The 72,089-nt window shown below is 33.1% G+C and overlaps 5 protein-coding genes and 1 pseudogene across 9 annotated transcripts in view; 2 read left to right on the top strand and 4 right to left on the bottom strand.

Annotated features, from left to right (window-relative positions):
- Positions 1 to 5,968: 5,968 nt before the first annotated feature.
- Positions 5,969 to 10,515, bottom strand: LOC7471883 (calcineurin B-like protein 3). 2 transcript variants are annotated; one of them, XM_024611798.2, is made up of 11 exons: positions 10,303 to 10,515; positions 9,094 to 9,176; positions 8,395 to 8,475; positions 8,169 to 8,311; positions 7,679 to 7,761; positions 7,436 to 7,495; positions 7,197 to 7,305; positions 6,905 to 6,957; positions 6,707 to 6,787; positions 6,458 to 6,570; positions 5,969 to 6,254 (listed from the first exon to the last, which is right to left on the bottom strand). In XM_024611798.2, the coding sequence occupies exons 4-11, from the start codon at positions 8,278 to 8,280 to the stop codon at positions 6,197 to 6,199; spliced, it is 669 nt and encodes a 222-aa protein (XP_024467566.2). In that variant the 5' UTR covers positions 8,281 to 8,311; positions 8,395 to 8,475; positions 9,094 to 9,176; positions 10,303 to 10,515; the 3' UTR covers positions 5,969 to 6,196. The 2 variants fall into 2 exon arrangements, with proteins under 2 accessions (XP_024467566.2, XP_002316785.3); XM_002316749.4 differs by lacking the exon at positions 9,094 to 9,176.
- A 7,459-nt stretch (positions 10,516 to 17,974) lies between these two features.
- LOC7483653 (E3 ubiquitin-protein ligase At4g11680) lies at positions 17,975 to 21,141 on the bottom strand. Of its 4 annotated transcripts, none has more exons than XM_052445684.1 (4): positions 20,385 to 21,140; positions 19,699 to 20,277; positions 18,644 to 19,025; positions 17,975 to 18,503 (listed from the first exon to the last, which is right to left on the bottom strand). In XM_052445684.1, exons 2-4 carry the CDS (start codon positions 20,199 to 20,201, stop codon positions 18,357 to 18,359), a joined length of 1,032 nt encoding a protein of 343 aa, XP_052301644.1. In that variant the 5' UTR covers positions 20,202 to 20,277; positions 20,385 to 21,140; the 3' UTR covers positions 17,975 to 18,356. The 4 variants fall into 4 exon arrangements, with proteins under 4 accessions (XP_052301644.1, XP_024467429.1, XP_024467430.1 ...); XM_024611661.2 differs by having other exon boundaries at positions 18,644 to 19,034; positions 20,385 to 21,130; XM_024611662.2 differs by having other exon boundaries at positions 19,699 to 21,141.
- A 6,090-nt stretch (positions 21,142 to 27,231) lies between these two features.
- On the top strand, positions 27,232 to 41,778 carry LOC18103284 (ABC transporter G family member 26-like; annotated as a pseudogene).
- A 10,656-nt stretch (positions 41,779 to 52,434) lies between these two features.
- LOC7471882 (40S ribosomal protein S9-2) lies at positions 52,435 to 55,056 on the top strand. Its single transcript, XM_002317326.4, has 3 exons — positions 52,435 to 52,591; positions 53,304 to 53,685; positions 54,716 to 55,056. The coding sequence occupies exons 1-3, from the start codon at positions 52,564 to 52,566 to the stop codon at positions 54,897 to 54,899; spliced, it is 594 nt and encodes a 197-aa protein (XP_002317362.1). The 5' UTR covers positions 52,435 to 52,563; the 3' UTR covers positions 54,900 to 55,056.
- Positions 55,057 to 64,207: 9,151 nt separating this feature from the next.
- On the bottom strand, positions 64,208 to 66,697 carry LOC7483651 (glucan endo-1,3-beta-glucosidase 12). Its single transcript, XM_002316747.4, has 3 exons — positions 66,531 to 66,697; positions 65,113 to 66,423; positions 64,208 to 64,412 (listed from the first exon to the last, which is right to left on the bottom strand). The coding sequence occupies exons 1-3, from the start codon at positions 66,613 to 66,615 to the stop codon at positions 64,378 to 64,380; spliced, it is 1,431 nt and encodes a 476-aa protein (XP_002316783.2). The 5' UTR covers positions 66,616 to 66,697; the 3' UTR covers positions 64,208 to 64,377.
- A 5,148-nt stretch (positions 66,698 to 71,845) lies between these two features.
- LOC7471880 (protein NOI4) overlaps positions 71,846 to 72,089 on the bottom strand; it is a 2,820-nt gene continuing 2,576 nt past the window's right edge. Inside the window, exon 3 of the mRNA XM_002316746.4 lies at positions 71,846 to 72,089. This exon is cut by the window's right edge and continues 161 nt beyond it. The gene's annotated coding sequence lies outside the window, so the exon portion shown is untranslated.

Raw genomic sequence — 72,089 nt, 5'->3', positions numbered from 1 at the left:
TATTAATTCAAGAAATCTCACTTAGATTTTTCTAGTGGGCTACAATCCCATGTAATTTAACTAACCTTGAGTGACTCAACAAATCAAAAGAAATCAAATTAGATAGATAATATAGTTTATCAATCACATCTCTATGTGACTCCCATATCATTTAGGTGACAATTCTTTATCTAAACATATCTTACATATTTCGCCTAACTCTTGTCTTTAACCTCATATGATCATGAGTGACTCATCCAAATCATTTAGGTTAGTTAAGTAGAATTTAATTTTATAGCATTGAACATATTCGATTAACAGTAATCTTAAATGACTCAACAAGTTATCTATGAATAAAACTTTGGTTTTATGCATATAAAATTGGAATGCAACTATTCATATTCTCAACATATAATTAATATATAATGAGGGATTTATTATCAATTAATTAGGTCTTATACATAATATAGCATAACATATATACATTTCATACATAATAATTTATATATAAACATACACCCTTAACATGCCATTCTAATTAGATGATTATGAATATATCTAAATTAATTCCCTCGAGTCATTGAAGGAAATTAGGTGTTCAAAACCTAGGTAGTTGTTGCAAATCTTCATAAGTCTTTTGTGAGCACTATAGTTGTAGTCTTTTTCGTCTTAGATTATAAAATAAATTTTCCTATCTAAATTCAGTATTTCAAAATTACATAACATTTACATAATTGTATAAGAAACCTCAAGTTACATTTAAGGGGAATTAGATGAGAAAAGAATTTTACAACCTAAAAAAAAATAGAGAACCTATTTATTATTACAATCATTCAACCATAAAAACATAATCAAATTGGTCTTTAATGTTCATAACCATCCATCATGCATAATAAAATTATTGCATACTTCAATTCTAATTATTGGCTTTATATCTAATTTTTAAAATAATATTTCAAAACTTTAGAAATATTAAATCAAATCCAATTTGATAATTCCCCAAACATGATAAATTTTCTTTAAAAAACCATTTTTTAAAATTTAATAAGAAAATTAATCATATTAAACTTTTTCGACTTAAAAACTCTTTTTATTTTGAGAAAAACTATTTTTCTAAAAATTATTTAATTAAACATTTTATTTAAATCATAATCCAATTAGGATATTACAAAACACAAAAAATCTAAAGTAAATATTTTAATTAAATCCTAATCCTATTAGAAAAATTAATTTCATAATTAATTTAATTTGTGTTTCAATTTTTAAAAGTAGCAATTATACCTAGAAAGCCAAAAAACAAAACCCAAAAAAAAACATAAAAATACACCAGGGGCCTTTGTTTTTTCAAGTGTGCATTGCTCACACGCTTTGCTAGCCTTCTGGGCATCCATGGTTAAAATGCTCATATTGCTTTTTGATGACTTTTTAAGATTTGCGCTACTGACTTTCTTCTGGTCTGTCTTAGCTAGCATGTATAGTTCCCTTTTTATGTTGAATTCCATAGATTACAACCCATTGCATAAGAAATTTATGCAGGAAGCATGGATACAGGATCAAATTGGGATTTTTGGTCGTGCCTAAATATACATATTTTTTAGTCTTCAAGCATTAATCCCTTATACAAATGAAATTCTTTGACTGTACATGTCACTAGATTTGTTGGTGATTAATTAGGTCATGGATGGTGGCCAAATTAGTGCGCAGAGGAGCATGAGGTCGGTCATGAAGAATCATGAGTCGATAACCTCAGTTTTCACCTCAGGGTAGAGCATAGCGTGGTTTTACAATATTGTATATATATTGTCTCAGAGTCGACCAACACGACCTTTACTCTTACCAAGGAAACGAAAATATTTTCATATATGCATCTTTGTTTTTTTGAGACAAGCTCTGAATGAGCTTTTGGGAGTAAATCTTACAGGATTATACCATTGATTTGCAGGTGTATCTTCTTGTGGGATTTGCTGTTCTGCTGTGATCTTTGATACTGTCAATCCCAAACCTCATGAAGGTATCAAAATCTGGTGCGAGGAGACGAGTTACAAAGTCAACCACCTAAAATGGTTAGCCGTGGATTCTTACATCATTGTTGTAAAACAAAAGGGCATGTTTGCTGGAAGCTTGGTTGTATGAATGCAGAGGCTATAATTACACTTATCACATGGTTTTTCTACAGGAGGACTAACTCTTCGCCATGCAGAGCTACATTTGCTGGGAAGTTTGACAGATGTATCCTTGGCATCAACATCTGATCTTTTGCAGATCAAACACCACCCAATCAGAGCTGCTGTTTCGCCTTTTGCTTCCCCAGGAACACTTTTGTCTCTTTTGGTTTAAATGACTTGTGATCTTAGATTAGCTTGGCATTAGTGATGCTGCTCATTGCCATTGTAGCGCTTGCTTCACTGCCACTGTTTGTTGTTTAGGGTTGCCTTAGCCTTGCTTCTATACACTTGGATCGCCGTATTCAATTACCGATACACTTGACTTTTGTTTGGAATTTCTCCCCTATCAATGCAGCATGCCTGAAACACGTCGCTATTCTCAATTTTGTACACACATTTTCGTTTGCTTAACATTGTTGAAGAAGAATTTGAATGCAGCCCTATGCAAATAGCGAGCTATCTATCTAGTTAAGTAACACTCTAAAAGCCAATAATAACATATACTAAAATACTCGACAAATTTTTTTTCTTTTTCGTTTTTAATTTTTTTTTGCTGTTTTTATTTAATTTTTTTTTCTTTGTGTTTTTTTCTTTTAATAATTTTTTTTTAATTTAGTTTGTTAATGTTATTTTTCTTATTTAGTTATCAGATTTTCATGACACAGATCCCGAGTTTGACGGGTTAACCCAGAATTTTTTTTTACTTTTTTTCTTTTTAATTAATTTTTTTCATTTAGTTTAGTTTGTTAATGTTAAATTTTTTTCTATTTAATTATCCGACTTTCATGACACGTATCCTAGGCTTGACGGGTTAACATGATTTGACAATTTAACCCAGTTAACGCGTCATTTTTTTTTTCTATTTAGTTATCAAACTTTCTTGACGTGAATTCCAGGTTTGACGGGTTAACCTAGGTTGAAGGGTTAACCCAGTTAATTCATATTTTTTTTCTTTTTCTTCATTAGTTTTTTTTCTTCCTGTTGATTTTTTTTTGTTTTTTTCTTTTTCATTAATCTATTTAATTATCATACTTTTATGACACGACCTTACAGCCAGACTCACATCCAAGGCTATTAGGTCTGGTGTTGCAGTCAAACTCACTTAAACTTAGGTCATGTAACTTTAATGTTATTATTAATATTATAAATATTATTTTTGAATCAGACATTGCAGTCAAACCCAAGACTCTTGGATATAACTTTACAGAAAGACCTAACATTTTTAAATCTTAATTTTTTTTATATAAAAAAAATAACCTGCGGCATCACGGGAATCATGTAACTATTAAGTAATACTCTAAAAGGCGTGGGGAAAGCACTGTAGCTTTCCCCCCGCCTTTCACTTTCCCCTTATTAATATATATTATATTATTATAATTATTATATTATAATTATTATTATTATTATATTATATTATATTATATAATAGAACTGTCTTCTTTCTTCTTCTTTTTTAAATTTTTGATTTGATTTTTTTCAATGATTTTTTTTTGTTTGATTTAGTTTGTTAATGTTAATTTTTTTTTATTTAGTTATCAGACTTTTATGATACGGATCCCGGGTTTGATGAGTTAACCTGGTTTGACGAGTTAACCCGGATTTTTTTTCTTTTTAATTAGTTTTTTTCGTTTAGTTTAGTTTGTTAATGTTAAATTTATTTCTATTTAATTATCAGACTTTCATGACACGTATCCTAAACTTGACGAATTAACTTGGTTTGATGGGTTAACCCAGTTAATTCTGGGTATACCCGTCAATTTTTTTTTCTATTTAGTTATCAAACTTTCATGACGCGAATCCCAGGTTTGACGGATTAACCTAGTTTGAAGGGTTAACCCAGTTAATTCAGATTTTTTTCTTTTTCTTCATTAGTTTTTTTCTTCCTATTGGTTTTTTTTCTTTTTAATTAATATATTTAATTATCACACTTTTATGACACGACCTTATAGCCAGACCCACATCCAATACTCTTGGGTCCGGTGTTGCAGCCAGACTCATTTAAACTTAAGTCATGTAAGTTTAATATTATTATTAATATTATAAATATTATTCTCGGATCAAGCGTTGCAGCTAGACCCAAGGCTTTTGGGTATATATTTACAGAAAGACCTAACACTCTTAGATCTTTGTTTTTTTTTGTTTTTTTTATGCAAGAAAAAAAAATAACCCATGGCATATGACTTTGTTTTTTTTTTTCCTTTTCCTTTTCCTTTCTAAGCCTTTTACTATGCACTGCACGGTGCAGTTCACAGTGAAAAAGCTTATACCTTTAGTTTACTTTTTTTTTCTATAGTTTCTTAATATTAAATTTTTGATGTTTAATTATTAGGCTTTCATAACACGGATCCCAGGTTTGATGGTTTAACCCAGTTGATTCAGATTTTTTTTCTTTTTCTTCAATAGTTTTTTCTTCCTGTATGTTTTTTTCTCTTTGCTTTTTCCTTTTTAATTAATCTTTTTTTTTAATTTAGTTCATTAATATTAAATCTTTTTTCTATTTAGTTATCACACTTTCATGACACGAATCCCAGGTTTGACGAGTTAACCTGATTTGGCGAGTTAACTCAGCTGATTCATATTTTTTTCTTTTTTCTCATTAGTTTTTTTCTTCCGATTTTATCTTTTAATATTGTATGCAGTCCACAGTGAAAAGGCTAATGCCTTTAGTTTTTTTCCTTTTTCTTTTTTTTTTCTTTTTATGCCTTTCACTGTGCAGTCCACGGTGAAAAGGCTGATGCCTTATTTTTTTTCTTTTTAATTAATTTTTTATTTAATTTGTTGATATTAAATGTTTTTCTATTTAGTTATCAAACTTTCATGACACGGATCTTAAGTTTGACGGGTTAACCCAGTTAATTTAGATTATTTTATCTTTTTCTTCATTAGTGTTTTTCTTCTTATAAGTTTTTTTTCTGTTATTTTTTCTTTTGAATTAATTTTTTTTATTTAATTTAATTCATTAATATGATTTTTTTTTCCTATTTAGTTATTGGTTGATGTCTTTTTTCTATTTAGTTATCTTAGGTTTGGCTAATTGAAGAATTTTTTTTTTATGTCTTTAAATGTGGACTGCATAATGCAATTCACGGTGAAAAGGCTGATACCTTTTGTTTGTCTTGGTTTTTTTTCCTTTTTAAGTAATTTTTTTCATTTAATTTAGTTTGTTAATGTTTAATTTTTTTCTATTTAATTATCAAACTTTCATGACACGGATTCCGGGTTTGACGGGTTAACCTGGTTTGACGGGTTATCCTAATTAATTCTGGGTAACCCGTTAATTTTTTTTTTCTATTTAGTTATCAAACTTTCACGACACGAATCCAAGATTTGACGAGTTAACCTGCTTTGAAGGGTTAACCCAATTAATTCAAAATTTTTTCTTTTTCTTTATTAGTTTTTTTTTCTGTTGGTTTTTTTTCTTTGTTTTTTTCTATTTAATTATCACATTTTTATGACAAGACCTTGCAGCTAAACCTACATCTAAGGCTATTGGATCTAGTATTGCAGTCAAACCCACTTAAACTTGGGTCATACAAGTTTAATGTTATTATTAATATTATAAATATTACTCTTAGATCAGGCGCTGTAACCAAACCCAAGACTCTTAAATATAGTTTTACAGAAAAACCTAACACTTTTAAATCTTAATTTTTTAAATATTTTTTATATAAAAAAAATAACCCCCCGCACGAGTCATGCAACTAGTATAATACTAAAACATGTTGACATGCTAATTTTATATAAATTCTAAAACAGCGCTCGGCAAAGCGGAGGCAAGGAAGTCGCTATCAGACCAACCGTTCAATGGCTGATCGACAGTATCCTCGGTACAAATTGCTAGGAGGCCTTAAATATTATAAATATTGAAAAGTGATGATCCAGGCATTCAATATAAATAAAATGTAAACAATCAAAGATAATCAAACGAACAAATAAATACAATATAGACACTCTCTCCCCCGCCCTTCACATATGAGAAGACCACATTTTATGTGGAGAAACAAACCATAAAAACCAAAGTCTATTAGGGCTTGAATACAGATGTCTTGAATTCAGGTATCGTCGACTTGTGAGTGGAAGACAAAGCTTGGGAATGTAGTGGTGATGTCCCTGCCCAAGGAAATAAAGAAACTGAGTCATAGCTTGCCACTAGCACCATGTTCAACATGGAAATATTTGCCTAACCAGTTACATTTTCTCGCCCATCAATGGTTTGAAATGTCCAAAAAATTCTTTGGTTGACATGAAAATCTCATAACATTAGAGTAACACCTAATGAGAAAGAGAAGTAGGCACGTGTATTTTGAACTCACTTGAGGTATTGAAGTGTCATATTCTTCAAAAGGGAAGGATGGCGTAAAACAAGGCTTCTCCACTCTTCCTTGTCAATCTTCCCGTCATGTTTTGTATCAGCTTCCTCAAAGGTCTGAAACAAGACTCCAAAATTCAGAATCTGAAAATTTTCCAACAAGCACTTGCAAGAAAGTAGAATAGTGTCGAAAGCTTTCAAGAACCCATTTATTTAGCAAGAAAGAAAAAAATTGATTGAAATGAGGGAGCACCTTGTCAATTATACTTTCTATAACATCATCTGAAAGGTTCATACCAGATTCAGCAAGAGTGGCTACTACCATTTGCTTCACCTATGCATCAACAAGTTGAAAAAAGTCTAAACACACCAATCAAATAAATAAACAAACAATTGAAAGGAGTTCAAGAGTCAAATAACCTAAAGTTAACCCTTAGACAATGAAATGTACCTCCTGTCTTTCAATAAAACCTTGCTGCTTTAGATCATAAAGTTGGAAAGAAACTGCAATGGCACATAACAAGTTAGCATAAATGGAGCACCAGGTATGAACGCCTGGAAAATTAAGAGCAGTATTTCAAAATTCATCATCCTAGTTACACGCTAAGACATGTCAAATCTTTAAGCACAAACAGCATGCGAGTTAGTGCATGTCTGAGGTATGCTCAAAATAACTTTGACCATACACAAGGGGCAAAGGAAAAGAAGGCTTATGATGACAAAATTATCAATCCCAGACATACACTCAATCTTCTCCTCAATTGGGGCATTTGGATGAAATACGGAGAGGGCACGGGCAAACTCTTCAAAACCTAGTATCCCATTGTGTTTTGTATCAAACAAGTCAAACACCTGCAATCAATACGCAACATAAGACAGTAGCAAACAAAAGATAATTAACAAATGGGTCAAATACCTCATGAATAGAACATTCACAGGATACAATTGAAAGTAGATATTGGAAATGACAGGAGAAAAGTACCCTGTCAGCAAACAAACTCTCCTTTTTGTTTGTCTTGAACAACGCCAATTGAAACTCCTCCTATATCAGGAAATTAGAGAAAAATTCAAATAAGCATTTTGGAATAATTATAAGTAGCATTTACATGGAGAAAATGAAACGTGGCATTGTTAGAGGAACCACTAGATTCATATGAAGACAAAAACACAAAGCAAGCTATGCCTAGAACGAATTTTGTATGGTCAGCTTGAAGAATAAACAAACCTTATTGATCAGCCCATCATCAATCACGGCACTGCTGATCTTCTTAAAGAGCTCATATAATGCCTCTATTTCACTTACACTGACTGCATCCAAGGTTAGCAAAAACACAATTGTCAATTGAATTATCAGTAAGGTTAAAGATATTATATTCATCATACATAAAACAAGACTGTTGTATGACTGTATCCTTTTTTATAGGCAAATAAAAGAACTATTACAATGAGCGAACATCTTCACAACTGAAATGAAATCAACAACAAAAGGTATTTACAACATTCATCATCAGATAACTTTTCTGGCAAGACTTTCATAATCTAAAACAAAAGGTCAAAGTTGAAGAAGAAATAAATGGGGCTAAACCACTTACTAACATAAAATCTAAGCATTTTCTGTTTACTAATGATACTAAGAATAAGAAGCAGAAGGAACCCATTAGCTGAATGAAATAAAAAATTAACAAAGTTATCGTAAAGATTTGGCTAGTACATACAGACTGTCTCCCTCGCAAGAAGCTCAGGATCCTCAAGGCCTCTTGATTTGTATAGATCAAAATCAAAACACCGCAGGAGGGAGGTAATGAATCTCTCTACACACTGGAACATGATATATCATATGCTTGAAAACACTCCATACCTGTGACACAGAACTGAATAAGATACTCTTCACATAACTTTTATGTGAAGGTAGAATAGATATCAAGGCAATCGATAGATAACCTTTTCACCATTTCCTGCTTCTGCTAGCCAATCCCACAATTAAGTTCAGCAAAAGAAAAACTTGGGCTCTCAAGAGTATACCTGTTTTTAGAAATAAGATTAATATATTGGTCACTTCCTGATTTTAATAAAGAAATATTCAATCAAGAAGATGAACTGTAGTAAATGAAAAGTGATAAGCATAATGCCTCCAGTTTAGTAATGAAAAAATGACCATGACATGGGACAGTAGGATATGAAAATGAGAAAAGAGATGCGATCAAAATTAGAAACAAATGGAAAATCTTTTAATCGCTGTAGTACAGGTGCATGTAAGCAGCTTATTACATATATTAAGCTATACATTATGTTATACACCAATGCGTCATAAAACATAAAGATTTGTTTTACATTTTCCCATTTTTTAGAGGGAAAAAAAAAACCCACCCCATGATTTGTGTTTATGCACCAAGTAAAAGTAACTGTAAACCCAAGGCATATAAAAGAGGAGGAAAAGATAACAAAAGAAAATGCTTTCTGAACCAGAACTTTAGATCTACCACACTTGCCACATAACAATAACAAAAAAAAATTGTCAAATTGTCCAGCTAAATAACCATAGCCAACTCTCCAGTGGCCACTTGTTGCATAACAAGTGTCCAAAACAAATAGATGATAGAGAGGCACCTAGCAGCCTCGTCAACAAGAAAATTTGAGCACCTTTTCTGGTTGAGGTAGAAAAGGGGCGTAAGAAAAGTAGTTGGGTGTTCTGCCACAATAAGGCCTCATGTGGTGGTGCACCACTGAAAAGAAAATAGGCAAGTTTAGATTCTTGGTGCAGATGGATGCTGCAGGCAAAGAGGAAACAGCTACTTGTATCGTTTCTTGATGCTCCTTGGTGTAGGTCAAATGCTGCCTATGAGTAAAACATAATGCAAGGCTGGCCATTACATAACCTAGATGTCATACCTCAAGACACAGAGTAGCAAGGGGGGCAAAAAAAGTCAAGGCTATTGGGTAGAACTCAGTAGATTCTATTGTTTAGATCAACTCTGAGGACATACAACTTAATCCATTCCAAGAAAGTGGTTTTCACCTCCACGATGAAGCATGTAGAATGCTATCTAGCAATGTTCCAAGGCCCCAAACACAAGCAGGCATCAACATGTTGCATGTTAGCACAATTTCAAGCACTCACAAAATGCGACGCCACTAGCGCTTTCTATTATTGTATCTCCAACAATTACCACTCTTAGGTTTTCCCAGTTCTGTTTTTGGGTTGTTATTTACTCAAATCACAGAGAAATTTCAGCTCTGCATTGAATTGGATAAGCTGCCTCCTTATTGTCAATAATTCAATATCATGCATAACAATTTTTAAACTCGTACAAGAATTATTTCACATTTTATTCATCATTCTATCCGATCTTAACAATAAAACAGTCGCCTTCATCATCCAGCAGTTGCAGCCACATGATCTGGGTTATTAGTATGCTACTCTATGCGCACCTAAATCATACCCATGAAATTTGACATGATTCCCGTCACAAAATAAATAAACATAGAATTCAACCTAATGCCTTCAAAATTCTGCGAAAGCAATTCGAGAAATCAGAGTAAGATATTGATGTCTCTATGCTTCCACGAATTTCCAAAACCAAACCAGCACTCAAAAAAACATCGATCCTCATGTCTCCAAAACAAAATGCACAAAAATCATTAATATTCCAAATAACAGCACGATAGATCTGATAAACACTTCAAATTTTCAAAATGTAATCATAATAACATAAAGTAGCTCAACGATCCGTTTGGATGCTGAGAAACCGCAGAAAAAAAAAAGAAAAAAAAAAGAAGAAGAAGAGATGTGGGTGGTAACTTGTGAGATTCCGCAGCAAACTTAAACACTAAAAAAAAAATAAGTCTCACCTCGTAGAGAATCTTTTTAACTCGGAAAATCTGTGCAACTGCTCCTTCAAGGAATTTGATTCAAGTATGTAAACTTGGATTTGGAATACGAGAGATAAATTTCGAAAAAGAAAAACAAATGGAAAGAGAAATTTGAAATTTAATTCAACTATTCAAAGCGACTCGATATTTGGGTTGTGTGCAATTGCGACGCTACTACATCATAAGATATTGAAGATTTTGTTTTACTATATATATTAATACCAAATCTACAACATTAAATTTTTATTTTAGTTTATAATAAATATTATTTTATTTCACCTAACTTAAAATGTTATTTTATGTAATTATTAAAACCATGTTAAAAAATGATTTATAATCATCATAAGAAAATAATTCATTGTTAATAATATAATATAATTAGATTATGATTTACTCGTTCATTAAATTATTTTTTTAAAATATATTTAATAATAAAATAATTAATTAATTCAATCATATACCAAATAAAATATTTGTATTAACACAAAGTTAAAATCCATTGACCATTAGATAGTTTCAAGATCAATTATGTTATTTATTTTTCATCTTTTTAATCTAATAAGAAAATTATAGGTAAATAATAGCCTTAAAAGATCAAAAAATAATGTAAAAAACTTGAAAAAAAGAAAATATAACTAAACTAAAATGGAAAAAATATAAGAAAGCAAAAGAACCGAGATAAAGTTATAAAAATTGTAAAGAAAAGCAATGAAGAGGATAACTTGTAAAAGAAAAATTGTAGAAGAAAAGTTAATTGTATAAAACTTGATTGATTTGGACTCTTTCCTGATTGATTCGGACTTTTCATAAACTTGATCGATTCATTATTAACAATCAATTTTAGTTTTATTTTTTTATATGAATATTTATTTTTTTGTGTAAATAATACCCCCTTTCATATTGCTTTACTTTAGAATAAATAAAGAAATATCTTTCATCATTAATATGATAAAATTGATAAAACCATAAATAACATGGCAAATAAGCATTGTTATAAAAAAAAAATATTAACTATTATGTGAAACAATAAATCAATTCAAACAAGCATGCTATGGCTATTTAAGCATGACAATTAGGTTTTCTAAACTGCAATGTTTAAAGTGTAATTATTACCTAGCTTTGCTACCTCTCTTTCATGAGAAAATCATAAACTTTTGGAAAAGAAATGAGACATAAACCCTAAGTTTTCCTTCTCTTTCTAACTTTAGAAACGGTGCCTTCAATTTATGTTCATACCTTTGTAACCTATTTTCAAAATATTATTGATTGTATTCTCGTATAAATTGGTGCGTTATTAATAAATACATTGACAACTATGATTGGAAAATGCCTTAATTCTTTCTAAAAGGAAATCTCTAATGAAGGAAACAATCTATTTATTGAAAGAGAATGGTCTCACTTTCAAAACTATCACATAAACCTCAACATTAGGGGAAAATATATTCCCTTGTAGCCTAGAATTTCTACGATAGACTATATTGACTAATTGAATAAAATATAGCAATGCTTTTGTGAGGAATTAAAATGCTAGAAAATTTTTGTTTAGATTAATATGTTGAGTTTCTTAAAACATATGAATATAGTCATAACACTAATTTGGAATTTTTTTAGGAGTTTCATGGATATGTTAGACAATTTAGGGTTAATTAGGGTTTCTTTCAATATTATATCAAGATCATTTCTTCTTTTTAGGTTAGATGAACTCTTTAAGACTGAGTTGTCATAAACCACAAGTTATCTAATTATTCAACCTCTAAAATTAATATACACAAACCACCTGTTCAAAAAATCATATAGGGATTGTTATGTCTTAAGTGCTACCTCTTTCTTTTCTATGTTTTTTAGGTGTGTCTAATGTGTGGTGAGTGAAAAGGATGAGGCATACAATTCTATTTAAAACCTGATAACCCTATCAATGCAAAATATCATTTTACCCTTTAAAAATATGACATATTATTTTTCGATAATTATCAAAAACTTACACAATTAGGTCCTTACTTGATTTTAATAGGTCTAGAATTGTAATGTCCAATATTAATTATATCTCAGTTCTTAATTTCTAAAACTTATTTAAAAGTTAGTTCCATATAATTAATCAATCTAATTTAATTTCTTATTATGGATTCTTAATGTATGTGAACCATTAAGTTAAATCTTAATATAAATCTTGATCCTAATCAAAATATGATTAAATAAATTAAACAATTTAATATATTATCAATTTAATGAATTGATTGATTTATATATAAAGATCAAGTATAATGCCTAACAAAATATTATATTTCTCAAATATTATAAAAGTTATTTATGATTTGACTTAATTGTTCAAAGATTAGTTTATTAGTGTAATTATTATCTCTTCATCAAAAATATTATGATTTGGACATTTAAGCGTTAAGTATGTTTGCTTTGTCAACATCAATATCATAGTCATTGATTTGAATTAGATTTGAGATCATTTTCAAATCTTATTCTATCTTGCAAAAGAGTTTCTCACTTAATACTATTAAAACAAATATGAAATTTTTTTTCTAATTCACCTAGGGTGATGAATCATATTTTAATCACTCAAATACCTTTATACAGTTTATGTTATATTTAATATCTGTCTATTTAGTACCGTTGATTAAGACAATATATAATTAGAATCAAAACATAATATTTTTTATATAAGATAACTTGGTGATCTCAAGTCTAAGAATTACTTATACAACTGCTATATGAGTCTTTCTGTAGACACAAGTAATCTCTTTAAAAGAAATCCTTATGCAAGTCAGTTCAATATACTTGTCATTTCACAAGCACCTACATATTAGTTTCAGTATCTTTCATACCTTAGCTTATAAAAATAATTTCTTCCTTTCATAAAAAAAACATGATATATATCAATCTCAACAACTCTAATTAATATCTAGCCTTAATTAGCATTGATTAGAAGCATTTAGGAATATTGCTTTGATGCAATATGAATCCTTAAAATTACAACCACTTTTATAATTATGTTTTTTTCAAAACCTTTTATTTTAAGAACTTTATCTTAATCTAAATGAAAATTAAAGATAAAAAATTCCTTTATATATATATATGTTTTACATAAACAATGTAAATATCATGTGTGACCAATCGATTAACTATAAGATATACACTGATAATCTCTTTTTTGCACAAAAGTAAATCGCTTATATATCTAATATCATAGTGCTCCTCATGGTTATCATGTTTCATTTAAGATAGTGCTTTAGGGAGAGTATGTGCAAAAATATTTTCGGTGAGTACTCACTCTATCTTTGTATCTTTTTTTTCTATGGTTTCTTTAGTAAAATAGAATCACCTAAGTACATGTTTTGGTTGTTAATGAGAGCTTGGTTCTTTTGTTTGTGTAATGGTTCCATTGTTATCACAATATATAACTACTAGATCAAAAATATTAGGAATGACTCCTAGTTTAATAATAACTTTTTTATATAAATAACTTTTTTTATCGCCTCAAATGCAGATATGTACTAAGATTCAATTATAAAATTTTTTATAGTCTCTTGTCTGAAACTTTTTAAGCTCACAACACCATCATTAAAAGTAAAAAAAAATTATCTATATTAGGATTTACTATCATCAATATCTGATTAAAAACTAACATTAAAATATCCATGATTTACCAATTATAATCTCCTTCATAGACCAAAAATAAATTCTTGGTTCTTTTTTAGTACTTATGATGCGGACACCTCCCAAGATATGCTAAAATCATATTTAAATGGTTTGTAACTTGACCTAACAAGAACTTGTCTTGAAAAACCAAAGTTATATGCAATGATTACCCCCACTCTATGCGCATAAAAAGACGTGAATGATTAGTATAAAATTACAATGAAGTTGATCAATCCTTCAAAAAATTTGCAAGTTCAATCAAGAATTTAATATAAAAATCACTCAACTACACAAAAGATAGCAAGAATGTCGATTTTTTAATTAAAAATAGTCTCTTCCTAAAAAGTCTTTACTATAGAGTATTTATACTATAAAGAATTTTATGTCTAATAATATCTCTAATGAATATGGATAAACCTAATAATAATAATAATAATAATAATAATAATAATAATAATAATAATAATCCAATGAAACTAAATTTAAATAAATGCTCTAATATCTCTAAAAGGCCTAATAATAACCAAAAGTTAAATAAAACAATAGCCTAACTAATTTAAATTATACTAAATTTATTTTTACAATCTGTTAGCAGAATCGAAGCCCAACTTTAAATGCATGGTTATCTCTTATCTTAATGAATTAAAAGGCGTGTCATATATCATTGAAAAGTTATGGATGTCTACTTTCCAATAAACTAGAACCTCATTAAAAATCCTTATGTAGATCTATTTATGATCAAAACAGTAGTGAAAGGCAGAGTAGCATATTTGAATCTTTTTATTCTAATCTTTTTGTAATGTTTGAATGCCTACCAATAAGTCATTCTTGAACATTAATTAAATTAATCAAGACTTGTTTTTCATTATTTATTATCTATTTGAAGTCCACCTTAACTCATGTGTCTTGAAGAAGTCTATTGAGAGTCTCTTTAAGCCTCTTAGCCTTAAGTCTCGTCATTAGACCAACTAAAGCCTCTAACGGATCTTTGGGTGTTGCTTGGATTGCATCATTCCCTCTCTCCTCGAAAGGATTTATCATTAAATCATCACCTTACTAATTTGCATCCTTTATTAGCCTTAAATGGATATTTCTCATTCTTTTTCTCTGTATCTTTGCATGTAAGTCTTTCACCACCTGTGCTTTTTTATTACCATCAAGTTAACCTTTTTATCAACAGGTAAATGAATCAAGTCTAATGATGTTAAAGATTAAAACCATAAACAATCTCAAATGGTGAATAATCAGTAGTACAATACACATTATGATTATATGCAAATTCAATAAATGACAAATAATCTTCCTAATTTTTAGGATTCTTTTGAATGAAAGCTCTTAATAATTGAGTTAAAGTCATGTTTAATACTTTAGTTTGACCATTTGTTTGTGGATGACAAATAGCAGAAAATAAAAGTTTAGTTGATAACTTACTCCACAAAACCTTTCAAAAATAGCTTAAAAACTTAACATCTCGATTAGACATAATGCTCCTTAGAACACTATGTAACTAAACTACCTTCTTAAAAAATATATTCACTAAATTTGTTACATCCTTATTTTTACGACAATATATGAAATGTATCGTCTTAGAAAATTTATCTATAACAATAAATATGGAGTCTCTTTCTTTCCTTGACCTAGATAAACTTGAAATAAAGTCCATAGAAATATCAACCCTAGGTTCTTTAGGAACATGTAAAGGTGTATATAATCTATGAGGCATCACTTTAGACTTATATGTTATGCACCTATCATAAATTCTTTTCACATCTTTTTTCAAGTTAGGCCAATAAAATTTTTTATGTAAAACTTCTAAAGTCTTAGTAATTCAAAAGTGTCTTATTAATCCACCACTATGAGCTTACCTTATAAGCAATTCATGCATTAAATAATTAGGCACACAAAATATTTTATTTTTAAATAAAAATCCATTAGTTGTCACAAATTCACAATGGAAATAAATTTAACTAAAATCAATATCATCAGGATATAATTCTTTCACATACTCAAATCTTATAAGTCTAGTATTCAAAGTATTAAGAAGAACATACTTTTGTGATAATACATCTGCAACTAAATCTTCCTTGCCTTGCTTTGTATTTTATGACATATGGAAATGTCTTAATAAATTTCACTAACTTGGCATGCCTATGATTCAACTTACCTTGACAACTTAAATGTTTCAAAGATTGGTGATCGATATTAATCACAAACTCCTTAAGCCAAATGTAATGTTGCCAAGTTTTTAAAGTTCTCACTAATGTATACAACTTTTTATCATATGTTGGATAATTTAGAGTTGCACCATTAAGATTTTTACTGAAATAGGTTATGAGCCTTTTATCTTGCAGTAAAATAGCTCTAATACCTATACTAAAAACATCACATTCAATCTCAAAACATTTTATAAAGTTAGGCAAAACAAGTAAGAGACTGAAATAAGCTTTTCGTTTAACAATTTAAAAGCTTTCTCTTGTTTGATTTCTCATTTAAAACCTAATGTCTTCTTTATAATTTTAGTTAACAGAGCAACTATTATACTAAAATCTTTCACAAATCTTCTATAAAAACTAGCCAATCCATGAAAACTTCTTACCTCACTTACCATCTTAGGTGTAGACCACTCTTTTATAGCCTTAACCTTAGCCTCATCTATCTTAATATCTTTCAAGATTGTTGAATTTTCTTCTGGGATGAGATTTTATAAATTGAAACTTAATTTAAAAACAAAAGTTTTGATCCTAAAATTAGCAGTCGGAGAAAGCCCTAAAAAAGTTCAATAATATACAGTGAATTGAGAATGGAAAAATGCTAAAATGTAGTGTTACATGTTCCTGTGTAGCCAGTTGATCAAGAAAAGAAGAAAATATTAAAATGCATATAGTGGGATTGATATACTTACATGAAAGGAACACAAATTTACAACTATTGGCAATCCTCATCTTCGTCGTAAATTTCATCCGAGTCATCAACATCATCGATAACAACAATCTTAAATGTACTGATCCTAAAAGAAGCTGATCAAAACTTGAAAGGTAATCTTGCATTGTTGCTAATCGCAACATTATCACACCTTTTTTAAAAACACTAAACTTTAGGGTTGATATTTGAATTTAACAGGGGTGCAATTGAATGCAATTAAAAGTTAGGAGACAATTACAGGTGCAATTAAAAGAAATTGGAAGAGCATGAACCAATTGGTCAAATCCTAAATTAAAAAACTCTAGGTTCTAGGGTTTAACCTAGGTGACATATTGTTCAACCATTGTTCATCTCATTCCTTGACAATTTTGGATGATCAAGTGAGCATGTCCAGACAAATGAATGTGGCATCTCCAACCACCTCAGGGACTGTAATCACCATCATTCAATTAAAAAACACCTCTTCTACAACTCAATGCCCATGAAATTAGACGTTTACACCATTATTCATTCAAGAAGATACCCCGTCTCGATCCACTTTTAAAAGTTACTATACACAATAGTTTAAATCCATAAAATTGATTTTTTTTAATTAATCAACATTACAAATCTTATTTTTAAATTAACCAATTTCATCATCGGGTAAATTTTTCAATATTTCACTAACATGTAAAATTTTAATCGGGTCTTATGACCCGAAAGCTTTATCTCTTTTTTATTTTTAATGTCAAAAATAAATATTTAATAATTAAAAATATCATCCCAACTATTTACTTCTATTTTATTTTATTTTCTCATTATTCAATTAACAAGATGAGGTTTTCCGTCGGGATTTACAAACATTGTAAAATTTTCTAATTGAGGGTTTACAGGAAAATAGTAATATTGGAGTCATATTTTACAAAAAAACCACTATTTAATTGAGTATGTGTGTATTGATGTACAAGAAGATTATTAATTTATATATGAGTGAGAACTATGTGTTTTTTTAAATATATTATCTTATAAATTTAATGAATTATTAATTTACCCCATTGATCTCAAGTTGAGACCAGTAAAAAAATATTATTTAATCAAGAAGTGAGTATTAATTTATCAGGGTTATAATATATGCATTATTTAAGTTCAATTACATGTATACCAGTATCCATTACCATTACCAGGAAAAAAGAAATCATGTACAGATTGTGGGGTATATATCCTTGAGGAAAGGACTTCCCAACCCTATTTTGGGGTATATATCCTTCTACTGCCATATATAACCCCAAGACAGAGTTCTATATTTATGATTACTGGTGAGCTCCTCTATACAAGCAAAAAACTCACTCGAATAACCATACAAATACACAATCTTTTAGCACAAAAAAGAAAAAGAAAAAAGAACCTTGTAAAAAAAAATTAAGAATCGCACACTGTGAAGAAAGCTTGATAAAATCTTCAATCCTCTATTGTTGCCTTGCCCTCTATTTTTCCAGTTCTTGTTTACAGAGAGGGCAGCAGGATATAATTCGAAGCCATTGATCTACACACTTGAGGTGAAACATATGGGAGCATGGCAATTGCCTAACTTCTTCTATGTCTTTATACTTGGCTAGGCATATACAGCATTCCTGTCAATATCATAACACAAATATAAGAAGAAGACAGGAGAAATCATTAGGAAGATGATCATCCATGGCTTTTCAGCTCATGCTCTGATTGCATGCTGATAAGGTAGTTTAGCTACGTGTGTTTTCGAACTGGGACTTACCAGATCTTCACTTGCAACGGTTGAATCACAATCAACACTGTTGCGAAACTCCGAATCGGTGTCCACAGCTTTGTACCTCCGGCTTGGTAGTCTGGATATTTGGTCATCGGACGCCCCTCTCTCGGCAGACCCCATGCTCATGTTGTAGCCAATGACAGTGCTAATGAGCGGCACACAACAGCATAGCAGTAGAAACAACAGAAATGGAAACGAGTAACTGAGAGCATTCCAGGCAAGCAGAAAGATGCAGAGCACATGGAGCTTTGGAGCACGGAAGTAAGATCCAAAACGAGAATCGAAGACCCAAACATTACCCATCACAAACCATATCGCAAAGAAGAGTTCCAGTGAGGTCCGGCACTTGTTCATCAAATGTGAGTACCTGCATACACTATATATATATATATTAATCAATAGGAATACAAATAGATTGAAAAAATATTTTTATCATTCTATTATATTAGCACTATAGTTCTGTCATTTTACTTAATCTTCGACATAGAAATATGGTGATTTTGATACACTTCATCCCTCTGCTACTATTAAATATTTTTTTTTGCTTTCCCTATAAAATAATTTGTTTATTTAGTAGCAACCTTTGTGACATTGGTTGTTCATCTTGAAGGCAAAATCCAGAATAAAAGGATTTGCAATGGCCAATATTTGTTTTATTAAAAGCCATCAAAGTCGCACAGAAAGCACAGTTTTTTTGGTTATAGTAACTAAAATTATTATTTCTGCAACAGCAAAGTCTGATCAAGAGATTAAGAAGCACCAGTTCACTACCCAATGCCATGCAGAAAAGTTTTATTTGCTAAATTAGAAAAGTTCCAGAGTATAGCCATCAGGAAATTCTAAATGCACTGATGATCCCGAAGCTATTTGCTAGATCACACAGAGATTATGCATCCTTTTCCTGTTCTTTATGCTGCTGGAAATCTATTCCTCGTCAGCCAAAATTCATATTAGTTGCATCATATTATGTAGTAACGCTTGAATACCAATAAATTTTCAGCATAGATATAACTTGGGATGAATAGCTTTTAACAAAATACCTGGATTCCTCACTGCCCCCCTGTTGCTCCAAATCGGGTAGGCCAAAACCATCGCCTTGAGTTGCGTTAAGTTGCCGGTAACGACCATAGAGCAGCAGCAGACTAAGGACACAACCTATATTATAACCAATAATCCATATTCTCACAGGCCAAACAGGGTTCTCTGCCTTCGAAATAGCCAGGGTGAACGTGGTAATGCATATTTGAAGGAGCAAAGCTACGAACTCCAGCATCATCCAAGAGCTAGAATTGAAAGGATTAGACCCAAGATTAGAGCTTGAGCCATTCTGGTAGTGGAATACTCTCCTCAAGAAGGTGAACCATCTTGCTCTAGATATTCTCATCGCTGCTCTTACGAATAATGATGACGGGGCAAGGCGAGGAGACCTGTTTCTGAGAAACGCAGTTCCATGCTCTTCTCCTACTGGAGAATTTGATGAAAGTGATACTGCAGGACTTGAACTACGGAATGAATCTGTTGGAAAGGAGTACCGCGTATTCATTGGGAACGTTTTAAGCAGAGATTTTCAGGTACAAGCCTTTGGAATTTGAACGCCAGTATGAATTCTATATATGGCACTAATATAGAAATCACAAAATTTCTATTATTGGGTATCAGAGAGAGTAGACAAACAGCAAGTTTTGATTGAAAGCTTTAGATTTCAGCAAGGCAAAAAGGCAAATACCAAAGCATGGTGTCGCCAGAGATGGCTCCAATTTCTTGAAAGTTGACAACACTATTTTTTAACCGACAGGCTCAACCTTGAAGCACAAACAAACTATAGCTTCTTCATGTTCGATACAGCTCCTCGATTGAAGAACACTACTTGGTTTGCACCAGTTTTAGAATCTCTCGGAGCTTCAATCTTGACCAGAAAGAAAAAGCAATAGAAATAAATACCATCAAACCTTACAACGTTCGAAACTTAAAAAGGGTATTTTATCAATAGACCAGGACTTTTCCCTCAAAAACCTTAGCTTTAACCAAGAACACAAAAAACACGCCAAAGTTGAAAAACTGAAGTGGGCATTTATTTAAGCTTAGAGGGCAACATAGAAAAAGGAAGTTCGAGAGATGGTTGTGGAGTGAATACGACAGGAAGGTGAAGGTTGGGTTTCAGATGGTGACCAAGAATCAACTGCAAAAGCCAAAAGAGCTTTGCTTTGATATCAAGGGAGTAAGCTTTCTTTCTTTTTTTCTTTTGCTAACCGTTGGCCTAACTCCCCTCTGGTTTTTGATTATCAAGCAATCAAAGCTAAGCTGATAACAGACAAGCTAGCAACCACTGCTTCTTTGCGACGACACGAAGTGAGGACTGAGATATTTTTTTCCAGTTAATGTCTACTTTTCTCTGATGAATTGGATAAGAGTCTATTAAATTAAGTGCCGTGTTGATATTTGTTTATGAAAGTGTTAATGTTCATAAGAGGAGAGATTTTGAAGCATGGCGGGCACAGTGATTGGGGGATTCTAAATCCATGGTGAGAGGTTGGCCACCTAATCGAGCTAGCAACTTCTTACCATATTTGAGGAGCAGTCCCCTCAGTTTTAGTTCCGCTTATATCCCCCAGCCGTCCTGCTTTGCGGGAGCATTTGGTCTTCTAATGCTTTGCCCATGCCCATGCCCATGATCCTTCGAATGTTGTTGTCTCCTTTTCTTTCTTACTTCGTTATTTTCAACTTGTTGACTCTCGAGATCTTTAGTCAAGTCAGTAATTCATTGCATGAGCACCAACCATTAGCTTACACTATATAGATACGCCGACGTCGGGATAATTTTTTTAATGGTAAAAAAACTATTCGTTCAATTTGTCCAATTCTTCCGGGCATTGGAAAGAAAGGAAAGGTAATCCGGGTCCGGTAGTGCAGTAAAGTAAAGCAGCAGTCAATTCAGTAATTGACCAGTACTAATATATCCACGCGATGGTGTTGAAATTATTTTTTAAAATGTTTTTTTTATTAAAATATATTAAAATAATATTTTTTTTATTTTTTTAAAATTATTTTTGATATCAATACATCAAAACAATTCAAAATATATAAAAAATTAACTTTTAATAAAAACAATTAAATTTTGATGAAACGTTCCAAACACTTGCGCGGCTGCTGGTTGAGCTGACAGGCTGAGTGAGAGCTCCAACCAAGATTAGAGACGCTAACATAACATGGGCAGGAGACATATCTTTAAGAACCAAAAAACGGGATATTCGCATAAGTCAAGATAATCCAAGTAACTCCGTTTAAATTTACTAAAATATAACCTGTGATATGTTAAAAAAAAATTAAATCAATTTAGATTAATTTGCTAATCGTATTGTGAAATTAAAATAAAAAGAAATTAATTTTTTAAAAGAAAATCTTGTAAAAAATAAACTGAAATTAAATAATATTAGTATTTGTGTGATTAATGTCTTGGAATCTAACATGAAAAAATTCAACCAATTATTAAAATCTATTAAGTATAAAAATTCCCCCGATCTAATTAGAAAAAAACAAATCTGACCAATAAAAGACAATTACACTAACAAATTCTATGTCACCTAGCCAATAAACCGAAGCCGCGTGTGAAGCTCATGTTAAAAGCTTGTCGTTTTCAGAAACATACATGTGTAGATAAATAAGACGCAGGTGTGCGATGGGAACATATATACGATAAGAACAACTGGGACTTTTAACAATTTTGGCAAACTTATCTTTGATTTTTCTTTTCTGTTAAATAAATAAATAAATAAATGCTGAAGGGAGAGGGCGACACCCGACCTTTGCTTACACTCAATGCTTATTATGTGCACAGGGTGACGTGTAGGGTTAGATGCATCCATGCATGCATGCATTTGCTTGCTCTGGCGGCCCATCATGTTTCTTTCTCAGGCGGCGCATGAGGACTGGCCAGACAGACACACTTCATGATCTCCGTGACGGAGGTGAAAGCTGCCTTTTTGATATATATTGTATGATCAACACTCTCCTTAATTTGTTGCAGTGGGAGGATTCCCACTGGAGAGCTTCGGTGGTTAACACAGACATACTGATCAGTACGTTTGTGGTATTGAATTAAGAATAAAACTTGTCCACTCAGCGATAATCATAAGGTTTAGATCTTGAATTTTCATTTCAAGATATTAAATCAAATTCTGAAACAATGGCTGAAACTTATATATATATATATATATATATATATATATATATATATATATATATACACACACACACATGTCATGATTAAAAAGATTATATTCCAAGCTTATCTATTTTTTTTTCCTGTCTAATGCAACATCCTAACATTATCTTAAGAATAATTATAGCTGCTCATATATATTTTATTATATAGCCCAAACAACGTTAAAGCTTCTTATCTTTAAACAAAGAAGCTGATTATCATGTTGTAAATGTCCCAAACCGTATATAAAATAACCATTTAAAAAAAAAAAACAAACGTGAGATAGATTATTATATTCTTAATACAATAAAAGCGCTATAAAATATTCTAGTATTAGTATTAATTAGATCATTATTCATTTTACACTGCGAGTCAAATCAAATTTTTCATATTACGCCTAAGGAGCCTAGTCCATTTTGTTTTTCATGTTTTAAACAATTCTCCTTTTCAATGTTGATATAAATCCTTACCATCATAGAGCCCACCAAACAATGTTAAAACACACTTATACCATGGGCATGCTCATTTGAACATCCCATTATATGGTAAAGAAAGTGTAGTCATCAACTTGAATGTCTTGTCTTACAAGTTAAAAGTACAGCCACCTATTCGAACATCTTATTTTACAAGCTGGTTGTTTAGTTGCCTACAATAAAAGCAATTGTGCTTCATGATTCTTCTTATGGGTAGGATACACAGTATGTTTGCATCCCTTCTCTTTATTATGCAAAATCATGTGATACATTAGTGTTTAAATACTCATTAATCATTATGAGCATACTATGCTCATTTTTACTCAAAACTATATATAAAAGAATATTCTCTTGCATTCCATATTCTCATTTGACACATTAAATTACCCGTACATATTTGGTAACCTAGTCATCGGAGGGTCCTCTATCTTATATAACTTGTTTTATAAGAGATCTTTAGTTAACTAAGTCCATTAACTAGTTGTTAAAAACCCATGATTATTAAAAGTTTATTGCAGGCTTTGTCAGTAGCGTTGCTTGTGAAAAATTAAAGAAAAGATAGTTCATTTCCTTTCCTTCCTATATATTTATAGTTTTTTTCATGGTTAACAACCTAGAAATGCTTTCATGGTAGAGTTATTGATCTCCCTATGGATATTCTATTATGTCCTCCAAAAACCTTTAACAACTAGCCTTGTAAATAAGCTATATAAGAACAACTAACCTTTAACAACCTTTATTAGGTCCTTACTATGGTTATTATAGCTATACAAGAACAACTCAAAGCCTTGTCTTTCCATTACTAAATGGCTTAACTACAAGCTCTACCACTTACACCATCAAACACATGTTTACAACTCTAATTTCTAAAAGAGGTAGATTAAAATGACATGCAAGAGAGTAGACAAAAGCGTCATCACTCATAAACTCCATTTGGAAGCCACTCTCTCTATCGTCAGGAACACTCTCAAACTAGGTATTTCATCATTTAATCTTTAAAAGTCTAGAAATAAAGCATCAACTAGTCATAGATATACAAGTGATCATCTCCATCGCTCCTCCTTAGAATCCTACTTGGTAGTCTTGAGTAAAAAAACCCTTGACATGAGGTAAGACTTATGATTATACGAAGTGCTAAAGATGAATTTAGCCTTAACTAAGAGGAGACTATTTAATATATAAATGAGTATTGGACATAACGATTTTATCCTTAAGAATATAACCTTGGATAACTATAATGGGCTCGTGAACCCAAAGGAACATGTACAAAACTTATGAAATAGCCTAGAACTTGTTATATGAGATAGCGAGGTATGTGCAAGACCCTCTTGAGCATGTTTCATGGATTCGCTTAAGCATGGTATCATAGAATTTTTTTTTTTAAAAAAATAAACTAGTAGAGACATAAAGAGAAATTCAAAACTTTGAGGACCCCTATCTCCCACCATAAGAGGTGGTGGATGACATCGCCTATACAGGAAGGAAGGCAAAGAAGGGACACACTTTGAGTGGTGGTTAAAGTGCCTCTACCCTTCGCAGGCACATGTAAATATGCATTACAACCCTGGCAACTCTTCTGCGTGTGTCTAATACATGCTGTCATTTTTATAATTGATTCTAGCCACTTTCGCCTAACTCTAGTATCTTTGAAGGTTAATTTTAAACCCCTAATGGATTTTTGAATAATTTTAACATATTATTAAATTCTTTATGACAAAATATTGATTATTGTTGATGATTTTTAATTTATTACTAATTATTATAAATATTTAAAGTGTTAGGATCCATACCATTATATGATAACCTTGGAGGTATGAAGTTGTTGAGGAATTTTTTTAGGTTGAATAAGGATTGAAATAAATACCCTAAGATGGGTTGGGAGGATAGGAATTGATTTTGGTTTATTTAAGGCGTATTGGTTTGGTCTTGGAATGAAATTTGATATGTGTTGATATGTTGTGTGTGGATATTGTTTTTGATTTGTTATGTGGTGTGGTGATATTGTTTTTATTTGTTATGTTGATATTCATTTTTTATATGTGATGTTGTATATGGATGTTGTTTTTTATTTTCCATGTAATGTGTTCATGGTTTTAATATACAATTTATTTGTGTATTAATTGCTTTATTGCTCATAAATCCATCTAAAATAAATGAACCATCTTTGGGTGTTGTCCTATATTAATAATAAGCGAGTAATAAATTGATTAATTCATGATTTTATTGTGTTTGAAAATATTATTTTCAAGATATATTTCCTTGCAATTGAGTTATATACTAGTTGCTTTATTATTCATAAATTCACCTAGGATAAATGAATTGTTATTGGGCATTGTCTTAGGTTAATGATGAATGGGTAATAAATTGGTTGGTACTTAACTTTATTGCTTTTGAAAATGTTTTTTTTTTAATATATGTTTCCTTGCAATTTTTTTGTGTATTAGTCACTTTATTATTTTTAAATTCACCTAGGATAATTGAGTTGTCAATGGGAATTGGCCTGGAATAATGATGAATGAGTAATAAATTAATTAATACCTTACTTTACTATGTTTAAAAATGTTTTTTTTAGATATGTTTCCTTATAATTTTATTGTATATTAGTCGCTTTATTATTTATATATCCACTTAGGATAAATGAATCATCTTTGAGTAGTGTCCTAAGTTAATGATGAGTGGATAATAAATTAATGAATATTTTATTTTATTATTTTATTGTATTAAAAATATTTTTAAAATATCATTATTTATGTGTAATTTGGGTTTTTTGGATATAATAATAATGTTTTTTTTTATTTTTATGAATTTAGACTCATGGGGTTGATGTTGTCTTTAACAATACCTTTCTAAATTGCTAGTCTAGTTATCTACTTAGTCATTTCCAAGAAACAGATTCATTTATGGTGACCACATTGTTTTTAAATTATAAAAAGTAAATAATTATAAGACCTTTTACATTATTTTTTAATCATAGATTTATTTATAAGTATTCATTTTTTATTCAAATTCTAATATTCTATAATCAAGATGATGTGTTTGAGTTTATTTTGTACCTATTTTTCTAGGATCCCTTTCATTGATCAAGCGAGCAAATTTGGGCTAGATCGGTGTGATCTCACATAGACCCATTAAGTGGCTTTCAAGCTCATTACAATCAATATGATCTTGAACAAATTTATACGTATAGTTACCATAAAACTGGGTGACGACTATTTTCTTTTATTTTTACTGTTTTTATATATAGTTCGCCTAGATATCCATTATGACAAAACAAAAGGGAACAACCTAAAACGATGTTTGACCTTTAGTTCAAACTAGATTATCGACACGCGCTATACTGTAGGCAATTTAAATTATTTTTTTAACTTAAAAAAATTTAAGCAATGCTAACATATTTTCTAATAAAAAATAATTTTAAATTATATGAAAGTTGATTTAATGTAATCTAATTAAATTGGTTAGGGTAAAGATAACTTGTAAAAATATAATATCTAAAACATAATTTTTAAACAGTCATAAATTTGTTAGATATTTTTTTATAACTAGAGTAACTTGCGTTGTGTCAGATACACTATCAATATAGTCTTGAAAGCTGATCTCATGATATATGGATGGGAGTTGCCTTGAAGATCAAAATTATGATCAAATTGTAATCCACACTAGATTTGAGTTTTTATATATCATGAACAATAAATATGAAGTTGAAAGGTATGAAATTTTGAACTCGAATTTGAGTGTTTAAAATTTGAAATGTACAGAAGAAATTGTTTTTTTCTTTGGGTACTTAAAATATCCAATTATATTTTTGCAATTATTGAACAAGCTAGTGCCATGCAACTTGTGGTCCACAGCTAATAAATATAGTGATTCTAGTTTCTGTATAGCATCTAACTACGGGTATGGAAACTAAAAGAGAGGAAGAAATTGAGGACATGTCACTGTCCCCTCCAACCATAATGGGGTCAACGCAATTTGCAGGGAGCAATGGCTTTGGCCACAGCATGGACTTCATGTCTCAAGCCTACCTTAGAAATAGGTCTTCTGAGATTGATATTGAGGAAGATAGCTTGAATATGAATAAAGATGGCCCTCTTCCAATATTTCTGAAGGTAAATAACACCCAATCTTTTCTTTCTCTTATTCGTTTATCGTTATCTTGAAGGCTAAAATAGATTCAGATTTTTTTTACCAATAATTTCAAGTACGGGCTAATATGCCAAGATAACTGTAAATTAGATCGTGCTTGTGCTATATCTATGCATTGCAGTTTGAATATGTGGAGTGCAAGGTGAGGAATAGCAAAGCTTCCTCTGCCAACCCAGTGAAGGCAGTGGTTTCAAAGGTAGCCTCACGGTTTAACTTGGATCAGGATAACTACAAGCAAATTTTGAAGGGCGTAACAGGAAGTGTCTGCCCTGGTGAAATCCTTGCTTTGATGGGTCCTTCTGGTAGTGGTAAAACAACCTTGTTGAAGATAATAGGAGGAAGATTGAGTGAAAATGTTGAAGGAAGAATAACGTATGATGATATCCCTTAGAATGCAGCTATTAAGAGAAGGTTAGCAAACTTTAAAGAAAGCTCGTGTCTCGTTCATTGATGGCTGACTACTACTTACAAATCATTATTCTGTGTCATTGTTATGCCTTTAAATGAATTTTTTGTGCATAGGATTGGATTTGTGACGCAAGATGATGTGCTCCTCTCGCAGCTAACAGTGGATGAGACTTTAGTCTTTGCTGCATTTTTAAGACTTCCAGGAAACATGAGCCGGCAACAGAAGCACGCCAGAGTTGGGATGATCATAAAGGAGCTAGGCCTTGAGAGGTAACGTGTGCAACTTTACTGAACGAGGACAGTAGGTAGTTGTTTGCTCTTGAGTTATAACTTTGTAAGAAGATTATTGCATGATCACAGATGTCGTCACACAAAAATTGGAGGGGGCTTTGTTAAAGGAATATCCGGAGGAGAAAGAAAAGGAACCAGCATTGGTTATGAAATTCTTGTCGACCCTTCTTTACTGTTACTTGATGAACCAACTTCAGGCCTTGATTCCACATCAGCCAATAGACTCCTTCAAATCCTTCAAGGACTAGCTAAGGTATCAAAGTAGAAGGGTTGATAAGAATATGTTTGATGGTCTACAGGCAGGAAGGACAATAATTACTACAATCCACTAGCCTTCGAGCAGAATGTTCCACATGTTTGATAAGCTTTTGCTGATATCAGAAGGCTACCCTTTGTACTATGGGAAGGCTAGAGAATCTATGGAATATTTTTCGGATTTGCGATTCATTCCTGAGATAGCCATGAATCCTGCGGAGTTCTTGTTGGATTTAGCAACTGGACAAGTGAATGACATAAGTGTGCCTGAAGTGTTGTATTAAACTCAATCCATCTAGAAGGTCAAGAAAGGCAGCCACCAGTTTTCACCGCCCAGCCGCCAGCCACCAGCTGTATGCCGCCAGCCGCCTTCACACTTGAAGGTTGAAATATCTTGTTTTGAATTCGTGTATAAATAACAAGCTGAGCTTATGCTATTCTGTGTGGAGAGAATAGAGAGAAACACTAGAGAGAAAGAGAGGGTGTGTATTGTTAAGCTTTTGTGTTAATTAATTGTAAGCTTGTGTTTTTGTAATAAAACCTTGTGTTTTATCCCCTCTGAGTGTTTCAAAGCCACCACCAGTGGTTTCTCCCACCAACAATTGGTATCAGAGCCCCGTTCGTCAGAAAACAGAAGTGTTTTGGGAGATATCTGAATTTTCAAAGTTGTCAAAAACAAGTTTTGATCATTCCAAAGTGTATAGCTCATCCATACGAACTCACTGGTGCAAAAATCAGCTTGATCGGAGACGGAGGTATCCCACACGCTCCTCCTGAAGATTCGGCAACTGTAGCCCAGTCGCACCCACGCGCTCCAGAGGAAGAAGACGAGTGTCGTCCACGCGCGCCATATATTGAGCCGTTTACGCCGAGCCCAGCCGAGCCGTAAGCCGCGCCGAAGAATATTCCCAAGAATATTCCCGTTTGAAGTCGAGCCGCTCGATAGCCGCAGCCGAGCCGATAGAATATTCCGCAGAATATTCCCGGTTCAACCCAGCGAACCGCCCGACGCCCAGAATTGGTTTTGTGACCGGTTCACCCATTTTCGGACCTGATTTCTACAAAGTCAGACCGGTTCCCGACTATTTCGACCATTCCGGATCGATCTACAGTGTCCGTTTTGCCAAAGTCAACTCCCAGAAGGAGATATAGTCATTCAAAGAGCAAAATGACTACAGAAAGTACACAAACACTCATCCCGAAGCTGACCAAAGACAACTATGATAGTTGGTGCATCATATTGAAAGCATTTCTTGGTTCACAAGAGTGTTTAGATATTGTACAACATGGTTATGATGAACCAGAGTCCAAAGAAGCAGAAGATGCTCTACAAGAGGCACAGAAGCAAGCCCTGAAAGTCAACAGAAAGAAGGACAACAAAGCAAAGACCATTATCTACCAAGGTCTTGATGAAGATACATTCGAGATCATAGCTTCCGCTGAAACATCAAAAGACATATGGGAGGCTCTCCAACAAAAATACAAAGGTGCTGACAGAATCAAGAAGATTCGTCTTCAATCTTTGCGAGGTGAATTTGAGTTATTGCAAATGAAGTCCTCGGAGTCTATTTCTGATTATCACACAAGAATTATGGTGATAGTCAATCAGATAAGGAGAAATGGAGAAGCCATCGTCAATTCCCGAATTACTGAGAAAATTTTGAGATCCCTAGATCCAAAATTTGATTTTGTTGTTGTCGCTATTGAAGAGTCCAAGGAAGTGGACAAGTTGATAGTTGATGAGCTTATGAGTTCTTTGCAAGCTCATGAGCAGAAGATTGTAAAGCGAAATGGAGATAAGGTCATCGAGCATGCCTTACAAGCAAAGTTGTCGCTCAAAGACAGATATGAGCAAGGGGAGACTTCAACAAGTGGATATACCACTCAAGCAAGAAGTCAACAATCCAGAGGAGGATTTCAGCAATTCCAAGGAAGAGGATCTTGGAATACAAGCTTTAGAGGAAGAGGTGGTAGAAACACCACCAGAGGAGGTCGAGGATAACAAGCATTCACTCCTAGAGGAAGAAGAGGCGGTTACAATAACCGTGACAAGAGGAATATCCAATGTTATAGTTGCAATCAATTTGGGCACTATAGCACTGAATGCAGAAGGAAAGCTCCGTTGGAGATACGTGAGCAAGCAAACTATGCAGAGAAGGATGACAGAGAAGAAGCTGCATTTCTTGTCCAACAAGAACTTGGCGAGAAACAGGAAAATATATGGTATCTAGATACTGGAGCCAGCAATCACATGTGCGGCTACCGAGAGTTATTTGGTGATCTAGATGAGACCAAGCAAGGTCTAGTTACTTTTGGAGATACCTCAAAGGTTCCATTCAAAGGTAAAGGCAGCATCCCAATCAAGTTGAAGAACGACGATTCCAGCTACATCGCCAATGTTTATTATGTCCCAGCCATAAAGCAGAACCTGATCAGCTTAGATCAACTTATGGAGAGAGGTTATACTTTTTACTCGAAGAATTGTCATCTGACAATTAGAGACAACAATTGGAGATTAATTGCCTATGTGAAAATGTCCAAGAATAGGATGTTTCCTTTGAACATCCAGTATGATGCAGCAAGGTGTTTGAGTGCCATCACTAACAGTGAAGAATGGCTTTGGCACCTGAGGCTTGGACATCTGAATTTCACAAGTCTGAAGATGCTAGCAAGCAAGAAGATGGTCAAAGGTTTGCCTCACATTGATCATCCAGATGAAGTCTGTGAAAGTTGTGTCCTCAGCAAACATCACAAATCCAGTTTTGCCAAAGAAGTCAACTGGAAAGCAAAGAGGCCACTGGAGTTAGTACACACAGATGTGTGTGGCCCAATAACGTCTATGTCGACTGGACAAAATAGGTACTTCCTCACTTTTATTGATGATTTTAGTAGAAAGACGTGGATATACTTTCTGAAGAGGAAGTCAGAAGTATTCAATTGTTTTAAAGATTTTAAAGCAATTGTGGAGAAGCAAAGTGGCTACATGATCAGAACCGTGAGATCTGATCAAGGTGGAGAATATACAGCAAATGACTTTGAAGCCTATTGTACACAACAAGGCATCAGACATCAAACAACACCAGCTTATACACCACAGCTGAATGGTGTAGCTGAAAGGAAGAATCGCACGATTCTTGACATGGCAAGAAGTCTGCTCAAAGCAAAGAAGTTGCCCAAGCAATACTGGGCTGAAGCTGTATCATGTGCAGTGTATCTACTGAATCGCTGCCCAACCAGAAGTTTGCAAGGTGTCACTCCAGAAGAAGCATGGAGTGGTCACAAACCAAGTGTTACTCATCTACGAGTCTTTGGTTGTGTGGCATATGCAAAGATCCCAGATGCAAGAAGGAGAAAGCTCGATGATAAAAGCGAGAAATGCATCTTTGTCGGATATGGTGAAAGAAGGATGGGATACAAGCTGTATAATCCCATCACGAAAAAGGTGATTATGAGTAGAGATGTTATCTTTGAAGAAGATAAATCTTGGGAATGGAATGATGATCAAGAAGCAGTCAAATGGATCAACATTGATTTGATCCTTGAAGGTGAAGAAGTACTAACAGTACTTGCAGAAAAACAGATTGTGCCAGCAACTAAACCACAAAGTCCGGTACACAGATTCCCTGTATTCAACAGGAGGAACACACCAGGAGCATCATCATCAACACCACCATCAACATCCTCATCAGAAGGACCAAGAAGGATGAGGAATCTTGAAGAGTTGTACGATACCACTCAGGTCATGGAAGATACAACTCTGTTTTGTTTTTTTTGCAGATAGTGACCCACTAAGCTTCGATGAAGCTATCACAGAAGAGAAGTGGATAGAAGCAATGGATGAAGAAATACATGCCATTGAGAAGAATGATACCTGGAAGCTGACTTATCTACCAGAAAACAAGAAAGCAATAGGTGTCAAATGGGTCTACAAGACGAAGAAGAACGCCAAAGGAGAAGTGCAAAGATACAAAGCCAGATTAGTGGCTAAAGGCTACAAACAGAGAGAAGGCATTGACTATGGAGAAGTATTTGCTCCAGTAGCCCGGTTAGAGACAATCAGAATGATGATCTCATTAGCTGCACAACATAGATGGAAGATATATCAACTTGATGTGAAGTCAGCATTTCTGAATGGCTTCCTAGAAGAAGAGATCTATGTTGAACAACCACTTGGATACATCGAAACTGGAAATGAAGGCAAAGTATACAAGTTGAAGAAAGCTCTCTACGGTTTGAAGCAAGCTCCGCGTGCTTGGAATACCAGAATTGACAGGTATTTTCAAGAAAATGGATTTGAAAAATGTCCACATGAACACGCAATGTATGTGAAGAAAGAAGCGGATGGAAGCATATTATTTGTATGCCTATATGTTGATGACTTGATCTTCACCGACAACAACCCTACCATGTTTGAAGCCTTCAAACAAAGCATGGTACATGAGTTTGAGATGACTGACATTGGTCTAATGTCACATTTTCTTGGCTTGGAAGTAACGCAGAAAGAAGAAGGGATTTTTGTATCCCAATGCGGTTACGCCAAAGATATTCTTGAAAGGTTCAAGATGGAAAGCTGCAATCCGGTATCAACTCCAGTTGAGAATGGAGTGGAATTGAGGAAGAGTAAGGTTGGAAATGTTGATCCAACTTACTTCAAAAGCTTAGTAGGAAGCTTAAGGTACTTGACATGTACCAGACCGGATATACTCTACGGAGTCGGACTCGTCAGCAGATACATGGAGACGTCAGACCAGTCTCACTTGAATGCAGCCAAGAGAATTCTTCGCTACATCAAAGGCACAATGAATGAAGGTATGTTTTATACCTCAAGTAAAGACTTTAATCTTGTAGGCTACTCGGATAGTGATTGGGGTAGAGATTTGGATGAAAGGAAAAGCACAACAGGGTTTGTCTTTTTCATGGGAGACACATCTTTCACATGGTCATCCAAGAAGCAATCGATTGTAACATTATCAAGCTGTGAAGCTGAGTATGTTGCTGCCAACTCAGCCGTATGCCACTCAATATGGTTAAGGAATATGCTGAAGTTTTTGGGATTTCCTCAAGAAAATCCTACGGAGATTTATATTGACAATCGATCAACAATCGCATTGGCAAAGAACCCAGTGTATCATGAGAGGAGCAAACACATTGATACACGTCATCACTTTATCCGGGAACATGTGAAGAATGAAGAAGTCCAACTGATATCTTGCAACACAAATGATCAAGTTGCTGACATCTTCACAAAGCCATTAAAAGGAGAAGTATTTATCCGATTAAAGTTCATGCTTGGCATGACATCCCTCGATTGAGTTTAAAGGGGAGATTTGTTGTATTAAACTCAATCCATCTAGAAGGTCAAGGAAGGCAGCCACCAGTTTTCACCGCCCAGCCACCAACCGCCCAGCCGCCAGCCACCAGCTGTATGCCGCCAGCCGCCTTCACACTTGAAGGTTGAAATATCTTGTTTTGAATTCGTGTATAAATAGCAAGCTGAGCTTATGCTATTCTGTGTGGAGAGAATAAAGAGAAACACTAGAGAGAAAGAGAGGGTGTGTATTGTTAAGCTTTTGTGTTAATTAATTATAAGCTTGTGTTTTTATAATAAAACCTTGTGTTTTATCCCCTCTGAGTGTTTCAAAGCCACCACCAGTGGTTTCTCCCACCAACATGAAGATCTATCAGAACCAAACGGGGTCCTTGATTCTTAAAAGGCAGTAATCAATTTAATAAAGTCTTAATTTTTCTTTCTCTCTCTGACCCTTTTTCCCTATACATGTGCTTCTTAAGATTGGTTTCTTCTGTATTTATTGCATTTAGTACCTTCAAGTAAAATTCAAAACTCAGCTGGAGCCAAAAGAAAAGGAAGAGAATCACCGAAGTAAAAAGGTACTTGAGCTTCTTAAACTGGCGATTCAAGTTAAAAAGGATTGGCCACTTAATTACTTGGTGGGAGCAGTTCATCATATTGTACAAGAGAACATTTAGAGAGAGGTGTAGAGATTATTTTGATAAGCTGAGATTTATCCAAGCACTAGGAGTAGCAGTCTTATTAGGCCTTCTATGGTGGAAATCAAAAATTGGAACTGAGGCTCAATTAAGGGACCAGGTTAATTTCCATGACACATTTTATGAATCTACAAATGGAATCAACTTTAAATATTTAAGCTACTTTAGTCCTTTATATCTGGAATGGGCTGTTATACACGTCAGTTTAATGTTCTACATCTGCATTTTCTGGACATCATCATCGATATTTGGAGCAGTTTATGTCTTTCCATTCAAGAAGATCTATTTGGTGAAAGAAAGGAAAGCAGACATATACAGATTAAGCGCATACTATGCGTGCAGCACTCTGAGTGACATGGTGGCTCATGTATTCTATCCAAAAAATTTCATGGTCATAGTGTACTTCATGGCAGGGTTCAAGAGAACAGTCCCTTGCTTCTTCTTGACCTCGTTCGCCACGCTATTGATAGCCATTACATGTCAAGTAATGACCTGTTTGAAAACGTAGTAGATGTTCATAAATTTTCAAAAACGTAATTGAACTGCAGTGCTAACCATGGACTTTTTTTTTGGATAATCATCGAGAGTATATTGAAAAGGCTATAAAGCCAATAGCCAAAAAAAAATACAAGGATATGAGAAAAAAAAATTGATCTACTACAGCAAACAAGAAAAAGACTACCTAAGATTTCTTATTACACCACAATTTGATGCCATCAGAAAATCTTAAGAGGTCATTTCCTATATAAGTGAAGGATGGTGGAGAAACAATCAAACAAGTTTATAGTTCCCTCCTCAAAAATAATTTTGTTCCTCAACAACCAAATACCCCAAATAGTACTACTTGAAATTAGTCTCCAAGCTAATCTTTGGAATTTGCCATGTACCATTTCGGGCCACTGTAGAAGCAGCGAGTCAAGTGTTCTCGGTAAACAACATTGGATACCCCACCAATCCAAAAATTTTATCCAAACACTCTTAGAAAAGTTACAATGTATAAAAAGATGCTCTGAGGTTTCCAAATTTGAGCTGTAAAAGACACATGAAGCTTGTGTGGCAGACAAAACAGTCTGGTGATGGAGAAAAGCTTTTGTACTAACTTTGTCCTGTACTGCCAACCAGAGAAACACCTGAACTTTTGGAGAGGCCCCTTTAATCCAAACATTGGCTTCAAAAACTCTATCATTCGCAGAGGAGGTATTATCAATTAGGGTGCAACAGGATTTAACTGAGAAGCTTCCATTAGAATTACATGGCCATATAAGTTTGTCATCTTTTCCTTGCTGAATTATCGTTGGCTCCAACATTGAGAGCAAATGATGATATTGTTGCTCTTCATAAGATAAGAGGTTCCTACGCCAAACCAAATTCCATCGCCAATGATCATTCACCCATTGACCCATGTCATTAACCAAACCATTCCGAAAAGTATAATTTTGGTAAAGCCTAGGGAAAATGCTACGTAAAGCATTTGATCTTATCCATACGTCAGACCAGAAGAGAATGAAGGATCCATCTCCAATCATGAATTTAGAGTTTTCACGCAATACTAAGCCGATAACACTGTTTGGATCCAAGATTGATAAAACGTCTTTCCAAAATGGGGAAATATGACCATGCAATTTTGGGATTCCATTCTCGAAAGTTGGGGAGTAAAAATTGGTTGTTACCTATTTCTATAAGGCATGGTCTGGTAAGCTTAGCCTCCATATCCATTTGAAAAGCATGGATATATTTTTAGACATTAAAGAACCCAACCTAAGGCCTCCTTTTTTTCTAGCTTTCACAACAATACGCCACTGCACCTTGCAAATTTTCTTTTGCTTCGCCACTCCAGACCACAAGAATCTTCGTTGAATAGATGTTAGTATATTACAAACACCTTTTTGCATAAGAAAAGAAGACATATAATAGACTAGCAACGAACTCAAGACACTTTTGATTAGGCAAATACACCCTGCCATACTAAGCATACGACCTCTCCACATGCTCAACTTTCTTCTGAAATTCTCAATAATAGGCTTTCATGTAGACAATCTTTTAGGATTGGATCCCAAAGGCATGCCCAGATAAGAGCAAGGCAAGGAATCAAATCTGCAAAAGACTGAATATACCATACTAGCACAAGTATCTTCCCCAATATTTATGCCAATTAAAGAGCTTTTATGAAAGTTAATGTGCAAACCTGAACAAATAACGAACCACAACAAAATCCTTTTAACTGTTTTGACCATATGAAGATTAGCAGGCATGAAGATCAAAGTGTCGTCTGCATATTGTAGGTGACTGAGGCAAAAGCTGTCTCCAAAAGGGATACCTTTGAAAAGATCATTTGTAGCTGCTCTTTGAAACAAAACAGATAATCCCTCTGCTGCAATTAGAAAAAGAAATGGAGCAAGGGGGTCACCTTGACGAATCCCACGGCCCATCAAGAATTCCTTAGAAGGAGATCCATTAATCAGCACTGATAATTTTGCAGTGGAGATGCAAGTGTTGATCAAATTAATCCATTTTCACCAAAACCCATATGCCTCATAACCTGCTCTAAATAATCTCACTGCACACTATCGAAAGCTTTATGAAAATCCACCTTAAAGATAAGGCTCAGCACTCTGTATCTTTTCAAGGAATGAACTGCTTCATTGGCAACCAAAAACCCATCAATTATTTGCCTCCCTGTCAAGAAAGCTGTTTGATTCTCACTGATAAGGTCATGCATAACCGCTTTCAGACGGCTAGAAAGAACCTTAGCTATTATCTTGTAAATGATGTGAATCAAACTAATAGGCCTGAAATCTTTAAAGCCAACCGGGGAAGCTGTCTTCGGAATTAGATGAATATAAGCATGATTGACTCCTTTTGGAAGCCTACCTGTTTTGAAGAAATTCTTAGCCAGGTCTAACAAATCATCTGCAATGAAATTCCAAGCAAGCCTGTAGAATTTGAAATCGAAACCATCTGGACCCGGACCCTTGCTCCCATCACAATCCCAAACACTCTGCTTTAATTCTTCCAAAGTGATATCTCGCTCCAAGCTAGCTGAAGAAGAAACCGATAGTGTTTTAAAACCAACAGGCCCTAAACCAATTAAGAATCTATTCTAAATAAGTTGGAGAAGAAGCTAACTGCCACATCTTTTATGACCGGTAAGCCTTCAACAACAGAACCATTATGAACCACTTTCAGGAGATGGTTTTTAGCCTTCCTGAAGTTAGCAACTAGATGGAAGAAACGCGTGTTGCGATCACCTAGGCGACACCAAACTTGGCAAGACTTTTGACGCCACATGCTTTCTGTATTCAAGTTACATTGCCACTGCTTCTTGATCAATGAATCAAGCGAGTTCTGCTCTGCAGTAGATAATTGCCCATACTCTGATTTCTGTTCTATAACTGAAATATTGCTTTGGATCAATGTCAAAGCAGTCTCCTGATTCCCAAACCCAACCCTATCCCACTGTCTGAGCTGAGTTGCCATAAAGCTGAGCTTCTTAATGAGCTTGAACTGACCTGAAAATTCATTGTAAGCTTCATCCTATATACCTTCTACGATATCTTTAAAATTTGGATGATGAAACCAACAATCCATGAATTTGAAAGGAATCCAACCTTTTTCTGCAGGTAAAACCCCTAGGATTAAAGGGCAATGATCAGAGAACCCTCTTGGAAGCCGTCGAATACACAAAATGGGGAATTGCAAATGACAACAAGGACGAGAAAAAATGCAGTCCAGTTTACTCATGGATCCCCCACGAAACCAGGTGTACAAACCCTCTGACATGTTGTACTCGATTAGGTTACAATCATCAATAAAAAGTCTAAAAGCCGTTGAACCAACCTTGTTAATAAAGACGCTGCTTCTGTCACTTCGCAACAAAGTTTCATTGAAGTCACCTGCTAAAAACCAAGGACACTCAAAAGCAGCCTTCAGAATATAAAGGTCCTTCCAAAGAAGAAGTCTGTTAGCTTGATTGCAAGAGGCATAAACACCCACCACCGCCCCTAAGAAGCCAATCAAGGCATTCTGCCCAAATAACCCAATCCAACCATAACCATACTCCACTAATGATACCGCAAACTTAGAGTTATCCCACATAGCCAGAATGCCCCCTTTATACCTTCAGCCTCATTACCAAACCAAGAAACAATGCTGACGTTCCATAACTGAAAAACCAATATGTCTGAGTAACTTTGTAACTTAGTTTTAAACAAAAAACAAACCTTTATATCAAAATCCCTGATTAACTTTGAAATTGTCCTCTTCTTTCTAGCTAACCCCAAACCACAAGAATTCCATGAAAGAATCTATATAAGAAAAGAGATTTAAAATCCTTACAGAACAAAGAGGAACATCTGCTTACTAGGATGCTTCCTAATCAGCATTCTCTTTACGCCTTTGCTGATTTATATAGGGTGTGAAGTCATCTAAATTGTAAGGTTTTTCAATCTGCAAAACCTCTCCTATTTCCAGCATTAAACAAACCTCATCACCCTCAGAAGGTTTATTGTTTTCGCCGTGTGCTAGCAAGTTCCTCCTATTACACCTCTGTATTGTTGAGTCCTTAGTATCCATCTCACTCTTATTAACTGTTTCATTCAAACTTCTATCAGCTTTAATCATCTTTGTACGTCGCAACTTCCTTCTTGTTTTTACAGATAGAGTAGTTGCACTCTCTTTTGTGTTTGCTTCAGAGTGTAAAATAACAGGGTGATTCATATGTTGTTGTTCCAGAATTACTACGGCTTGAGGATTATATGTTGATTGAAGGGCTAAATCGTTGTTTGATCCAAATGAAATAGAGAGAACGTCAGATGGGCTTTGAGATCCACTGTCCATATGAGAATGAAAATTTTGACCATAAACTGGGCTTTCAATCTGGGCTAATACAAAGGAGTCAAGGCCCAAGGCAGCTGCAGGGCTTCTAACATCTTCTCTCAAAATAAGAGTGCCCCGTCCCGTATATATGGTAAGAGCATTGGGAATGGGACTGTATTTTATATAGCTGCTGTCACAAAAAGAAAGATTGTATGCCATAATTTCTGGAAATCTCTCTAAAGATGAGGCGGCATGTTGGTCTTGCACCACATCAAGATGAAGAGCATTAAATATGATAAGAGAGCTATCATCAGAAGTTGATAGCTTGTCTCCATCCTTTGCTAGATCTGATTTTTCCAACCCGCTGCTGCCGCCCCCAAGAGTCCTGGTGACTGATGGAGACACACCTGCTCTGTCCTCATCTGTGTCTACGCCATCAGCCACATCAACCGAGTCTTCCTCATCATCCTCATCCCCTTGCTATAGGGATGTCTGAAAGTCATCCATGGTGTATGAAATAGAGCCAGCAATTGGGTAATGTAACTGGTCCATCTCCTCTATCTTAACCTGATATGTTTGATTATTGAGTTGCAAAACAATCACCTTATTCACCTTATCCAGTTGTGTACCAATGAGGATCCGTAACTGTGATAGTTCAAAATGCTTGAGAGTAGTTTTATCATAACCTATCATCTGACCAGATCTTTCTAAAATCTTCATGAGGCATTTGCAATTCCACCCTATAATGGGTAGATTTGTTATTGTTATCCAGGCCATCTGATTCAAAGTTGTGTCAGTCTCAACCCAAGGACGAACTTCCTCAAAAAATACATCCCAACATTTATTATTCTTCCTCCATGATTCCATTAATATATCTCTATTATAAAAAATTATGAGGACCTGAGATGCCCCAAGAAAGTGCAGTCCAGCAAAATCTATATCATGTTGGATCAGTCCAAAACGTATAGAAGAGTACTTAGATCCTTTTTTTATTTTTCCCAGAAGACATCTCTTTAGCCAAGCATAATCCTCTTCTTTAATATCAGGGGAGAGTTTTTCAAAGTAATCCTTTGTTCCAAAAGCCACAGACAGATGTATTTGTTCCGCTTTTCCTTCACTGAGTACCTCTTTGTAACTTCTTACATCTCTTTCACTAATAGGCACTCTTATAGTTGTTTTGGGTTTCGATTTGTCGGGAGCTTTGTTTTCTCTTGGAATCTTTTTATAGTGTCAACAAACAATAAAAAATCCCTTTCCAACAGCCACCTTGACCCAAAACAACAACCACCCCCTAAACACAATCGCAATAGTGTGTGTGTGTGTGTGTGTGTATACCTGCATGTTTTGTGTGTTTAGGTTAATATATATATATATTTATGAGTATCAATTACATAATGTACGTATTTCTTTGTGATTAAAAGGGAGTAGGAGACCTATTTGGAGCTGCAAGTTTGAGTATCAAGAGAGCTGGGATGTTTGCTTCTTTGATATTAATGTTGTTCCTTCTTACTGCAGGCTTCTATGTCCAGGTATGTGAATGGACATTTCTTTCAAGGGTTTATGTAAGATCCCACATCGGAAGCGAGCGTCCAGAGCCAGGGCCTTATAAGTGCATGCTCACCTTGACTAGTAAGACGTGTTTTAGGGCCATGCGTGGCTGCCAAGAACAAACCCGTGAGGGGGACCTGGGTGGAAGCCCTGGACATGGGTGGACTGGGAGGCCCAAAGCGGACAATATCTTGCTAGTGAGGTGGGGTGTTACATTTGGTATCAAAGCTGAGGACGGCTCGTCTTAAGGTGGGGGGATTGTAAGATCCCACATCGGAAGCGAGCATCCAGAGCCAGGGCCTTATAAGTGCATGCTCACCTTGACTAGTAAGACGCGTTTTGGGGCCATGCGTGGCTGCCAAGAACAAACCCGTGAGGGGGACCTGGGTGGAAGCCCTGGACATGGGTGGACTGGGAGGCCCAAAGTGGACAATATCTTGCTAGTGAGGTGGGGTGTTACAGTTTACTTTGTTTATTGGGTAGCAAAATCTCAATTATTGGAGTGAGAGAGGCCGCGAGAGAAATTTCTCACGCATGCACCAGTACTGGTTTCCGCTCAAGACTCAATCAGTAAGAGACTTGTAGAGTGGAAAATACATTCGTACTTTGCTAATGTATTAGTATTCGACGATACCTCCGAACCAAGAATCATACATTCCTAGGACTAACTAACTAACTAACGAATGTTTTTCTCCTTGCAGCATGCATCAAGATTCATGTGGTGGTTGAAGTAATTTTCTTTCGTTTACCATGGGTTTAGGCTTTTGTTAAAAGTTCAATAATATGATGGTGATGAATTGTATGAGTGTGAAAGCAAATGAGGGTGTCGGCCTCTTTTGAGTTCACCTTCATTCGACACGGTGAGCTTGAAAGGTGGCTTGCAGGAAGTTTGGGTGCGAATAGCCATGGCTCTTGGATACAGGATGATTGCCTATTTTTGCCTTCGCAGGAGGATTAATCTATGTCATCTTTGAACTGGATCCATGATACCAACGTTTTCTTTTACAAAACGTTTGCTACATTTTCAACAATGCTAAAGGAGAAAACATTTTGAGATCCAAGTCCAAATTCCCTTTCCTTTTGATTTTTTTCTGTATAAATGGTGAATTATATATATGTTTAGTTTTATTGGGTAACACGTGTGTATGTGATGGCTCTCCTCTAAAAAGTTCTTACATCAAATCATGATACATGTCATTAATTGGCCATTACCAATTTGAATTAATGGACGAGTTAAATAAAAATCAAATGCATTTTTGTTACCCAATTTACCAAGCAAGAGAGGGCGAATAAGGTGTTTTTTAAAACTTAAGTCCAAATTTGTCTTCTTTACGTTGATTTTAACAAACACACAAAATCAAACCCTAACCAACCCTTATAAGTCAATTTCATAATAAACCCACAATCATAATTCAAGCATAAACAAAAATAAAGAGTAAAGAAAAATGAATAAATATAAAATTCTATAGTGGATTAACACTAATCATCTACTCGATCCATTCCTAAAATAGTAAGCTTGGATTTCACTTATTACTCATGGCCTTAATCACCTTTAATAGTTGAATCTTTTCTCAAGGCTCTAGGTTGTAACCTTCACTCCCAAGCTTTCCATAATGCTCTCACCAAATTTCAAATGGTTTCAAGTGTCATTTATACCTTAACAGTTGATTTCATTCCAGAAATACAAACAAACAACTCACTAATCGCTCAAGAGAAGATACAATGTAAATCTCTAGTCTTCAAGGATTATCTAACTTTTAAAGAAGTGAAAGAATGCAATCAAGTATTAATATATAAAAAAATAGCTTAAAGTATGTTTAAATGATAGTTAGAAGTTATAAGCATTTGGATTGCATCAATAAATAATAAAGAGAAAGTTGCACTTTTTTATATCTAGAGGCTATGATCTACCCATTTGAGGTAAAAAGCAAGGAAAAAACAAAATTGGCAGAAAAGTCATCTGGTATACCGTATAATGTCCGTACATGAATTAAGACTTCACCTAGTTAGTGTTGCCTCTTGTCCAGTTAAAAATGGGGTGATTTTTCTAAGTGTTCAACTTGTCTTACAGTGGATTTAAAATTTAAAATTAGTGAAAGAACAAATATAAGCCCTTCTCATTCTCTTTCAAAGATAAAATCCAACAAAAAAAATCTTATAAAAACCAAATGGTACAAGGTAAAACACCACTCTCTTTCAATCCAAGATAATCATTTTAGATCAAGAATGATTCTAACTAGTTTAGGTATGGAAGAAAGTGGTTGTGGTTTTGAGCCCAAGATTTTAAAAGGTATATCAAGGAAAGGAAATTTTCCAAGAGAATCAAATCGATCACTAAAAATGACTTGATTCACAATTAACACCTTAAACTATTCTTGGTGTTATTTTAAGAATATGTATTAATTTCATGCTAGAAGATCTTCAAGAAATATCCATTCCAATAACATGAGATAGATTGGACAATAATATAAATATAGTACATGATCTTAGAAGAATAATTAAATCCGACATTAATGGTTTTAATCATCAAAACAAAAGGCAATGGGTGTCTTTGGGCCAACAATCTCCTCTTTTTTTTTTTATAATGTCAAACTACTAAAATCTTTGCAATATAATCATACTAAATGCTTTTCTTATCAAATGTACTTTATGCAACATGTAATTAGATGTATAATTTACACAAGACTCCTTCTTATCAACATGAATCATATTTCAACACAAAATGGCATAATAATAATTATACTTAATGAGCTAACATAACTAAGAAAATATATCCAAATATCCATAACATAATCGAACTGTTCATAATTTTACTAAAGTATATTAAATAGATATCATGCAAAGCTACCAAAATCTCCTTTTTTAGGCATCACCAAAAGAAAGAATTAGCATGATAAGTCAATTCACAAAAGTACTTAAGATAGCAAGCAAAACCATAAATTCATGTAAACAAATATATTATTCAAAATTATACAAGTCAATTAAAAATATACTAAAATGATAGAAAATACATAAAATGGAAATGTTTTTATATTATCATGGCAAGGAACAAGAGTAAGTCATATTTCATGTCAAGTCAGCTCTATACAATCCTCGTTCTCATCAAAGATATATTCATCACCTTGAAAGCCTTAAAAACTTCCCTCGCCAACTTAACCAAAGTTAGGAAAGTCACATCTTACATTGGACATCATGAGGAAGTTCACTTATGATTGGGGGGTCGTAATATACTCTTGATTTTTCCTAACAGTATGGTCGAGCTCCTTCATATATATACTCAACATATCAAATGAATGTTTGTTTAATGACTAATTACTCTTTTGATCATATATGTTCTATGATCCATGTCTTGATAGAAATCTTTTAGTGAAGTGTATTGCATCAAGTATCTTAGTGTCCTTATTCGACATTTTTTTATGAACTTTGTAACTCAATATCCTTGGCCTTTAAAATTCAATTGATAAAATGGCCATAAAAAAAATTATTACTTCAATATATCTACATTAGCCATAATGTGAATAATAAGATCTGAAAGTTTTATTCTTGTTGCCAATTAAATCTTTTTAAGACTAAACTTATGACGAAGCAACAACTACCACTAATCAAATGAAATGGGAACTTCAAACCTTAGGCCATTAGTAAGGGAAACTTATTCTTAAATCACCACCATGTAAAGAAACATAGCAATTCTAAAAGATAAAAAGTTTGTAGGAAAATTAAGTTTAGAAGAATAAATAAAGTTATAAAGAAAACAAGAAAACAAAACCCTCTAGAGGAAAAAGAAAGAAAAATAAATTGTTGAAATTGAATATCTAGGGTTGACTCTCATTTACAATAGTATCTAGCTCTATTTATACTATTACAAATTTTGAATCTGACTTACATAGGTAATTTTAATCCTATACTTATATTGATATTAAATATAGAGGCTTATTAAATCCTAATAAAAGTTATGTTAGTTTATCAATATGAATTGTTCAAAATGCTTCTTAGTGAATCCATAATAGTATGTTTACTAGAATAGCTATTGTTGTAACCTAATTTTGGCCCGTTAGCTTTTTAATTTAATTTTACAGGGTCTAAAATGTAAAATTAAAATATCAGAGATTTATTTCGATTAAAAGTGTGATTTGTCAGCTTGCACGGAAACTAGGAGCTACAATGTGCTTTAGTCATTCTATCCTTATCTTTAAAATAATTCATATCTTCAAAATAATCCTTGTCTTCAAGATAATGAGCTTTCAAATTTGATTCTTAATTAAATTCAAACTTCAAAGAAGAGAATAAGTTTGATTGAAACTTTGTTTCTCACAAGCGAAGGGACTCTGACACTATAAATACAAATCTCAGTGTATGCATAAAAGGGGGGAGACTACATAGAGAAAAAACAAAGAAAAAAAACAAATGAGAAAAACAGGGGAGACGACAAGTGAGAAAACAGAGGAGAGAACCCAAAAAAAAACCAAGAACAGAGGGAGGAGAGATTGAAAAGAGGAGGAGAAGGAGAGCATTCTCCAACCGGTGCCTACACCATTCCCTTTGCCTTCGCCTTTGGCTTCACCAGGTAAAGTCTTTTTCTTCTCTCTGTTTATGTGTAATTGTTGGAAGAAAACAGTGTGAAGGTCATTTAATTACCTTCGTATTGTGCAGTGCACGCGTGGGTTGAGCCACGCGTGCCTACTGCCCAGCTAGGTCACTAGCCCCGAGCCAGTGACCCGGCTGGGTCCAGCCCATGTTAGTTGGGCTAGACCCAACCCCAAAAAAAAACAAAAAAAGAAAAGAGAGTGGGTCGGATATGGGCTTTAGGCCTAGCCGGCCCAAATTATATTTATTAAAGGTGTGTTTCGCAAAACACACCCTTATGTATTTGCCATAATTTTTATACCCATTTTAGTTTGATATTTGGCCAAACGAGCCCCTTTTCGATATCAGAAAATTCCAAAAATATTTGGGGATAATATTTGTTGATTTATTTGTGGGCCCCTCACACTTTGATTTATTTTTTTCTTTGCGTTTTGTATTTTTTTCAAGTTATGTGCTCAATCTGTGGCCTATTATTGTTAAATGCAAATATGTAATGCAATGTTTTTTTATTTTCATCTAAAAAGGGAAAATAATAATAAAGGATAAATAAGAAAAAAATGACATAGAAAATTTATTCATCAAATTTATTTTTGTGAAAATATTCACTAACACCAGAGTTAGGAGTATCGTATTTTTTGGATTTTTGCGATATTTACCAATGACAGAGTTGGAAATATTTGTAGGAATTGTTCACTAACGCCAGAGTCAGGAACATGAAAGGAAGAATAAAAAAAAAAGGGAAAATGAGAACAAATTCTTAAGCAATTTTAGACAAAATCAGCAATGCAGCCTGCCTCAGGTAGGACGCTTAGGGAGTGATAGCATCTTTTCTTTTGCGTAACCAGTCTCGTACTATAGAATCTATGTTGACCAGTTAGGGTTCCTAGTAATCATAATACTAGGTGGTGACTCCTTAAACAAGACATTTTCCCGTAAAAGAACAAGATGCCAGATATCTGTCTTTTTTCCAATCGAGTGATAATTTTTAATCGGTTGCCGCAATGTCCGGGTGTGACAACTATAATAACTAATAGTTTTGATGCTCTTGTTATGACTTATACTAGTGCAAAAATTATGAGAAAAATTTTTAGGTCCCTACCGAAGACTTGGGAAGCAAAGGTAATGGCAATTCAAGAAGCCAAGGATCTCACTAAACTTCCATTGAAAGAGCTCATTGGTTCTTTAATAATATATAAAGCTTTAGGTGGTTTGACTTTACTTCCTAGGGTAATTGGCTTTGAAAGGGCATCCCCCTCTCCCTTATAATTCAGCCTCCAAGTTGAAAAAGAATTTGAATTACCTTATTAGTGTGTACTTCCCTTTCTTTTTAATTGTCTCTATATCTTGATAGCCATGTGAACCATATCTTTTAGCTCAACATAATATTGTAATTCAACCACATTACATGTCTCTCTATTCAAACCATTCAAAAATCTTGTTATTGTAGCCTCTGTATCCTCTATAATATTAGCTCTGATCATGGCAATCTCAATCTTATTATAGTAATCCTCTACACTCTACGACTCTTGGGCCAAACTCTACTATCTATGAAATAATTCTTTATAATAATAATGTCTAAAAATAAACCTCTTTCTTATTATTACTTTTATCTCATCCCAAGTTTTTATATGTCTCTTTTCATTCCTTCTCTTATCTAAAATAATTTGATCCTACCAAATAATAGCAGAGTAAGTAAACTTAATAACAACAAGTTTTACCTTTTTTTCTTCAAATTAATGATGATAATAAAAAATCAACGATATTTTCTTCTCCTATTTCAAATATGCTTCAGGATCATTTGTGTCCTAAAAAACCAGAAATTTTATCTTACTACTCCCTAAACTTTTATTCAAACCATCATGAAAATCATCATCCTCATTTACTCTCTTATGACCGAATAAATCATATAGATGAACTCTCCCATGTCTACGGGTCTTATGCTACCAAAACCTAGCACTATATTCATTATCAAAATCCCTCTTCATTTGTATTTTCAACTATAGACTTATTTAGAGGTGAAATAACTCATCTTACAAGCCTTCTACCCTCAAGACCTCTACGGACTAGTCCATCTCGAAGGCTTGCTACTTTAGTTCTTAATCCAACTATCTCATTCATAACCTCTTCATATCTCTTATTCATCATCTCCAATTATTATTGCATAACCAAATAACCACATTCTAGATTATTCCTATCTTTTGACAGTGATGAGCCACTTTTAGTTGACATCATCAAGATTTGAAAATCTATTAATAGCAAGAGAAATATATCCTCACACACTCTTTCATGTGTTTACACATTAAATATCACTCCTCTCGTGTTTCACATAATTTTTTAGCTTTTCACTATAATAAACTCACATTTCACCATTTACCACTTGATCTAAAAAAATTTCAGTTCTTTAAAGAACTAATACAGAACAAATTAGAAAATTAACCATTTGGTAGTGCAATCCAAAATAATATATAGACTTAAAAGGCAATAAAAAAACTAAAAATTATCAATACAAAATCTATGAATACAAAATTGTGAATAGCAAGCGAAGTATAAACAATATAAAGACATGAAAAATATATTAAAGAATAAGAAAGCTAATGAAATAAAACTCAAATAAGACATTGTGTGTGTGTGTGTGTGTGTGTGTGTGTGTGTGTTGACTTTAGCCAAAACTAACAAGAAATAAAGTATTGACACAAAAACTACATGTTATGAATTTTCTTTGTAATTTTTAGAAATAACCCAACAAAGTATATCTAAATAATTCCAAAACCAAGATAAATCACTAAGATATCACAAGAATAAAAAAAGTTTCAAATTTGAGTTGTTGCATCCAAGATTTGATGAAAACTTTTTATTTTCAGGCTAAACCCTATATTTTTTCCTTTTTTGATTTATTTGATCCTTTTTTAATGTAAACAACCAGATCACAAATGATTATTCTCTTCTAGATGACAATAATAATAAAATAACATGAAAACTAAAAGATAAAGAGATGTAACTTGATTTATTTGATCCTTTTTTAATGTAAACAACTAGATCACAAATGATCATTCTCTTCTAGATGACAATAATATAAAATAACATGAAAACTAAAAGATAAAGAGATGTAACTTGATTTTAAAGCCTTGCTTATATAGTAACTGATCTGAACCTCATGGATATAAAGATTCAAAAACCAATAGTCAAATCGACCCTTTCCAAGAAAACTGAATTCAAGTTTGTAATTGAACTTGACATAGCAGTAACTTATACTGAGGCACCAAGACTATAAAACTGAACCCTTATCTAATGCCTATAAAAAGACACAAATAAGTAGTATGGAAGATACCATAAAGCTTGGTTAATTCTGCGATGAGTCAGAGTAGTTCAATGAAAAACCTAATTAAGAAAATTTTCTCTCTCTCATACACACACATAATATATTATTCTGAAATCAAAGTTAAAAAAAAAAACTAATTATGATTTAAATAACCCTATTTATACTAGGTTAAAAGTCCTAAGAATTTCTAAAAAAATAACAAAAGAGATCTAAATAAAATAGAAAAAAAAAATTAAAACCAAATAAGAAACTAATACAAATCTTACATGGTAGCTTTTAGACCTTATCGCAAAGCTTTTCTAATGTCTGATCAATATGAAGTTTTAACTGTATATAAAATAAGACATTTGGAATCTTCTAGTAAAATTTCAGCTCAATGTTTGTTATCATAAAATGATGCACTAGGAAGGAAAATAAGCCCAAAAACCACCTCTAGTTGTCGAAATTAATTAGATAATAAAGTAAATGGATCAAGCCCCTTTTCATACATAGATTAAATTGACTTGAAAATAAGCCCAAAAACCACCTCTAGTTGTCGAAATTAATTAGATAATAAAGTAAATGGATCAAGCCCCTTTTCATACATAGATTAAATTGACTAAAGTCTAATCATAACTTGTTGTGGCCTCTTTGAAATCCACATTGGCCCAAATACTCTGAATAAACTCATTGAATGCATATTTGAGTGTCTTTGCTCTTGATCTTATAATTATCCCAACTAGAACTTCTATTGGATCCTTTAGTGTAGTTTGGATCGCATCAAATACACCTACGAATAGGGAACTCAAGGTGTTGAGGAAATATTCAATTGTATTGGTTTAGAGTAACTAAAGCATTAAAGATCAAATTTGATTCTTTGAAAACTTTTAAATACATATAATTTTGTCCTTTTATGGACTGGTTTCCAATTTTAGTTGTTGTTCTTTTTTATTTTAATTTGATCCTTCCATATTTTGTTTTTTTAGCAAATTGACTTTATAGTTTTTTTTCCTAGATATAAGAGTCACAATATCGAGAAAATGTTTTGGTGCTTGGTTTGTCAAAATATATTTAAATTATATTGATTTAGAGCAATTAGGGCTTAAGGGATCGAATTTGATTATGAAAAAAATATGAGGGACTTAAGTTAATGGGAAAGGTTAAACTAATTGGTGTGTGAAATGCATGTGCTAAAGAGTGGGAGAGGTCGTAATGCTTTAGGGGCACATACGACCTCCTTTAGTGCATGTATTCTCATTCTTGTTGGTGTGTCATCAACATCATTTTATTTCATCTTTTCTTCTTTTCTCCTTAAAATTTACGCTGGTCATTCTAAATTTCAAAGTTATCCTCTCATTTTATTATCATTTCAAATTCCCTTGTTTTTTTGATTACTAAGTTTTTGTCATGATCCTTTTCTAAAATTTAAAATTGTTTTTAATCTCATCATTTAATAAAAATTTAAAGATTGTCCTTTTATTTTTTATTTTCAAATTTTGTTCTCATTCTTCTAATTTTTATTTTTAGTTTTTTATCCTTTTATGAAATTGAATTTTCTTTTTATTGCATCCTTCGATTAAAAAAAGAGCGAAATCTCCTCTTATTTGATTTTTTTTCTAATTTGGTCCTCATTATGTTGCTTTTTTTTTTTGTTTTAGGTTCTTTTGTAAAATTGATTTTTAAAAAAAATTGAGCTATATGATTTTCTTCAATTTCCTTTCAATTTACTAATCTCGACGTCATTATCAGGACCACAGGTTTGACGTGGTTAACCTAGGTTGATCTAGGTCTATTTTTTAGTCATTGCTTTTTAATTTAATATTTTTTTTGGTTTATCCTTCAACATTAAGTTGCTTAAGAATCGAGCTTCATAATATTTCTCAATTTTTCTTATATTAGGTTATCTTATTTGTCTGATCCGGGTCACAGGTTTTAGTGGGCGTGTCTGACTTTCTAGTCTATATTTTATTGTTCGTTTTTAGATTTTCTTTCGATATCATCCTTCTACATTGATTTTTTTTAGGAACTGGACTCCATCATTTCTTTATTTGCTTTCTCTTGCATATTTTAGTCTAATGAACCGACTTGCAAATTTTGCATGCTCATTCAGGTTGATTTAGGTTAGGATTTTTTTTTCAATTTTGATCTTCAACATTGAATTGGTTTAGAATTGAGTTGCATCATTAATTTCTTTTTTTTTTCAAGTTCTCATAAAAACTTCTTTTTGTTTGATTCAGTCCATAGATTATTATTGTATGTTCTTTTATTATTTAATTAAATGATACTAGTAGGGGTGATCATTTTCGGTTCAGTTCGGTTTTTACCTAAAAATTAACCAAACCAATTTTTTTTTTAAAAATCGAAGCCGGTTCAAATTGATTGGTTTCGGTTCCAATTGGTTCGGTTATTTTAGAACAAAAACCGAAACCCAACCGATTGGTTTTGATTCAGTTCGGTTTTGGTTCAGTTTGGTTTGGTTCGGTTATTTAAAACTAAAAACTATATTGTTTTTTGGGGTTTTTTTTAATAATTTCTAATGGGTTTGGTTTCGATTTTTTTCTATTTGGCTCGGTTTTTTCGGTTCGGTTTTTATATTAATTTTGGTTTGGTTTTGGTTCGGTTTTTCGGTTTCAGGCTTATGCAACCGAACCGAACCGGTTGGTTTTTTAAATATTCTAATTGGTTTTTTTTCACGGTTTGGTTTTTTTTTTATTTTCTAGTTTTTGATGTTTAATTGATTTTTTGATTTTTTTTTTCTCACCACTAAATACCAGAATCAAATTTACAAGTTAAGTGACAAACGTTTTTTTTATACTTCTTTGAGCACACGCTCAAATATATTTTTTTTACTCTAAATAAAATTTTTCTTCAGATATATTATTTTCTATTATTTAACATATCCTAAATTTTTGCCTAATAGTGGTTTCGAAGAGAATCCAAATATATTATTTTAAAATCCAAGCTCAGTTTAAGAATGTGTTTGTTTTTCGGAAAGTGGTTTTCAAACTTTTCTATGTTTGTTTGTTATTAGAAAAATTGGTCAACGAAAAATACTTTCAGGTCAACAGAAAACACTTTCTTGTCAAAGAAAAATTTAACTTGATTTTCATGAAAGTGTTTTCCTTTTATTTTGGACGGAAAACATTTTCCAGAAGTTGTGAAAAATTTAAAAATATCATATTATTTGCTGATTATATCAAATTTGGTCCTCAAAATTTTTATTACTATATATTTTATTTGAATCTTTTTTTTCTTTCAAATTCATCCCTTAAAATTTGATTTAATTTGATTTTTTTTATTAACTGTGGTCCTTATTTTTATAATTGTTATTTACTTTTCACTTATCATTTTTTAAATTGAAATTTTTTATCTATCAAATTTGATCCTAGTTCTTTTGATTGTTACTTATTTTGTTTAAAATAATTTATGAAATTGTAATTATTATTATTTTAATTTCATCATCTTTTAATTTTTTTATCTGTTAGATTTGATATATTTTATTTTAATTATTATTTATTTTATTTGAGATAATTTATGAAATTAGATTTTTTTTCAATTCCATTCTCATTCAACTTTTTAATTTGTAAGATTTGTTTCTTATTTATTAATAAGCTATTATCCGGTTTATTTTTCATAATATAACTAAATATTAAAAATTATTTTCTAATTTATTTTTTATAATATTACTCCACATAAAAAAAATTTATTTTTTTTAAATTTAATTTTAAAAAAACCTACATATAAAAAGAAAAAAACTACTTTTCTGAAGTCCATGCGCTTCTGGCACTCCATTCCTCGAAAAAGCTCATTAGGGTTTGCAGGTCTTCCTTGCTGATCTCCGCTCACTCTGCTCTCTTGAAGACAAGCCGACTAAACCATGGTTCACGTCAATTTTTACAGAAACTGTATACCCTCTTTCTCTATGTCGCTACCTCCCTAATCTGTTTTAGGCGTTTGTAATGCTTAGTTCGATATCTGGGTGAATCTTGAATATTTTTTCTTCCATACATCCTCTTGGCTCTAATTATTTTTGTGGATACCATTAGTCGCCGTCTTCGCACATAATATCGTTTTGTAAGATTGAATTTTATCTCATTCCGTGCGTTTTTCTAAAAAAAAAATTATCAGATGAGAATGAATATCCAAGCCCGCAAGATTATAATTTTTACCTGATAATGGTTGCAAGGCAATGGTCTTAGATCGCGTGATTTTTTGTGAGACAGGCATTTTGTCTGCTAATTATTCAGGACAGACAAAACACTAGATTTGAAAATTGATTATGAATGCCAAGTAGTAAATATGATTTTGTTTATTAGAAATTGATTATGAATGCCAAGTTGTAAATATGTCAAATTGTTGTCTCCTCGACATTGTGTTGCAAGATATTTTCTCTTCGTTAGCAATAAATCGAAACCCAAGTAATCGACCTTTTATTTTTAATAGATTTGAGTTTGGGTCAGCAGCCCATTTAATTTTCTGATCCAGGAAAAATCTTAGAAACTCATACCTTTTATTTTTACCCCCTTTTATTCTTCATCAAAAGCTTAAAATAGCTTCTAAATTTGGTGATCTTATTTTTCTGTCATTAATTTGAATGTGCATTTTGGGTGGTTCTAGATGGGAAGACTTTCAAGAAGCCACGGCGTCCATATGAGAAGGAACGGTTGGACGCTGAGCTGAAACTTGTTGGAGAGTATGGGCTCCGTGCTAAGAGGGAGTTATGGAGGGTTCAATATGCCCTGAGCCGCATCCGTAATGCTGCAAGAATGCTTCTCACCCTGGATGAGAAGAATCCACGACGAATATTTGAAGGTGAAGCCCTTCTCCGCAGGATGAACAGGTATGGTCTTCTGGAGGAGAACCAGAACAAGCTTGATTATGTCCTGGCCCTCACTGTTGAGAGCTTCCTTGAGCGTCGCCTCCAGACCCTTGTGTTCAAGGCTGGCATGGCAAAGTCTATTCACCATGCTCGCGTGCTCATCAAGCAGAGGCACATTAGGTAAAATTTGATATTTTTTGTTTGCTAGAATAATATTGTTGTTCCTTACATTATTTTTATTGTACACAATTTGGTTGTTTGCTTAAAAAAGTGTCTTTGTGAACAGTAGTTGCTCTTGTTCATTAGTTGCGTACTGCATTAATGGTGTTCTATGCTCCTCTTTGGTTGCTGTTTTTTAATTAAGGTACTTGCTTCTAGCGGGGCAAGTGTAGATGAGTGACTGTTTGTTGATGAATGCGAGTATTTTATCATAAAATTGACAGCTTAGAAAAAAAAGTCTTTACAGCATTTCTAATTTTAGGCATGTAAGATTGCCCTGTTTTTTTTTTTTATTGTCATAAACTTTACTTAATCTGGATTAAGTAAAAGTTGTGGTTTAAATACCAAAATATTTATTTCATATTAAATAGATTTTACTCTTGTTTCTTCAATTAAGCACAGCATAACAAGTTACTTTCCATGTACCCTACTCTCCAATGCCATTTGTTTTGTGGAGTTCCTCCCTTTGCCATTGTTTCCAGAGCTTTCAAAAATTGGAGAGGTGCCAATACAGTGGTGAGCAATGCATTTGTTCCTTGTCATCAGTGAGCTCGACTGGAATTATCAGTGGACATATTTTATTGCCCCTGGTGTTTTACCTTTTTTGGTTTCCTGTATGTGTCATATAGGCTTGTTCTTAACTGGGAGCCTAAAATCTGCAAATCCACAACCCATTTTTAGTACGTTAATAATTCATTTTTATACATCGAGGCATATATGAGGAACTAATCTACAAGTTTTCTTTCTACGAGAAATATGATAATAAGACTCTGGTAACTCGGGGATTTTTCTGTTACTATAGTTAGGAAGCACTATATTAGAATATGGAAGATTGCGTGTGAGAAATGCCACATTCTGGATCAAACTTTGGTTGCCAATGCTCAGCTTACTCTGGGCTGTTTATCCCCTAGTAATAGTAAGAGAATTTTGTTGGAAGATGCTGAGGTAAGTGTTTTTCTTCCAATGCTGATTTTATTTATTTTATTCTCAGGGTTGGAAGGCAGGCTGTTAACATTCCATCTTTTATGGTGAGGGTTGACTCCCAGAAACACATTGATTTCTCTCTGACAAGTCCACTTGGAGGTGGCCGTCCTGGAAGAGTGAAGAGAAAGAATCAGAAGGCTGCTGCCAAGAAGGCTTCTGGTGGAGATGGTGATGAAGAGGATGAGGAATAAATACCTGAATAGTAGGCTAGTATCTCTCAGAACCTTGTTTTCAGTCCCTTTTTAACTAAATTTTCATAAGCATATTTGGTTGTATTCGAACTAGAACATGATTTTGTTTACTAGCGAAAAAATAAGGTCTAATGCAGATCTGCTTTTTTCTGTCAAATGCATCAAATGCCTCTTCTTTGTGGGGCCTTACGAGGGCGGTTTAATAAGGTTGTATTTTGAAAAAGTGTTTTTTAATTGTAAATATATTTAAATAATATTTTTTATTTTTTAAAATTTATTTTTATATTAGTATATCAAAATAATTTAAAAAAACAAAAATAATAATTAATTAGCCCTAGTTTCAAAAAGTATTATTCCTCCCAATAGTTTTGAATCCATTTGTCATTATTATTTTCCTCATTTTCATGTTTGTTTTCAATTTATTTAAAAAAAATAGAAAATAAGAGAATTTGAGTTGATAATATGAAAAATTGGAAAGATGTTATTTAAATAAATAAAAAAAACTACTAAATTAAGTATAGCTTAAGTGACTTTATTTGTTACTCCATCCTCTCCAACTAAAACATTTAATAATAATAACATTTAATATTTATTATCTTTCATTCCCTTTTCTAATTTATTTCTCCACCATTAGCCTTCAAATTTATCCAATCTATAAAACTATCCAATGCAATATCAAATTTAAAGTTCAAGCCATAAGCTTTAAAAACCTTTCAGTTTAATTTTGATTTGAAGTTTTAGAATAATTTATTTTTATCCTTTCCCTCAATTTATTTTTATCCTTTCCCTCTTCTATTTTGAGTTAATGAAAACTTAATTTTTATAGTTTATCAAAAATAATTAATTAGTTCATGCAAAAATAATTAATTAATTTAAATAAAAACTATTAAATTAAGTAATAATTTAAATAAAGAGCTTGACTTGCAATTGAATAACAACCCTATTATCACCTTATTATCATGAGCGCACTGAATGTTAAGGCATATAAGATACTAGCATGGCATATAATATGTCTTCGGTTTTGGATTGATTGAAGGGGAAGTAGGATTTCTTGATGGTGAATTTAAATGACTTTGATTTCATCCTTGGTTTGAGGAAAGCAAAGGTTACTCTAATGTTATCATACCTTGACGGTATCATGGTTGCTAATGAGATATGTTCTTATCTTGAGTTTTTTATGATTAACAACATTAATAAAGGATAAGACATGGTTTTCAACCATTTCTATTAACAAAGCAATAAGTAAGTGCGAGGAAGTCTTCCTTACAAGAATAATGAATAATAAATTGGACCGGAGTGGTGAGGTGTCGAGTGCTACTGCATAAGTGCCTGGACAATATGAGTATGTAATGCTTTTAGAGTTGTTGAAAAAACATCTATTTAGAAGGGGTATTGATCACTGAATTGAGTTGGTTCTAGGAGCAACACCACCATCTCATCCCTCATATCGTATGTCACCTATGGAGTTGGTTGAATTGAGAAAATAGTGGGAGTTAATTGACATTGGCTTCACTCAACCTTCCAAAGCTCTATATGATGCTCTTGTTTTGTTTTCGAAAAAGACAGATGAAAGCCTTAGGATGTGTGTCGATTACCAAGCATTGAATAAGGTGACTATCAACAACAAATATATAGTGCATCTGATTCAAGACTTGAAGGAGATTCTAAGTGGAGCGTCTATCTTCACAAAGTTGGATTTGTGATTAGGTTATTGGCAAGTGAGGATTGTTGAGGGAGATGAATAAAAAATAATGTGTATAAGGAGGTATGATGCATGTAAGTTTTTGACAATTCCTATTGATTTTAAAAAATACTCTAGCTACATTTTGCAACTTAATGAATGATTTGTATGAATACTTAGATGATTTTGTTATGGTTTATCTAGATGATATTGCAATCTATAGTAGGAGTGTGAGAGATCACATAATACATATTTCAAAGTTTAAGTAGGTCGAAGGAATATAAATGTATGTGAAATGAGAAAGATACGAGTTTACAAGGGAAAAAATTATGTTTTTATGTCATTTGATGGATAAAGACATGTTGCGGATGGATCTTAGAAAAGTACATGCTATTTTAGATTGACTAGTGTCAACAACCATCTCTGAGTTGCGGTCTTTCCTAGGACTAATAATCTATTACCAACAAAAAGGCAACCCTTATCTGATTTGTTAAAGAAAAACTAAAGGTGTTAATGGATAGATGGATGTCAATGAGCTTTTGATAATTTGAAAACAACAATGTCTTTTGCTTTATTGCTAAGACTACCAAATTTTGAGTGTCTTTTGAGGTGTTATATACTGATGCTTTAGATAAGGTAATTGGTGAGGTATAAGTACAAGACACATCCAATGGCATTTGAAAGCCCAAAACTAAATGGGGCTAAACAAATATACTCCACACTTGAGAAAAAATGACTATGTTGGAGCATTGTCTTGGTGTGTAGAGAATGCATCTATTAGGGCCTATTTTTATGGTAATGTTGGAGAGATCACATCAGGTTGTCAAGGAAGAAACAACCTATATGAATCTGATTGGTCTATTAGGAAAGGAAAGTGTATGATGATATTGGTTGGAAAATGATATTTTTTATACAAAAGAGGTTGAATATATGTGCCTAATGAGAAGCTAAGGAAGCATTTAATCATGGAGACTTATGATCTATAACGGGGAGGTCATTCGGGAATGGAAAGAATAATGGCATTTTTGTTCCAAACCTATTACTAGCTAAAAATGGTAAAGGAAGTCCCGCGAACTTGGAACTACGATCAAAATGGCAGGAATTGGGTCCTGACATGAACTATATGTAAAACTATATCTTAAAACAAAGTGTTTAGAAAAAAAAGAAGGTGAGGTTGTTGCAAACATTACCCTTTCAAAAAAGACCATGGGTATAGGTTTTAATGGATTTTGTTGTTGGGTTTCCAAAAGTTCATGTTGGTAATGGACAAGTTTACCAAATATGCAGTATTCATTGCTACTCCAACAATATGGATGAATAAGGTAGTTGCTGGTTTGTTTTACTAAAATATGGTGATCAAGATATACAGTTCACATGCAAATTTTGAACAGTTTTGTGTTACTTGATGGGGATTAGGCTGAAGTCCTACATTATCAATCATCCTCAAAACGATAGGTAAATAAAGAGAATCATCGCCTTGTTAGAGGAGTATTTGAGGAACTATATGATTGTGATGCAAAGGAATTGGCTGGAGTACTAGATAATTCTCAATTTTATTTTAATCTCCATGAGTCTTTTACAACGAAGGCATGCTCATGGGTACTCTAAAAAATTACTCTACTGTTTGAATTAGTATTGGAAGCACAACCCCAAAATCATTTGGAGATAGCAATGAAAAAATATGGCGAAAAGAGTCTAGTTGCATAAAACTTTGCTAGGGAGAGGTATTAGCTGTTTAAACGCCTAGCATAGCTTTTGCAAAGTGATTAAGTTACTTGAACAACTAAAATTTTGATGTACAATATAAATAGACCATACCATCAATTAGAAAAAGATGGTCAATCCCTATATATACAATTTTGATACAAATTTATCTTTTTTTTAGATGTTTTATAACTTTACTTACCACTTTTGTTATTCCTTTCATTATTTTTTCAGTACTTTTGAATTTATACAATTCATCTAATCTCTCTTCTTGTTCTTCTTAAGGTTAGAAAATCTAGGTATTCCACATTCCACTTGATTTTTTGAGATTGTTACTTGCCTATTTTAAGGCTAAGTTTTTATTGTATAATTTCTCCTTGTTGAAACGTATTTTTTGGAAGGTATAAATAGTTAATTAATAGCGTAATTGATTAGAAGATTATTTGACATATTAGTACTTGATTTGATAAGAATGATAAAAAAAAATGAAAAGTGAATTCATTGCTTGTGAAGCCAATAAATATTATACAACGCATGAATTCAATTACACACTTGATTCAACATTGTTTTAACATGCAAAGATAATTAGTTCCTTTCATCAATGAGGATAAGATAAAAAAAACTTGGTTAAAAAAAATCTATCAACATTACAACAAAACAACAAAGAAGTTTAAAAAAGAGAAATGTATGAGAGGTGTTACCCTAAAATTACTTTTGATAAATTTAATAAATTAGATTACATTAATTTGTTAGAATTTCATGTAACATTAGTCATCTTTATTTCATGGAAAGTTTTTAAATTAAAAAAAAAGAACATAGAGATTTTAAATATGCATTAACTGTATCAAAATTGGCAAAATTAAAATTCGTGTTATTTGTCACATCATACTTGGTTGATTTGATCAATTAATTTTAGTACAGGTGTGATGGGGTTAATATTAAATAATTTAAAAAATAAAGTAATATAGGGAGGCATTGTTTACATCAAAAATAAATATACATGTATCAAATATAAAGAACATTGATTGTTCACCATAAAAGGAAGAGTGCTGAAATCAATCATGAAATAGAAGAATTGATTAAGTTGAAAGAGTCCTTGATCGACTAGAAGTGTTGAAAAAGCAGTCGATCAATTGACTAGAAGTCATGATCAATTAGGAGTTTGAATACATGCATATCTAAAGAGATACAATGTTATTCATGTCACAGGGTGACGTTGAATGGCGAGCTAAAGAAAGCCTTTTGAGAGGTGTTTTTGGGAAATGAAAAAGGTTTTGAGTATAATCATATGATTATGATTATAAGGTTCAGGAGTTGCCACCTAATATTAAGATTACTAGGAAACCTATGGTTTGCGAGAGTCCAGGGTAACGGACTAGTTGTGCAAAGGGAAGATGCATCACCCCCGGTGCAACTTACCTAAGGTAAGTTACATTGTTATTTGATTGTTTTTCTTGGTCAAGTTTTTATTCGTTGGTTTTTTTATAAGGTCTAAGGTAGATCTCCCATCGTGAAGGAATCTATACCTTATTGGGTTGAATTCTAACCATTCTAAGGGCTAAATTTCAAATTCGCATTTATTTCTTTGTATCTTTAATACTTGAGGGTATAATACTCTACTGTGTAGTTTTATACCCCAAAACATTAAAATCTACATCTAAACCTTAATATAAAATGAACAAAATAATCAGTGAAGGGTTTTTGATATTTTGATCAAATCCTAATGGATAATCATAAATTGGTTATTATATCTTCTTTTTTTCATTTTTAAAACATGAGAAAGTTGCAATATATTTTTGTTTTTTTATGAAAATATGTTTGGAAAACTTTTAGAATTTGACCGTATGCATGAAAACAAAATATTTTTTGTTTTTTGAAAGGAGAAATTAATTTAAAAGTTTTGAGATTTTTTTGGATTTTCAATTTTTTTTTAAGAAACGTCTCGGAGAAAACTGAGTATTTTAATACCGAATCCATATCTTACAATGTAAATATACAACCCGATATTGTGCAAATTTGATAGGAAAACATGTGATAAAATCATTTTTTTTTAAACAACTTTTAATTTAAAAAAAAAATTGTTTTTTTTTTAATATTATATTGTTTATTATTATTATATTGGGCTAGGCCCGGCCCAACCAACTGGTCCAGACATGGCTGGGTTGGGTTAGGTTGATTGGCGACTCAACAGACTCGATCCTTATTTTTTTTTTACATTGGGTTGAGCTAGGCTGGAAACGAGTCCAACTCGCCTAATTTAATAGGAAAATATCATTTGCATGCAGAAGAATTTTGCATGCAAATGGCTATAGAGGGGTTCTGATAGGAAAAAGAAGAGGAAAGCTTGTTTGGACGAGGGAGACAAAAGGTTGGCGACGATCTTGGTGTTGCAGGGAAAATTAACACGTGGTTGGTGGCGGCGGAGGAAGTGGCAAAGTGGTAGTCGAGATGGGAGGGAAGAAAAACTGGACATAAATGGTTTTTTTTTCACAACTTTAGCTTCTCATTTCTCCTTCCTCAGGCCATGAAATCCACTCTTATTCATAAAGGGTGGAATATGTATATTTTGCTTTTAATGATGTCAAAGCTTGACTGAAATCCACTATTATTCATAAAGGGTGGAAGATGGACATTTTGTTTTTAATGGTGCCAAAGCTTGACCCTTGATTTGAGCTAGAAGGATCTCAATTATTGGTTTCAAGTAGCTATCATAGGCTATCAAATTTGTTGCAGGAAAGGGTTGGTCAGTTGGTCACTTTAGGGTAGTGCCACAACCGCTATGACGTCAATAGTCAGATGTCAGGTTGTCATTTGCATGCAAGTTTTACCAAATTTGATGGAGAGATGAAATATTAAATGTCTTGGGAAGGTGGCCCCCTTAGTAGCCTTTTTAGGTAAAAAAAACCTGAAGAAAAAGATGAAAAGTTAACCCAAAACGGTGCTATTTTGATAAAGTTTATTTTAATCTCTCGATTTATTATTTCTCTCAATTACACCCCTGATTGGTTTCAAACTTTTAATTTTGTTCAATTTTGCCCCTCACGAACTTCAATTTCAACCATGAATTTCAACGTCTTTTTTTATTTTGGTCATTGATTTTGGATTTCTTCAATTTAACAATTAACTGGTCATTAAACTTTCAAATATCTTTAATTTCACACCTGATTTGAGCCAATTAGGTCCCTAGAGTTCGATGTTTTTTTCAAAATGGTCATTTGCTGCGAATTTCTTCAATTTAGCCCTTAATTGATCCTAAAACTTTGATTTTCTTGCATTTTTTACCCCAATTTCAATCAATTGACTTGGTAAAAATTAAATTTGATCTCCGAAAATTTCAATCTTCTTAATTAAGTCCAAATTGGGATCCCAAACTTAATGTTTTTTACCAATTAAGCCCCTAATTAAATTAATTTGACCAATTTAAAATATAATTAAGTCCTTGCACCTAATTAAATTCTTTAATTGGACCTAAATTAATTCTTAAACATAATTGAACTTTAATGTGACCCATGATTAAATCAAATTGGCCTATTAAAAATTTAATTATGTCTTTAGACTTAATTTTTATGGAGATTCGTCCATTAATCATGTAACCTGACCTTGAGTTTGCGTTGTCTCTTTAGTTTTGGGTAAAATAGGGTACAATAAGACTTCTGATTCCATCCAAAATTGCAGCTTAATGTTTCTATATTTGAAATCCTCTCAGCTTGTTTTTGCTAAAATACTAGTTTTCTTGTGGTTATTATTTTATTATTTTATTTTTATTTTGAAAAAAAGAGTAAATTTGAAGCATAATCCAAAAATAAGTTATAACAATTCAAAATAAGAATCTTCAACTATATAAACTAATTAGAAGTTAGAGATTAGATTAGGATTTACATGTGTATTAATATAAGAGAAGTTTGGCTTCTATTAGTCTCTTTATCTAATAAGAATATTTATATATGATTAGAATTACCTATGTAAATAAGATTTAAACTCTATACAATATAAATAGGATCAGATACCACCATGAATGATGGCATGTATTATATATTCAATTTCAGCAATTTATTTATCTTTTTTTTCATAGAGAGATTTATTGTTTTTTTATTTTTTAAAATTATTTTATTTATTTTCTCTACACTTTAGAACTCTTGTATTTTCTTTACATGGTGATGCTTTTACAATAGGTTACCTTTACTGAGGGTACGAGGCTTGAAGTCTCTATTTTGTTTGATTAGAGGTGGTTGTAGTCTCGTTGCAAATTCAATCCTAAGAAAATGTAATTGGAATTAAGAATACTTGTTTTTATTGAGACCCTTTATTGCACTTAAAAGAAAATTTCATCAATAGTTTTATCATCATTATTAGCGTGTTTTCAATTATAGAGTCTATTGTATATAATAATCCTTAAAAGGATGCTATGATGATAGATGATCATTTTATATTATGATCCATGATGAGCTAAGTTATCGGCTTCAATATTACTTCCTATCACTAAAAGACAAAAATTAAATAAAAAACAAATTATCGATAACATTTTTAGCTTTTGCATAATACATCGTTAGAGTGGGATGTTCACACTTATATTCACCAACTAATTGGTCTATAATAAGCAATAAATCCCCAGACCTATAATTAAGGCCTCATATTCAACTTGATTAGTAGTACATGAAAAATCAAGTTAAAATAATAAGATCACTTTATGATCTAGTGAAGAAATTATTACCACTCCTACAATTTTATTCTGATTTTTGACCCATCATATTTGACATAAAACAGATTTTGCCAACATTTATATCTTGTTTTGATTTAGGTTTGATATCAAGACAGGGATGGTCAAAAAAAAATTAGCCAAAACTTGGCCTTTAACTACTCTGTGGCATGTAACCTAGATCAAGTTCAAATAATACTAATGTTTTTTTATCAATTTGATTTCTCAAGAAATGTTTAGATAACATGAATTTTATTGAATCTATTTTATAGATTACATATAAATGAATTGGTAATATAAACAATTATAATTGAAAAAATGCAAAATAAAATGTTACTACATCATTCTTCAACCTTTGTGTGGATCAACTTGGCCTTTAAACATTCTTTATGGCATGCAACCACTAACATAGATCAAATTCAAATAATACTAATGCTAATTTATCAATTTGATCGATCTCTCAAGAAATCTGTTTTACAAATTATGTATAAACATAGCTTTTTTTATTGAAGTATATTATTCTTTAAACCTTTGTAAGGACATAATTAAGACGATACACAACCTATTTATACAATGATAAACATACCTTTTCTATCAAAATATATTTTGTTCTTTAAACCTCTGTAATTTATGGCCAGCTTCATTCTCTTGTGCAAGAAAAAATTCTAAAATTAGACATTCAACCTCGTAAGAATTCCGGCACAACTGTTAATCATCTTATTAAACAAGTTACAAAGAGCGTACACGGTGCTGCTATACTATGGGCAAATATCTTATCATCCATCTCTCTTCTCTCTCAATTCAACAAGTCTTCAGGTAAATTGTCAAAATTGTTCCAGAGCTTGAAAAGGAAACCCATATGAAAATTAGACGTTACAGGGTGAATTATGCAAAGGAATTCCTGAACAAATTTCTTACACGAAAATCTTATGCGTAGCAAGTCTTCAGGTAAAGTGTCAAAGTTGTTCCAGAGCTTGAAAAGGAAACCCATATGAAAATTAGACGTTACAGGGTGAATTATGCAAAAGAATTCTTGAACAAATTTCATATATGAAAATCTTAGGCGTAGCAAGTCTTCAGGTAAATTGTCAAAGTTGTTCCAGAGCTTGAAAAGGACACCCATATGAAAATTAGACGTTACAGAGTGAATTATGCAAAAGAATTCTTGAACAAATTTCATATACGTGCGTAGAATAGATGATAAGATATACTATATACTCGTAACAATAAAAGAAATCTGTGTCTGTTCGTATAATAAATTATAAAGAGAAGAGCAACAACTCCACTTGAACTGTATGGAGCAAGAAAATTTGCTATAACATGTCTAGGACGACGAAAGAATTAAACCAATCCCTCGAGCAAATCTCCTTCCAAAATTCGCCATCATCATGGCATGTTCAGTATCCAGTGGGGAACTTGCAATTTCCAAATCCTGCAACACAAAGTATTTCATCGTGACAGGTGATGAGTTGAACATAAACTGCTTGAACATGGCTGCAATTACACACATCAAATAGGATAAAACAAGCACGTAATGTTGAAAATCTCAACATCAATTATTATCTCTTCCTTGCTAATTTTCACACTCTTTTTTTTTCAATGAAGACTGTCTTATTCTTCAACGTCTACTCTATCTGTCCACATAACGAGGTCAATTATTATCTCCTACTTGCTAATTTTCATAGTCTTTTTTTTTTTTTTTAATGAAGACAGAATGTCTTATTCTTCAACGTCCTACTCTATCTGTCCACATAACGACGTCACACTTATGACTCCAGTTATAAATAAGCTAATGTCTCTACGGTTCATCATGTCAGCTTACTGTCAAAAGTAATGTCTTTGTCTATTTTTCAAACTACAGGGAAACGCATAAATTGTTAACAAATATTTGCCCTCAATCTGTAATTGGTTTAAAATTATTGGATTCGCTGCATTTCATGTCCAAATTCCAATACCCTAAGTGTATGATAATTTGTTGGGTTTTTTTCTTCCAAGCAGTCGGTGTTTAAGGAAGGAAATCAGATTCAAATCCAAGAAACATGAACTGACTTTTAATGGCGGAATCATATTTCATAAATCACAGGTTAATTGGTGAACGTAGTGAAAAAAAAGATCATTAGTTAGATACTTACTAGGTTGTTGCGTAACAACATAAGCCGCGCCACCAAAATCACAAGTGCCGGCACCACGAGCTTTCTTTTGATAATAACTGTTGAAGGCATACGATGCGTGCGCCTCCACCGTGTTTGGATTGTAGCACGTGGAACCGGTCTGAATCGGACGGCAATCAGCCCCTCCCTCACCACAAGCATAATCGAGCCCAGCTTGGAGTTTCTCAGCTCCCGCATTCCCATTGGCCACGCACCAAGTTTGTCCCACTGATGATGTCGTCGATACATCACCACCACTCTGTACGGACGGGGCCGGACTGTTGCTCTTGTTTACCGGCATTGATTGGCCATTCCCTAACTGCTCGAGCGTAAACGGGACGTCGTACACTCTCTTCTCATTTGGATAAAACAAACCATAGTTCCTTTCAGATGTGGGACCCGGTTTCTCGTTCTCATTAAACAATGCAAACAAGTAAACGTTAAGTGGTTCCTGCGGTCTCAGGGGGGTCCCATTTCCTGTCAGAACTCTCTTCACTAAATTTCCGTTATACGAAGCCGCATTTGCTTCACCAGCACCAATCTCATCCTCGTCCCCTAAGGAAGGCCATCCAGTTTCTGTCACCACCATCTTTACGTCGTTGTATTGAATAGCTGACATGGCTGCATGAACGGCGTCGAGTTGGGCCTCCAAAAGGCTATTGTATTTTAACCCGTTACCCGAATCCACCACACCCTGGTTCTCTTTAAGCAAAGCATAATCCAAGGAGATTACATCAGCGTTTGCAGCGTATGCGAAGAAAGGGTATGCGTTAATCATAAGATATGACCCGGTTTGACGTAGAAAATCCAACATTGGTTTAATAACGGGTCCAATCAATTCGGTTTTGAAGGATCCGGCTGAAGACGGGTAGGAGCTTTGAAGCGCACTGAGAGCGATAGGAGATGAGATTTTAATAGAAGAAAGATTGAACTTGACAAGAGAATTGTGAACATTCTTCATGGCTGGTACAAGGAAAGGTGTTGTGTTTTTTGGGTCAACAAATACTTCATTGCCAACAGCAATGGCTTCAATCTTTGTTTGGGGGAAATGCTGAGAGATGTTGCCCTTGACCCAGGAGTCAGCAAATGACTGGTCTGCAGCAACAGAGGAGAGGAGCTCGTTGGGGAGCGCCACAACAACGTTTATCGACGAGCCGGCGAGTGCTGTCAAAACGTCTGAGTCTGTGTCGTAGAGCTTGATCCTGTTGATTCCATGTGATTTCAGAAGGCTCACCACTTCTGCTGGTGCTGGCAAGTTGTTGGCTACTCGGCCATAGTTCACTCCTATCGTACCTGCAAATTAATAACATTATTATACATACAAGATATATGGGAACAAAACAATTGCGTACTACAAGAAACTAAACTTGAAGAAAGGTAAGCAAGATAGATATACGTACCAGCAGCGAAGGCATAGAAAAAGGAAAAGGAAGGAGAGAAGGAGAGTAATAGAAAGGAGAAGGTGAAAGTACTGAGAGATGTCATGCTCTGGTGGTTCTCAGAGAGAATGCAGGGCTAGCTAGGGATGGGATTTGGTTGGTTCTTTTGTGCTGGGATTCATTTTTATAGGCTGAAGCCTGAAGAAGTGCTGAATTGGGTGGGGTTCGTCATGGGCAGGTGGGGTTGGAGAGTGGTAATTGTGGTGGAGCCCACGTTGGTTTTGCAGAAAAATACACAACCCGATAGGTAAATACGGCAACGCGGAGCCAACGGAAACCACCCACCCTTGACACTTTCTGGTGCGGTTGGCGTTGGGTTGGATATGATATCTTGGCTCAAACTCAAAGCCACACGGCCGTACACGTGTCTAAAATCATTTAATGAGATGAAAGCAGGAGGACTTCTGGTGTCTCTGTTTACACAGTTCTCTTCTCCTAATAAATTTTGTTTTTTTAAATTATATTTTAGATATTTTTAATGCGCAGATGTTGAAATATTTTTAAATAAAAAATAATATCCGATGCTGTACCAAAATATACCGCCTTATCATCCGAGGCGTGGAAGCAGTATGGTGGCCTACTTTTCTGACTCAAACGCATCATTTCATTGCGTTGGACATAACGGATCTTTTTGTACTGCGGCTGGGATTTCTTTTTATTATTATTATTATTATTATTATTATTTTCTCTCGTCTTTCACCCTGCAGAGGTACAGACCAACGATCTTATAGTGAATTACTAAATTCGGTGCCATTTCGAACGTTGGATTGCCAGCTGTATTACTTTGGCTCGGCTGTCTTGTCTTGTCTTGTGTTCGTTAAGCAATGACATTACCATGTGGACATTTTTTTAATCTTCGCTATGATGACAAGTTATGTTTTTTCTTTGGTGGTTCAACTTAAGGTAAGGTAAGGCAAGTAGGCTTGAATCCAACCATTAAATTCCTCTTCTTTGTTATTGCGTTAGTTAATATTCCTTTTTTAAAAAAAATTAATTATATATATATATGTTTAGAGAATTTTAATGTAATGATATTAAAAATAATTTTTAAAACATAAAAAATATTATATTAATATATTTTTGGGTGAAAAACACTTTGAAAAACAACTATTATTTTATTTTTTAATACAAATACTATCGAAATATACTGATGTTAAAATAATTTTAAAAAAATAAAAAATATTATATTAATATATTTTTAAATAAAAAATACTATTAAAATAGAGAATGATCACGTCGTTTGTGCATGTACCCTAGGATGTGAACCTAGCACCTATGAAGGCGTGTGAAATGCAAAAGATGACCTCCGGAAGTTATCTTTTTAATGATTTTTTAATATTATCTTTATTCATTTAATTAATTACAACTTTCTTTGACAATAATTATTTTGAGAATCGGAACAACAAACAAAACATTATATAAAAATAAGACAATGTTTTAATAAATAGCAATCTTAATGGATCAAAATTAAAACATATATATATATATATATATATATATATATATATATATGGACTTAAACCACGACGTTCCCATTCCATGCTTTGGTCGGTCCAAACTCCAAATTGGAGAATTTACAATTCATCTAAAATATTCAAATTAATTGCCATTAATAACTTCCTTGCATTATCGTCAATTTATCGTAAAAATAATTATGGAAATCAGCCAAACAAGTATGAAAGGAAATCCTTTCATCATGACGAGGAAGGTATATTGGGCGCAGACAAGGGATGGTCATATGTTCATACTTGAAGGAAGGCTTAAATCTTATCAGCTGCGTACTTTGGCTGCCTGCTCGTGGAAATAATTGAGCTCTTTTTCTTCCTTTCACTCTGATTTTCGTTGAAAAATATCAAACTTAGTCTGGTGTAATTGATGCCTCATCACCATACCTACAAGGGCAAGGAAAAAAAAATAAAAAAATTATTTAAATATTAAGCATGGTGATAAAAAAAAATAAAAAACTGCTCTCTCTGAGAGAGAGAGACAAGCCATGTATGAAACGTGTCCTAATATAAGGATGAGCTCGTATCTGCCTGACCTTGGCCAATGATAAGATGACAAGTGGCCTGACCTCCAATGAAGGAACTTGAAAGTCCCGTAGTGGATGACATGTGGTTGGGCTTGGGCTTCCTTAAGCGAGGTTTGTAGATGTGGGCCAACGAACCATGATATGAGCCCACCAGCCCAGTCCTCCCTAAGACCTCACACTGTAATGATCTATCTATCTACCTCTGATCTTGACCCAAGCAATAGAGTAAGTTAACTGCTTCACCAGAGAATCTTTAGAGCAAACCACTTGAAGATATGAAGGAATCGAACTAAAATAAATGACCTAATGAACTAAAGCTAGTGATGTTGTATAAACATATGGCATTATACAATAAATTAAAATAGCTCAGCCTCTCTCTCTGTAACAAGGATTTATTTATTTATTGACATACCTACTCTACTATTGACAAATGAGACACCAATAGATTAGCGTGTATATATTGTGGGCTTGTTTGTTTTTACGTTTTAAAAATATTTTTTTAATATACTTTCAAAAATAAAAAAGAACCACTATTACATAAGTCTGGTGCATATCTGGGTGTAGAAAAGCTGACAGTTACATTATAAGTTTTGGTTCCACTGCCAGGATTCATTGTCAGCGTGAACCAGAACAAACCTGTCTCTGGGAATTAGTATTTAAATACATGCATCAGTGTTTTTGTGTTCTTGCATAAATTACAGTACTGTAGTGTAGCAAAATAACTTACACGTCACATGAATGAAGTCCAAATCATTCCAGAACAGAGAATATCCTTCCTTAAATGCAGAAGATTATGTAGTATTTTTTGTGCGATGATTTAAACAAACATGCACGAATTCGAGGAATAGAGAAAGGAAGGAAAAGACAGACACATTTGAACAGAAGCAAGAGCAAGAGCATTAGAAAAAGGAACTGGAACCTCTAATGCCTGATTGACAAGAACAAGTGAGCATCATTCACAATAGTTCATCTTGAAAGTTTTTCTATTATTATTGTTGTTGTTGTTGTTGTTTTATCTAGAACTGCAGCTTGAGGTCAAATATTGGCTATGGAACTTGAGATCAATTAAAAGAAGAAGACAGATAATCCAAAGCGTACACATACGAGCAACAGGCGGCAGCAGCAACAGCAGGTTAACAAAACTTCCGAAGAAAATAACTAAAGAAAACACATAAGCTGCATGAGATAAAACATGAGAGCAAAATATATTTAAATGATTCACGGGAGAGAATGATTTAAGTGGATTATCTTGGATTTTTTATTTATTATTATTTTTTTAATTATATATTAACCCGGTTTAATGGATCAAGTCAGATCAAATACCTTATCTCAATTTTTTTTTATTTCTTAAAAGCATTGATTTGAGTCACTTCATTACGCGAGACACCATTTTAAATTTGCTCAAGTTATTTTTTTATATTTGTTTATTGAATGTTTTTTCCATTTGAAACCTTTAATATTTGATTAATTTTAATTAAGATTTCTATTTTGTTTTGACTTAGATTTCATTGTGTTGTCACGAGTTCATATCTTATATCGAGAATTTCACGGGTTAAATATAATATCTCGGTATTTAAAAAAAATATATCATCTAATATGTTATTATTTTAATATTTTAAAAATTCTTCATACATTATATATTAAACTTTTAACTTTCTAGCTTTTTTTTACTCTTTTTTTTTATAAGGTTAATCTAGATAAAAATAAAAAAAATAGTTGGCACTTTGTGCTGATTTTTCATTTTTACCCAAATTGTAAAAACCATCCTTGAACTTAAGCACGAAAAACAATACCCCCTAAACTAACACTCGCTGATTTTTCACCCTATACATCATTATTTCTTCAATTTTCCCCTTATTAGGTATATATCTATTGAGAAATTGAATAAGAAAACCCATAAAAATCATCTCAACTCCATGAGTTTTTTCTCTATTAATAAACATATTTTTTTCTAAGTTGGTGAGAAAAGAAGAAGAATTGGTAGGACTTCCATGAGTTTTTTCTTCAATTTCTCAAAACAATTCTAATAGAGAAGCATATTAAAAAAAAATCATATTATTTAGAATAAAAATCATAGAAATCTTTAGTTAAGAAGGATATTTGTTTTTCTACTTAAGTTGAGGAGTTTTTCCAATTAGCCTTATATATATAGTAAGTATTAGCCTAGGACATTTTGAAAAAATACGAATTGAGTTATTTAATTCGGTAGAAAATTTATGCTTGAATATATTAATAAAAATACCTTAGGGCGAGGGAAATGAAAATTGAAGGAAAATTTTGAAAACCAAAATATAGAGCCATTACAGACCATGTTCTGCCAAAGTTTTATGCAAAGGAGAAAGAGTCAAATTATATTTGATTTCTTGTTTAAATAAGTTAAAATGGATGAAAAAGGAAGAAGAGAGTGTGTGTGTGTGTGTGTGTGTGTGTGTGTGTATATATCCCATAATCTTTTTTTTTTTTTTTGTCTAACAAATTTCAATGGTTGTTGATGCAGTAAATGATGCAATGACCCGGGGGCAATTCAAAAGGCAGCCTTCGAATCCACAGCACTTGTCGTTGCTAGTGCTCGTCAAGTTTACCTGCTGCGCCGCCTGTTCGAGCGACAGCTTGGGATGCCCAGAGTTTAGATTGGGCATGCTCCAGAGTGGTAGGAAAATGCAAGTTGAGCAGGATTTTAAAACTTTCCTTTGGGGAAAGAGCATCTGTAGGCACCGCCTCTTTGAAATTCTTTTGATAATGGAATTATACATGTATAGCTTTTAGATGGTTTTTTCTGTTTTTCAGGCAATCTTTGCCCTTGAGCTAGGTCTGCAAGTGCTTTCTTCCTTATTCTCTCCAAATTGTCTGGGATTCAAACTCGACCTTCTCTTCAGAGAAAATATGCTGGTGCCAGGTGCTTTCACTTGGGTCTTAAACTGTTCTTGCATTTACACCATCGGGCGCCAATTGAAGTCAGATTTCATCCAGTTGCAGCCATTTGGAAATGAGACTGCCTTTTATAAAAAGCAACCCCACAATTGGCTATGGGGCCAGTTAACCAGTACTGCAGATATAACCCTAATGCCATCATTAGAGTGTACTCCTTTTGTAAATGAGGAATGACCAAAGTTGTCCCGGTGTTTAAGAACAAGGCGGCGTTGAAGAATTTCCTACTAATTTAGAGCCAAGCTAACAAGATCTAAAATCATTCAGTTTTCTTGAAAAGTATTTAGTTATTATTAAGAGACAGAAAGTGCATGTCTTTTTGTATTGAAAGTTCAGCAATTCATTCCAAAACTATCTTGAAAACATTCTTTAACCAAACATGTTTGCTTTTTGTCTCTTCCCCATGAAACACTAATCAATCACAACCTTGGTGGCTTTTCTTTACTCACCAAAATGATTGAAAGCAAGGAGAAGAAAACATATCAGTGCATGATAGATACAATTATTGTGTATTTGTTCATTCCCCCCCACCATAACTCAGTTTTACATCACAAAAAAAA

Source organism: Populus trichocarpa, chromosome 11 (genome assembly GCF_000002775.5).
Source record: "Populus trichocarpa isolate Nisqually-1 chromosome 11, P.trichocarpa_v4.1, whole genome shotgun sequence".
Taxonomy (NCBI): Eukaryota; Viridiplantae; Streptophyta; class Magnoliopsida; order Malpighiales; family Salicaceae; genus Populus; species Populus trichocarpa.
Note: the sequence above shows the minus strand (reverse complement) of the source record. Positions and strands in the feature narration are given on the sequence as shown.

Coding starts and splice junctions, on each gene's coding strand:
- LOC7471883 (XM_024611798.2), bottom strand. CDS start 8,280: ATGTTCCAGTGTGTAGAGAGATTCATTACCTCCCTCCTGCGGTGTTTT. Junction 7,762..8,168: donor TCTTGCGAGGGAGACAGTCT/GTATGTACTAGC, acceptor CCTTGGATGCAG/TCAGTGTAAGTGAAATAGAG. Junction 7,306..7,435: donor AGAGTTTGTTTGCTGACAGG/GTACTTTTCTCC, acceptor TATTGATTGCAG/GTGTTTGACTTGTTTGATAC.
- LOC7483653 (XM_002316748.4), bottom strand. CDS start 20,201: ATGAATACGCGGTACTCCTTTCCAACAGATTCATTCCGTAGTTCAAGT. Junction 19,035..19,698: donor GGGGGCAGTGAGGAATCCAG/GTATTTTGTTAA, acceptor ATATATATATAG/TGTATGCAGGTACTCACATT. Junction 18,504..18,643: donor CCGTTGCAAGTGAAGATCTG/GTAAGTCCCAGT, acceptor TGATATTGACAG/GAATGCTGTATATGCCTAGC.
- LOC7471882 (XM_002317326.4), top strand. CDS start 52,564: ATGGTTCACGTCAATTTTTACAGAAACT. Junction 52,592..53,303: donor CGTCAATTTTTACAGAAACT/GTATACCCTCTT, acceptor GGGTGGTTCTAG/ATGGGAAGACTTTCAAGAAG. Junction 53,686..54,715: donor ATCAAGCAGAGGCACATTAG/GTAAAATTTGAT, acceptor TTTTATTCTCAG/GGTTGGAAGGCAGGCTGTTA.
- LOC7483651 (XM_002316747.4), bottom strand. CDS start 66,615: ATGACATCTCTCAGTACTTTCACCTTCTCCTTTCTATTACTCTCCTTC. Junction 66,424..66,530: donor TTTCTATGCCTTCGCTGCTG/GTACGTATATCT, acceptor ATTAATTTGCAG/GTACGATAGGAGTGAACTAT. Junction 64,413..65,112: donor TGTTGTTACGCAACAACCTA/GTAAGTATCTAA, acceptor TTTGTGTTGCAG/GATTTGGAAATTGCAAGTTC.